At 32.9% G+C, this 72,089-nt stretch overlaps 4 protein-coding genes and 1 long non-coding RNA gene across 7 annotated transcripts; 1 reads left to right on the top strand and 4 right to left on the bottom strand.

Annotated features, from left to right (window-relative positions):
- Nucleotides 1-380: 380 nt before the first annotated feature.
- Nucleotides 381-3,278, top strand: LOC126709907 (gibberellin 3-beta-dioxygenase 1-like). Its single transcript, XM_050410275.1, has 2 exons — nt 381-974; nt 2,304-3,278. The coding sequence occupies exons 1-2, from the start codon at nt 499-501 to the stop codon at nt 2,887-2,889; spliced, it is 1,062 nt and encodes a 353-aa protein (XP_050266232.1). The 5' UTR covers nt 381-498; the 3' UTR covers nt 2,890-3,278.
- An 8,777-nt stretch (nt 3,279-12,055) lies between these two features.
- Nucleotides 12,056-24,233, bottom strand: LOC126709485 (uncharacterized). Its single transcript, XM_050409743.1, has 10 exons — nt 23,931-24,233; nt 23,663-23,819; nt 22,655-22,768; nt 20,918-21,097; nt 19,949-20,028; nt 18,519-18,558; nt 18,294-18,401; nt 14,549-14,629; nt 13,753-13,875; nt 12,056-12,499 (listed from the first exon to the last, which is right to left on the bottom strand). The coding sequence occupies exons 1-10, from the start codon at nt 24,140-24,142 to the stop codon at nt 12,452-12,454; spliced, it is 1,143 nt and encodes a 380-aa protein (XP_050265700.1). The 5' UTR covers nt 24,143-24,233; the 3' UTR covers nt 12,056-12,451.
- A 2,423-nt stretch (nt 24,234-26,656) lies between these two features.
- LOC126709820 (transcriptional corepressor LEUNIG) lies at nt 26,657-39,308 on the bottom strand. 3 transcript variants are annotated; one of them, XM_050410165.1, is made up of 18 exons: nt 38,895-39,308; nt 38,227-38,324; nt 37,977-38,086; nt 35,763-36,179; nt 35,587-35,675; nt 35,215-35,293; nt 35,063-35,135; nt 34,768-34,817; nt 34,240-34,551; nt 33,855-34,052; nt 32,730-32,954; nt 32,513-32,648; nt 32,158-32,267; nt 31,771-31,920; nt 30,201-30,356; nt 29,801-29,917; nt 27,647-27,853; nt 26,657-27,077 (listed from the first exon to the last, which is right to left on the bottom strand). In XM_050410165.1, exons 1-18 carry the CDS (start codon nt 38,924-38,926, stop codon nt 26,934-26,936), a joined length of 2,703 nt encoding a protein of 900 aa, XP_050266122.1. In that variant the 5' UTR covers nt 38,927-39,308; the 3' UTR covers nt 26,657-26,933. The 3 variants fall into 3 exon arrangements, with proteins under 3 accessions (XP_050266122.1, XP_050266121.1, XP_050266123.1); XM_050410164.1 differs by having other exon boundaries at nt 32,730-32,969; nt 38,895-39,303; XM_050410166.1 differs by having other exon boundaries at nt 32,513-32,621; nt 32,730-32,969; nt 38,895-39,303.
- A 7,417-nt stretch (nt 39,309-46,725) lies between these two features.
- On the bottom strand, nt 46,726-49,024 carry LOC126709236 (uncharacterized). Its single transcript, XR_007649348.1, has 2 exons — nt 48,383-49,024; nt 46,726-47,523 (listed from the first exon to the last, which is right to left on the bottom strand). It is a non-coding gene; the product is annotated as an uncharacterized LOC126709236 (long non-coding RNA).
- An 8,979-nt stretch (nt 49,025-58,003) lies between these two features.
- LOC126709946 (probable indole-3-pyruvate monooxygenase YUCCA4) lies at nt 58,004-60,971 on the bottom strand. Its single transcript, XM_050410325.1, has 4 exons — nt 59,737-60,971; nt 59,344-59,592; nt 59,103-59,225; nt 58,004-58,465 (listed from the first exon to the last, which is right to left on the bottom strand). The coding sequence occupies exons 1-4, from the start codon at nt 60,370-60,372 to the stop codon at nt 58,229-58,231; spliced, it is 1,245 nt and encodes a 414-aa protein (XP_050266282.1). The 5' UTR covers nt 60,373-60,971; the 3' UTR covers nt 58,004-58,228.
- Between the last annotated feature and the right edge of the window lie 11,118 nt (nt 60,972-72,089).

Raw genomic sequence — 72,089 nt, 5'->3', positions numbered from 1 at the left:
CGACTTTTTGATTTGTTTGATCTTTTCCTTTGTCGTATTTTCGGCCAATCTCATATCCATCCAAAACCACATACAGACACAAGTCCGTCCAACAGCCACCCTTACCCAACTGTATCATTTTAACCTAATCCCATTTCATCAATTATTATATATCTATATATGTTTAAAATAAAGAGACACATAGACCAACCTTTGTACACTACATCAGGTTCCTCTATTTAATTCAAACGTCTAATCGTATTGGCCGATAAAATATAAATACTATTATTTTTTTTGAAAGTAATTAAATTTAGTATAATTATGTGTTTAAATTTGATTGGAGAACTAAACGTTTCTGTAACTAAGATATTGTAAGTTTTATGCTATATATACACTCCCATTTGTTCATTCTAGTAGATAACACATCTACTCAGTTCTCATAGACAATAGAGAGGTCAAAGTTCTAACCCTTTGCTTCAATTTTGAAGTTCTAAGTTCTAACCCTTTGCTTCCGTGACCATGAGTACTCTCTCTGAAGCCTATGAAGACCTCCCTCTTGATCTCCAGCATATCAAACCCGTAGACTTTGCTTCTCTCCGAGCTGTGCCTGACTCGCATGTTTGGCATGATTCATCATTTGGGGCCTGCTCCGATGAGCATGAAAACTCGTTGGTGCCTGTGATCGACCTCGAGGATTCCAATGCCACAGAGCTTATAGGCCAAGCATGTGAGACATTGGGTGTGTTCCAATTGAAGAACCATGGGATACCCTTGAGTCTTATAGAGGCGGTAGAGTCCGAGGCTGCAAGGTTCTTTGCTCTGTCGGCTCGACAAAAATTGAAGGCCCTACGGTCTCCTGGTGGGGCCACCGGATACGGCATAGCTCGAATAGCGCCATTCTTTTCCAAGTATATGTGGCATGAAGGTTTTACCATCATGGGTTCTCCTGTTGATCATGTTAAGGAACTTTGGCCCCATGACCATGAAAGGTTTTGGTAAGTCCATGCACTTCCATGCACGTGGAAAATTTCAGAAAATTCTTAGCTGCTTATATATATATATATATAACACTATATATATGTTAGCAAGGATAAAGGTATATTAAAAACTCTCATAGGTTTATGCAAATGATGGATATATAATTTACTTAACTATTTATAGCATGAATGGTGTTTATTAGTTATTATACACGTCTTAATACACACTTTTACACCACTAAAAAAGCAAATGATTTCAATTTTTTTGTTGTTTGTAAGTATGCGCGTTAAAGTGTGTGCAATATTTGTCTGATCATATATAAAACATGGCAAGCGATATACTAAGCCACTTGGCTATTAATTAACATCATATACACTATTCCTGAAAGCAATAAGACAATCAATAATGTTTGTAGCTATGTTGATTTATATATTAAAAATTCAAGAAGAAGAAGGCTTTTATCTAATTGCAAATTTTATATATTTAGTTCGTGGGAGTCGGGACAAAGCGAAGCAAATATTTTATTTCTTTTACATTTAAGACACAGTTATGAAGGCTTTTTGACTTGTCTGGATAAGAAAAGTAGAGATTTGCTTTGTTTTGAAATCGCAAATATTTGTAAAGTAGTCATTTCCCTATACAGTAACCTTAATTTATTATTTATTATTAATCACTTTATTTATGGGTAAGATTTAGATCTAAGGCCTACCCTCTTTTTTTTTTTTTTTTTTGAGAAAAAAGTAAGGCCTGCCCTCTAGTTTCAAACAGTGAGACAGAGTTTAATTGATTAACGTGTTCACAAACTTAAAATAAGGTTAAAACCGTATATAGTGCTTTCGTCATTCCTTTTAAACTTATATCCCATTTTCCAAACAACATTTGATTTTTTCAAAAGAATCCCTCAATTCAACAAACAAAGCTTCTTTTTCTTTTTTGAAACGTACCCAAACTTAATTAGCTAATTAAACTGCAATCGCTGACACAAAATCTTCAAACTAACTTCCATTAGATGGTCTAAGTATGAGCTGAAGGAGACAACCAAGTACAAACTATAAAATCATTTTTTTTGCAATTGATTCCAAATAATCCCTTTAATAGAAGTAAGAAGTTAATAATGAGAAGAAGAAGAATATTTCACACCAACAATTTTGTTCAAAGAGATCGAAACATGTCATATCATTGATACTATCTGATATTACAATAAAATACCAATTATTTCGAAAGTTTAAGCCATTAAAAAAAAAAAAAAAAAAAAAAAACTTATTTGACCATTATTCTAACAGTACCGTCAATGATTACTAACTTCTTTTCTTTTGTTTGTTCTCCTTGGATCCTTGTAATTACAGTGATGTAATGGAAGATTATCAGAAGAAAATGAAGGTTTTGGCGGAGCGATTAACCCGCCTAATCTTCAAGTCCTTGAACATCTCTGATGAAGAAATAAGCTGGCTAAGTTCAACCAGCAATGACTCTGGAAGTACTAGTCGTGTCAGCGCAGCTTTACAGCTAAATTCCTATCCCCCATGTCCAGAACCAAACCAAACCATGGGTCTAGCCCCTCACACCGACACTTTCCTCTTGACTATCCTCCACCAAACTCAAACAAACGGCCTCCAAATCTTCAAAGACGGAGTCGGATGGCTTCCAGTTCCTCCAGTTGAAGGTGCACTCGTGGTTAACATGGGTGATCTCTTCCATATCCTCACCAATGCACGATTTACAAACGTTCTTCATCGTGTCGTCGTCAGTGGAACCCAGCAACGCTTGTCCACTGCCTACTTCTACGGCCCTCCTATTGATTTCATTCTTTCTCCTTTCTCTAAAGTTTTGAACTCAGCTCAAGCTCCTCATTACCGCTCTGTTGCAGTGAAAGAGTATGTTGCTATCAAGGCCCAGAATCTTGAGAAAGCACTTTCGTTTATTAGAGCTTAAGGAGATTGATTTTTTTCCCACCAATAATGAGATTATGGGTTCTGTTAGATGGCAAAGTAGCTGTCTTAAGTTTGACTAGGAGCTCCCTAGTTTAAGTCCGGGCACTACTACTTTGAAAAGACTCTCTGGACCAACGATTTATCCTGTTATAAGTCCACCCATGGCGAATAGTGATTAGTCTCTGGTTGAAAGTTTTGAGAAAAAACTGTGGTAAAAAAAAAAAAAAAAAAAAAAAACTTCCATCTGTATCATATTTTGATGTCAACTATCACATATGTTAATACTTAATAGTTGGTAGTTCAAAATAAGAGGAGTGGTGTGCACAAAAAGCTTGTACGTACAATAAGTGTGCAAATTCACTTTCTATAATAGTATGAGAATTAGGGTAAGTACTTGCATGAATGAACCTATATATGCAATTCTGACCGTAAATGTGCCACTTGCAGAAGATAATATGATTCTTATAATTGTGTTTCTGTTGCCGTGTTATGATTTTGGGTACTTGTGCAAAATGCTTAGACCAAAAAATAAGTTATATGGTGGGAGGTTGTATTATATGGTCAAGGCTTACATCTCCCGGCATGATGCAAACATGTGTCCAAATTGGTCATGTGTCTGCATTATGTCCAATCTAGTGCATTGAAGCATTAGACAAAAGTTTCTCCTTAATATGATATGTCTAGTTCTTTATGTTAGTAGTCATTTTTGTTGTCAAGAATCTTATATATTAATGGAATTGTTTAATTATTTTCATAGAAAAACTTAGGTTCAAAATCTCCCACCTTCACTTGTTGTAATTGAGAAAAGAAAAAAAGAAAAAAAAAAAGAAGATGTTTCTATATATTAATTAAGCAAATACTAAACATGTTTGCTTTTTGGATCCTGCCCCACTAGACGAAATTATTTATAAACAAGGATGGATGAAAATAAATTAAAAAGATATAAAAGATATATACATATATACACACATACATATGTGGATAGATGTGTACATACATATTTGTTTAAAAAGTGCTTTAATGAAAAATATCATGGTATTTGAGAAATGAGTAAACTAACACCATATGATTATCGATTCAATTTTATTATAAACAAATTTATATTGTTATATTTAACTAAATATTTCTTAGCAATTTTTTGGGGTATGAGAATAAGTAAATTAGATTATGGATAATTGCCCCGAGAAGGGTGGCCTGGTGGTTGGGATCCATGAATTAGCTTTGTGGTCCCTTGTTTGAGCCCTGGCGAGTTCCTGGGGAGGAATATGGGTATCCTTGCTGAGGAGCCCCTAATTACCAGCTCTCTCAAGGTGTTAGGGTGAGGTTTGTGGTCATCCCAAATCACAGTAGTTATGATTCAATCCAATATTCTCTAGCGGAGGGTGCCCCTATGGTCACACCCAGGGGTGTGAGTCACAATGGTCGTCCCTACCCCCCTTTCTCTCATAAAAAATTTAAAAAAAAAAAAGAAAAAAAAGATTATGGATAAATCAAATTGTTGCCTTATTAGTTTTGTACCCCACAATAAGACTAAAATACACTTTTAACCCTTAAATTTTAGGGTTGTTTCATTTTGACTGTTTAGGTTTCAAAATTTTAATTTTAACCTTTCATATTGATTCCATTTTTATATTAGCCTAGTTATCCATTTCCGTTTTATTTGCAAACTTCTTGTGCATCATATGCATATTGTATAGTTAATTTTAAATTAAAATTAATAAATATGACAGTTGGATATGATATTTCAATTACATAAATTAGAGGGTGAGACATTTGATGTAACATCAATTAAAATCAGTTAATATTTTTTTGTCGTTAATTAGAATAAAAATTTTATATAACATAATATCATATATAATTTTAAATTCATGATAAAATAAATCATCACCATTATCAATTTATTTTGAAAGGGAGAGGATGTTCTTCCCAAAAAAAAGGGGCTGGATGTAACGTAACTAGATAAACGCGTAGAATATTGCAAACAACAGTTGTTTTTTTGTTTTTGTCTTTTTCGAACATGTTTGAATTATCAAGTGTTAGATTATATTAGAATAAAAACAAGTGTGAACAGCTTAAACAAACAAAGTGTGCCCATTTTTACTTTGTGCCAACAATAAAAAAATATAATAATAATAATAAAAAACAATAACTACAATTATATCATTGTTATGATAATAATAATGATAAGAACCCTTAGCTCAAGCGATTGATCTAGCGATTTGAGATTTTACAAGGTTCTAGATTCAAAACTCCTATTTAATATTTTGAGATTGTCTTTAAGAAATTTTTTCATGTAATTAGTTGATGTGTGAGACAGAGAACTGCATACACCTAAGAGAATAATGAAAAGCGCGTTCTAATCACCCATTTAGAAAAAACAAAAACAGAAAATATTATAAGGATCATAGTTCATAAGGGGCCCGTAGTTGGATAGGTTCACCACTTGTACGCCAGCTAAAAGGAGATATTAGTTCTGCGTGGTTGTTGTAGTCAACCGCGCATGGTGAATTAATCATATCTTGACAAATTTGATACTGAACCATGATTAGTCACTCAAATACTGGGTTTTCTGTCACTCTGTTTCTGTCTCTCTCTGCGCCAGCCTATTCCTCTAAGCTTAGAAAATGGGGAAGAGATATTGTAGGTTACGTATGCTTAGTTCAACTTGTAAAAAGGGGCATCAAATCTCATATATAAGTACAAAAAATTATCTCTAAGTTGGAATATAAACGATTCTTACAAAGACATCAGTTCTGTCCACATTTGAATCTGCATGACACATCACACATGACATCTTTTCTTTTTTCTTTTTTTTTTCCTTTGATGGGAGACATGACATCCTTTTGTTTCTTATTATAGTGTCTAAATCTCTTTCATGTGGTGGTAATGGTACAAGACAACAAAATGTTACTTTCATTATAATAAAAAAAGGGAATAAATTGTTGCATTATTTATTATTTAATATTGATTAAGGAGTGTCTAGCAAATGATTGAATTGGTTTGCAATCAGATAAATCAATTTTAAAAAAATAAAAACTAATGCATTTTTGAATTCATTTATCTTAATAATTTTATATACAACTAGTATTATGCTATGCGATGCATGCTTTATTAAGAATCATATGTAAATTAAAATTTTATATTTTTAAGTATTAAATATCAATTGTAAAATTAAAAAAAAAATGTTTTAAATATAGAATCATATGTAAAGAAAAAATTATTATATATTAATTATAAATGCACATTGTGTAAGTCTAACTTTTTATCAAAAGCAAATATAAACAATAAAAAAAATTAAAAATATAATAAAACTTATATTTAAAAAAAAAAAAAAAAAAAACTTTTTGTTAGCAAGATACTTCAACCCATCAAATGGCGCCGATTAAATCTTTTGCTTTACAATAAGTTGATTATCTATCTATAGCAACTTCACAAATGTTGTTGCGTTAACTTTAATCATATACTAGTAATTCACACTTGTGTAGGCTTCCTTGTTTTCTACCACTCTGATATACTTTTTTTTTTTTTTTTTTTTTTGAGAATCCAACTTCAAATTTATAAAACTAAAGTCAGCCACAATTAGCTAAAAGAACATCAACAACTTGTGGTGGAACATCCTCCATCCACATAGAGAAATCATCAATAGTTCTTGCATGTTTTGCTAAAGCACTCTGATATACTTAATTGTATATATTTGTTATTTTTGTATAATATCTCTAAAATGATCAATAAAATATTTTCAAATATTTGCATGAATAAGATTATCCTAAAATACTTAGTACCAATTTTAAAACCAAACTAGGGGGAAAATAAAGACAAAACTTAATTAAGAAAAGGCGTAAATGCACTTTTATTTCCTACATTTTGGCTTTTTTCCATTTTGGTCCCTATATTTTGATTTTACTACTTTTAGTCCCTAAACCAATTAACGCATGTTATTTTCGTCATTTCCGTCAGTCAACCGACGAAAATATCTGAAGTGGTTGACGGAGGAATTAAAATATTATAAAAAAAATGCCACATTAGCATCTAATTTTTTTTTTAAATAATTTATCAATTTTAACTAAATAAAAAAAGGAAAAACAAAATTAAAAACAATAAAATACATAAATTTAGATCAAATTCATTTTAAATAAGAACACACAAGAACATGATCACAAATTTAAACATTAACCCAAGAACATTAGAGCACAAACCCAGAACCAAACACAAACTCAAATTTAAAAACAAAAAGAACACAATAACAAACTAAATCAACCCCACGAACCCCAACCTAGATCAAATCCACAAAAATTCTAAGCAAAAAACTTCCAAATCAACCTTAGAGAGAGGAAAAGAGTGAGGGTGAGGTAGAGAGAGGTTTGAGAACCACTGATCTGGGATTCATAACAACACAACTCCACCACCGATTTGGACCACAACAACACAGCACCACCACCAATCTGGGCCCCACCAACACAGCACACCCACGATCTCAATAAACACAACACACCCGCTACCCAAATCGACTTATCACCCTAACCAACCCCATTGCCTCCACTGAGAGAGAGTTATTTTTGGATTCTCCAGGAAACCCAAAAACTTAGCGGCTCTAAACCTAAAAGCTCAGCTACTCTAGCGAACCCAGAAACTTAAAAACTCTAAGAAACCCAAAAACTCGATTTCTCTAGATTCGGATTCTCCAAGAAAGCCAAAAACTCGGCGGCTCCAAATCGATCCACCACCCAAACCCTCTCTGGCATCTACTCGTTGGCTCTCTCTCTCTCTCTCTCTCTCTCTCACATCCTCAATCTTCTTTGCCCTTTTTCTCTCTCTGTCGAGCTAGGGTAGGGATTTTGGGATGGTTGTTTTGATTTTGGGATGGTTCTCTAGCCATGGGTGGTCTAGGTTTGGAGTAGATGAAAGAGAAATCAGAGAGACAGAATGGGTAGAGGAAAGATTTAGTTTGTTATTGTGTTCTTTGTGTTTTTAAATTTGAGTTTGTGTTTGGTTCTGGGTTTGTGCTCTTATGTTCTTGTGTTGATGTTTAAATTGTGATCATGTTCTTGTTCTTCTTGTGTTGATGTTTAAATCTGTGATCATGTTCTTGTGTGTTTTTGTTCAAAATGAATTAGATCTAAATTTATGTATTTTATTGTTTTTAATTCTGTTTTTTCTTTTTTTATTTAGTTAAAATTGATAAATTATTTTAAAAAAAAAATTAGATGCTGATGTGGCATTTTTATAATATTTTAATTCCTCCGTCAACCACCTCAGATATTTTTGTCGATTGACTGATGAAAAGGACGAAAATAACACCCATTAATTGGTTTAGGGACTAAAAGTGGTAAAATTAAAATGTAGGGACCAAAATGGAAAAAAGCTAAAATGTAGGGACTAAAAGTACATTTACGCCTTAAGAAAAAGAAAGTTCAATTGCATTTGAAGACCTAAAATAAATTTCATTATTTCTTCACAACTTACCTTCTCATTAATGAGCACCAAATCTACACATATAAGTTTACTATTTGACTTGATATTAATACATCCCACATCATTATTATAACTCTTACTTAGATATTCCAATAATCCTTTTCAGTGTGTGTGCATCATTTCATTCAAGAGGTTATATCTTTTGTCATCCATTATGATGAAACCATATAATGAAACAAAATATCAAATTAATTTTAACATCTAACCCTTTAATTAAAATGTCTATGTAAATTAATGTCTAAGCATCAAATTAGTTCTTTCTCAAAAAAAAAAAAAAAAGCATCAAATTAGTTTCAATATCTTACAACCTAGCTTAATTATTATAAATAAATAAATAAACCATAAAACACCCTAACTTATACTATCTAAGTACTGCCTTTAATTCAAAATTATATAAACATCTAACATCCTATGATGTCTCACATAATATAAGTCTAAAATCAATTGAATGAAAAATGAATGATGGCTATGGAACTAGTGTAAAAGGAGTTTGCATAAAGTATATGTAAATAATGTATTATATTTTTATTATATATCAAATATGTGACAATCTTCAAGTATTGGAAAAATTATTATTAAAATTGACTAATATTTGCATTTTAGGCCTCAAGCTATCACCGCTACACATTTACATGAAAAGAACTCAAAAACCAAATTAAAAACTATATATATATATATATATATATTAAAATGCTAAGAGCTTGTACCTCAACTTATATTTCCTGATGTTTCAATGGAGATGTACAAGATTTAAATTTCCTATCCCAATTACCAAATAATAATAATAATAATAACTAGCCTCATAATTTTATATCTATAACCAAATTTTTTACAAAAATCATAGAATTATCCATTCAAAATATATGTAGTTGAGAAAGTGTAGTTGCACGATTTTCCTGGCCCAACTGGCGTTGGTCCGGCCCTGGTCCAAAGCACAACCCACAATAAATACTTGTAGAGAATGGGTTAAAGAGCTTGGCCTCAATGACACTAGCGGGTCTATTGCATGTAGTATACTGCTTGCAGAAAGAAAAATAAGAACACCAAGAAGGATTCCTCAAGTTTGATTTTATTTCTCTTTTTTCTCTCTTACAGTTCTCCTAGTTCTGCCCCCCCCCCATCTTTGAGGGACTTCATTTACATTATATATTCTTCATCTTTTCATCCCAGCCTTACACCTGTTAGCCATCCAAGCATCCACTCGAGCACCTGTCCCATCAGACGCCCTCATCAGACTCTTTGTGAGTTGCAGAGGCCAAGGCGATACTGTTCAGGGGTCTTTTCCTCATTAATGCGGCCAAGAGGGTGGTTGGGGCGCAATTAATGTGGTGGTAGCCTTCAGTGAGATATTTTAAATTTAATTCGTTTTATATGTTGGGGAAGGTGAGCTGAAATGGCTGAGCAGAGTTTCTCGTCTGGCTTCATGATGTCCGAGGACGAATTGCTTCTCGGACGGGTTTCCTTGGAGCTGCTGGGGTTGGTAATGCTGCATAGGAGGCTCCTCCTCGGATAGTAAGCTCCTCGGATGGGCCTGAGTTCGGAATAGCCCATCATTTCTGGGCCGGCCCCCACAGAAAGTATAATATAATTTTTGTTTAGAGGCTTACCAATTTTGATAGGAAAATGCTTGACTATTGAGAGGAATTTAGTACATGAAAAAGAAAGAATAAAGAAGAAACTGAAGGAATATTGTGGATTTGCAGTTTAAGAGACCTCGACGTTATAAAGGGAAACAGAGGAACAATTGAAAGAAGAATTCTTTTTTTATTCATGAAGTTGCAATTGATTTATGAGTTTTTTTTTTTTTTTTTTTTTTTTTGATGTGATATGGGGCAATTATTTTTAATAGGAAACTGTGGATGAGTTTTTTTTTAGGTGGTGTAGGTTTTTTTTTTTTTTTAGAAGGTGGGATGGCTTTTTTTAGGAGAAGGTGGAGATTGTGGAGAGCTTTTACTTTTTCACTTTTTTATTTATTTATTAATTTTTGTTGATTTACGATTTTAACCTCATTTTTTTATTAGTTAGGAGTATTTTTGTAAGTCAAAAAAGTAATAATTAACTTTTTAAATCCTCTTAATATATAGAAAAGAGATAATAATAAGGCAAAAATGCAAAACTGACATTCTAACTTTCAGTTTTTATCATTTCAGTCCTCTAACTTTCAGTTTTGTCATTTCAATCTTCTAACTTTCAATTATTGTCAATTTGGTACTTCGTTAAACTCCAGTTATGTCCTGTCGTTAATTGAGCCAAAACGACGTCGTTTTGGCTCTTTAAAAAAATTAAAATTAAAAAAACTAATATAAAAAATTATAAAAAAAAAAAACCAAGGACACCCAAATCACTCACTTGCCATCAAAACAAAGAACGGTGGAACTCATTAAAAGGCGTTTCCCTCTTACGCAAACAAGTTTCGCACACGGCCGAGCAGGAGTAGGAGCCATCGACGATGTCGTTGTTGAACTCGTGGCAAAGAACACCAGGTGGTGACAACACTTGTTGCGGTGGCGAATGGGAGTGGGAGGCGGAGATGGGGAACTCATCTGATACTCTTCTTCTTGCTGATGATCTCTTGTTGTTGCGTTGAGATGACAGCTGTTGAGAGACAGCGTCAAGAAATCTTGTTGCAAAGATCGCTCTCATTTGCCGTTAAATTTTTTTTTTTTTTTTTTTATATCAGTTTTTTTTAATTTTCTTTAAATTCCGAAATTTATTATTAAAAAAAAAAAAAAAAAAAAAAAAAACCCCAAAACAACGTCGTTTTGGCTCAATTAACGGCAGGACATAATTGGAGTTTAACGGAGTACCAAATTGACAACAATTGGAAGTTAGAGGACTGAAATGACAAAATTGAATGTTAGAGGACTGAAATGAAAAAGTCTGAAAGTTAAAGGGTCAGTTTTGCATTTTTGTCTAATAATAATAATATTGAAAACAAAATTCCCATAATACACAAGCATGAAAAGGCCCAAAATTCAATAAGTAAAAACAATTGAAAGTAGAGCTAAGTAAAGAAACACTATCGCATGAGAATTGAACTGGTAGATATAATCGAAAATGTTTTTGTCCTTGAAATGGAGAAAGACTCATGAAGAATTTTGAATTCTAATCAAGTTAGATTTATAATCAATATAAAAGGCCTCAAGTTTTATCCTCTATTGATAATGGAGTCATCAAATATATGCTGTAATTTTTATTTAGGATACATTTGGTACATTGAATGTAGATTAAATTAGGAATAATAATCTTTATTACTGGGAATAGAAGACATTGTAATAGAATAACTATTACTATTCATAAGTTTACTTGTCACATATGAAAAGCTTGTAAAAGATGATGTATAAGGAAACTTTATATTTTTGGAAATATATTAATTTTAAAACTTATTATATATACTAAGGAATAGCCATTACATTCATTTTAAAGAGGAATAACTATTCTTCAATTTAAAGAATAGTTATTCCAATATAATAACTAATCCATGTAATAAAGATGTAACCAAATGACCGAATTGCTATTACACATGAATAACTATTTCATTACAGGAGCTATTACGGCGTACCAAACGTACCCTTATCTTTCAACAATGAAGGTTGCTTGTCTTAAGGCAATTTTATATTTTGGCAATTGACATTTGATAGAAATATTAGTTTATATATAATAATAATAATAATAATAATAATAATAATAATAAATTGCTAATATAAGTTTCTTTTGTATTTTGATTTATTTCAAGCAGTAAAGTTATACACATATTAATCGATACTATAGCCACAACTTAAGAGATGAAAATAACACTAAAGAGCCATACAGCGAACATTTAGAAACCCAAATAAAAATGATTTTGGGGCCGTTTGGTACGTTATTTTAAGCAACACTTTTCAGTTTTTAAACAATATTACACGTATTTTCACATATTTTTTTAACCACACATATTTCAAAAAATACAAATAACGTTACTAGAACAACATTACCAAACGGCCCCAAATTTCGAGTGCTTCCCAATACTTATCAGTCGCTCTCTTTTCTTTCTTGCTCCAACAGGTAAAGAACTCAAGTTAAAAGCACGCGGACCCCTGACAGTAACGTTTCTAGACAGAAGTTTGGCACCGAAGTTTCTCATTCAATGCACATTCCTCCTGGAAATTGAAAGATTCAATTAAAAATTGCAAGTAAAATCTGCAATCTCAGAGCTACTACAAGCAATTGGGCTTGGAGTTGAACAACCAAACAAAAGACTAACAGTATTGTATCTAAAAGTACTAAACCGAGTAGTGACTAAGTGGGCGTTTGGATTCAACTTAATCCAGCGTTTTCACTGTAGCGTTTACGTTTTGCTGAAGCTGGGATTCACGCGCACGCTGAAAATGCATTTTTGTTCTTTTTTTTTTGTTCCAGCCGCATTATTTGACCAAGTCAACCGTGAACAGTGCATGGTGCACTTTTCACGAGTCCCACAAATTCTACTTTTCATCTACTTTTTCATTAAAAATGGATCCCACAACACTATTCACATATTTAAAAATTATTTCACTATAGTATTTTCAGTTTCAGTTTTCAATTTCAGCAAAAATAAGCTCAATCCAAACAGACCCTAAGAGTGCGTTTGGGAAGCGCAAAACGCGCTTCCCAGACGCACGTTTGTGTTTTTGTAACTTTTTTTTTTTCTTTTTCAAAAGCCGAAACTTTTGACTTTTCTCCCTTGAACAGTATTCGTGTACTATTTATGGACCCACAAACATCACTTTTCAACAACTTTTTCATTAAAAATGGGTCCCATGATACTATTCACAATTATTTTGCTACAGTGTTTTTCAATTTTCAATTTTCAGCTCTATCCAAATGAACCTAGGTGAAAAAATGACTAAGGGTCTGTTTGGAATCCGCTTATTTTGCTGAAACTGAAAACTTTTTATTGAAAGTACTGTAAATAAAGATAAAAGTTAGCTAAAATTATACAGTAAAACCCATAAACAGTACAAAAAAGTACAGTGAGAATCATAAATAGTAGCAAAAAATAAGCTAAGTAATAAAATAAGCTGGCAAAAATAATTTTTGCCAAACATACACTAAAAGTACATAAATATTGATATCTAACCCAGAGAAAATGAAGTATTGGTATAGGTCAATTCACCAAAAAAATTAGTTAAAATTTATGGCACATGGTATATGAAGAAACCTTCTGGTCAACCATACAGTCCTTTTTTATAAAAATAAGATTTTCAAAAAAATGGCAAGAAAGCCGTGAGGTGATAAAGGTCACTCTAGAAGATGTTGAAACGGTAGAGAGAGAGAGAGAACCAAACAAAAAACAAAACAAAAGTTTTTTTTATATTTTACAATCTATCAAAATAACGTCTAATTGCTGTGTCATTACTATTACACTGCTTACCTGAAAAGCTTTTAAGAGACTGTAGCAGTGTCTTTGCTCTGCAACTGCTACAGCATATCTCTGTTTGAGAGCATCACAAACCTTCTGCTCCTCCAGAAGCCCAAGTTGCACCTTGTCTAGTTTCTATAAAATGGACACACTAGTCAGAACTCCAAATGATTGAAAGCAATTCCATAGAAAAGTACCAAAACAAGTTTGATATTCATTCCTCTATTCACATTATTCGATTTTTTATGAAGATCACATTGGTCTATAGCAAAGGCCCAATGGATATCCTCCCCAACCCCCCATTTTGCCAATGGATATTATTTGACCAACTGATCGTAGATAGAAAGACTTTTCTCACCCCAAAAAAAAAAACTTATTGCTAGTTGATAATTGATATACAATGTCCACTCATGTAACAGAAGTTGAAGAGTGTAGTTGCAAAATTTGGACTTCAAAAAAAGGAGGAAAATACAACCTCTCCGGAAACAGCAATAAGTTCATTTTTATTTTTATTTATATAAAAAATAAATAAATAAAATGCAATGATCTTCAAATCCAACCACATATGCATCTCATTCTGGAGGAAGTAAATTCTTCTTCATAACAAGTATAGGGACCTATGAAGCACTGTCAGGTTGTTTCCTAAGCACCTCAAACAGAAAATATAATGACAATGATATTCTGGATATTTGAAGACTTATCTATTAATTATATTGAAAGCAAGAGGTTCTGAGAGCTGCCCAAGAAGCTATCAAACCTTCTTTCATCTTTGAAGTTCATAATTGAAGAGGGGGGAAATTACAATCACCTGCTGACTGCTCTTCACAATTCCCTCCATGGAATCAATCAGTTTCATGCGACCGGCAGTGCTAGTAATGGCATCTTGGAACTGTAGAAAGTCGAGGAGACAGTAGGTGAGAATTATGCTAGCACAGAAAGGGCTGTAACCCTTGCAACATTATTAAATTACTGAAAACAGCAGCATGCTTTACACTACAGTTCAGGACATTCTAGATAGTCATATTATTTGACTAAATATTGAAGATTTTTGTATGTCCAACCTTGTATATTAACATCACATGTATGTTAGAATGTTGCAAGTTTATTCACAAAACACATTTTCAGTTTTCTTCTAACCCAGGAAGCAGAACTTAAAACTAAAAACCTGTGCACAAATGTGGCATTGACCACTTTTTTCAATTTCTTGGACAGCATACTACTACTATAAGTATCTTCAGTTTGTAACCCAGCCTAGATTTCAATCTAAATGCATGGGCCTGGAATTTAGGGAGCTTTTACAGTCCAAGGTGGTGGTCAATCATTTTAAGTCTTATAGTTAGTTGCACTAAACATCAAATCAAGATATCAGAAACTGCTTAAATATAATTAAGGTTGGTGGTAAGTCAATGTAGTCTTAACTATATCTCAAATTATGTAAATTAGATAACAGTTATGTCCAAATCTTGTTCATCAATGACCTTTAGGTTAAATGTGGCATTTCTTGGTGTTTCAAACATAAACATCTGGTATTTAAATCTCCCCTCCAGGCTCCACCACTCAAAATGTAAATTTAAAAAATAATGTCCAAATCTTGTTCCCTTCGTAGAATGGATTTTTTTTTTTGGAGGTGGGGTAAAGGGGGGGGGGGGGGGGGGATGATGGGGAGTGAATTATGCAAACCATGCATCTATATATACTTTTAAATGCAGTACAGATCTCCTTAGTCAGTCACCCACATCCTTTATATTCTCCAGTTACTTCCTTGGCAACTCTTTTAATACAACCAGTCATTTCATTCCACAGCTTATCTACATCTTCATCTGGATCTCAGTTGCCTTCTTTGATCATTTCATTTTTGAACGCTTTTTGTTTCTACCTTCAAACCCCACCACCTAATTTTTGGGTTTCTCTGTCTATTATATCCTTTTTTTCCTTCTTCTAATACAAATAGCCATTATCACTGACCTATGTTGAGTAGATACACTTTCTCTTGGTATCACCTTACAATCTTTACATCTAATATAAACTTTTTGAGTAAGAATGAAATCTAATTGGCTAACATTTGTCCCACTTTTAAAAGTAATTAAGTGTGAGTTCCTCTTCTTTAACCAAGAGTTTTATAATATGAAATCACATATCACAAACTCTAGAATAGCATCCCCTGAATTGTTCCTTACTCCATCTCCTTTTTTTTTTTTTTTTTGATAAGTAAGAAAGAATTATATTCAAAAAGCTACTTTATGCAAAAGGGCATAAGGCAGACCAAAGATTACAAAAAGAGGGAAACAAAATAACAAAGAGGAAATTAATTACAAAGGAGAGAGCTAAGGAACAAAGGAGAGAGAATCACTAGACGTGAGTCCCCAAGTCCTAGACCAATCAAAAAGAGAACCACAAAAAGAAGTAAGCAACTGATCCCCAGAACTTTCCACGTCTTCAAAAGTCCACCGATTATGCTTCCTCCAAATACACCACATTAAACACAATGAAACAACATTCCAAATGCAAGATGAGTGCTTTCCCAACCAAATCCACCAACCAAAAACAGTGTTTGCAACTGATCTTGGTAAGACCCATGAATTCTTTCAACCCCCCACCATTTTTTCCAACATGATTAGTCAGGTCTCCTCCAATAAAAGTGTTTTTTCTTAAATTTTTTGAATCAATTTATCCATGTGTTCCTAATATTTTTTCTTAATGGATTATCCCAACCTTATTTGGGGAATGTACAAACTACTATATTAATTTTCTCCTCTCCTAAAACAAGTTTAATTAACATGATTATATCCCCTATCCTCCAAATCTCAACTTTTTCTTTAAGATTTTTGTCTATGATTATCCTATCCCATTTATATTTTTATTTTCCTTCCATTTCTATTTTTTCATACTAATTTATATTATGTATATTCAATTTCTCTAGATTTCTCACCTACTCACTTAGTCTCTAAGGCACACCATGTTTATTCTCCCAGTCATTGTTTCTACAATTTACATTTGTTTTCCTGTTAAAAACCCTATTTTCCAAGTGCCTATATAAATTATCTTCTCCTGGACTAATTTGTTTACAATCCCATCCACAATAGATCTTATACCCATTTCAGAAAGCCTCCTTAACCATTATTCTTTACCAATTGATGGTGGTTGTTTGTTTTTAATGATGAACAAGGGAGAGAGAAAGAAGAGAGAGTGCTCTGAAGGGTCTTGTCTGATGTGCATCACTCAGCCAATACAGTGGCTACATCCTTCATGCACAGCATATGTAGCTACTATTAGCTAGATGTTTTGTTCAGACTTTTCTTCTTTTTTCTTTGTTTTAATCATTCTTTTGTGGTTTTCTTTTGAACTGTACCAGGAAGAAAACAAAAGGGAAGAGAAGGCTCTTTTTGTTTTTAACAAAGCTAGATAAGTGAAATGGGTGGATGTGGTAATTTTGGCTATGGAATGACCTTGTCTTAATTGTCTTTTAGGAGAACACTGGCTAATGCACATGCCACCCAACGTTTTCAACTAATGGGTGGATGTGCCGTAATATTTCCTTCAGAGTGGACCTTTTTTTTTGGCTATATACTGAAGCAGATACAAATTACATAATATAACATGTTTTGATCTTAACAATTATAAACAACAACATTCTTGACTGAATGACAAAGAATACTTTTTCCTATAAAAAAACAAAAAAACAAAAACAAAAAACAAAGAATACTTTTTTTTTTATACTTTGCATAAAATGTCTAGGATAGTTTAATTCTTTATAACACATCAACAATAATAAACTAATAAATGAGACCAATATCAATTGTATTTACAACAAGCCCATAACTTATTTGAGACACACTTCTTAAACTCATTTGCTGAAGCAACATATGATTTGCATGTTTATCTTTGATAAGAAAAATAATTGAAAAAAAATTTATTTTTATACTATGAGGCCATGATTTTAAATTGATATAAATTACAGTTTCTTTCCTTCCATTTTTCTTCTCAACCAAACAAAGAAAATGTATAATCATTTTCCCTCCCACTTTTCTATCTCTTCTACCAAACATACATTATATAATATGTAAACCAAGCACACATAATGTTAAACTATGATCATTCCTAGCCTCCCATTTTCCTTTCTTTCTAATATTTTCTATTCTTCCATTTTTCCATCCGACCAAATGGACCTTGTGTGCTAGGTATAGCCACATTCTATCTAAAGCAGGACTGCACCATGCAAGACCCAGCGGCTTAGATTTTGAATTTGAAATTATGCAGAAAAATTGCCCCATTAACCAATTACCAAATCTAACAACACCAAAGTAAGACAAGAATCAGAAAGTCTAATTGGGATTAATTGTGCCTTTAAACAAAAGCAAACTAGTAAAGCAATTATCCAATATGACATAATAAGGAGAAATTCTAATTGCCATGATTCTCTGCAATGAGACAGCAAATTTGAGGAATTACCAATCTAAAGCAACCATTTGATTCAGTTCCTGCACCAAAATTGTGAGAGAGAGAGAGAGCATATTCTAGAATATAGAATATATTCCTGTCTTGTTTGACTGTACCTGTGAACTTATTGAATTCAACAAGGATGTTTCTTTTAGCATCAGTTCCTTTATCTCCAAAAGAGCATTATAGGTACCATAACATTTACGAGTTTGTCGAAGTTTTTCCTGCACAGTAGCAAAACCCTAGCATAAATTTATATAAGAGCTAAAGAAAACATACAAACTAATGCAGGCTTGGGGGAAAAAAGGCATTCCAATCGACTGCAAAGACCATTGTTAAACCTGGATATGGACATACAGTTCAGAAAATCGACGTTCATACCTGCAACATATTTATAAAGAAAGTAAGCAGAACATTCAAAAGTGATTACTTTTGAAATCTTGTGTTTACCATCCATAAGGTATGAGCAACTGAAAACAGGAGATTCTTGTGTACACATATTGTGTACATGAGATATCTCCTCTATTCTATTAAAATTGTATTACTTACTAAAGAAAAAGGTATGAGAGACTGACGTGCAGTTGGGCTAGCTTTTAGCCTTTTTCCATTAGCTTATGAGCTTTACTTGTTTATGCCCAGATTTTAAAGCTTTACTTTTCTAGGTACAACTGCACTTTTGCCAACTTTCAGGAAAAATAAACACTTCTAATCCAAATGTACATAGAAAAGGGGCAAATCATAAATTCTGATATAGATAAGTGCTTTTGCAGCATTTGAAGAACTTAGATTCATAAGAGCATGGCCCAAAAACGAGTGCAACCAAAATGAGGATGGTAACATAGATGAGTGGTGGCACAAGAAAAAATAGAATGAGAAACAGACATGTTCATGATAAAGTGGGTCCCCAATGAGGTGAAAACAAGGGAAAATTGAATTAGATGAATTGGCTTAAAGAAACAAAAACAACAAGTCACAATGGATAAAGAAAGAACAAAATGAAGAAACAACTTTATAGTTGTTCCTGGACGATAAAATCAAGACCTGCTCAAAATTTTAAAGACTTTCACAATGGAAGTAGCAAAACAAAAGGAAAAAATAGGAATATAATAATGTGATTTTTTTTTTTTAAGATAGAAATATCAACTTCATATAAACGGAGAAACCAACTACCAAATTTTTATTTACAACAATTTACTAGAAGCATGAACAATTCCAAATGGTTTTGTACAAAGACATGCCTCTTTGAATCTTATTTCAAATTATTACTGATATCTGCCAACTTCATTGATGCCATTAGCTCCCCAACTTTTCAAAAAACCTATCATGACAGAAAATGGATACTAACTGAACCTGTAACATTTTAAGCTTTTGTAAATCTTATGTGGCACTCTATTAATGAAAGCTCTATTATCTAATCTGAGGAAATATTATGGGAAAAGAAATGTATTAGGATTATTTTCAACTAATTATTCTGATAATTGTCCAAATAATGGCACTGAAATCCAATTTGAGAAGACCAATAACTTAGAAGGGAGTAGTAGGATAGTGAGAGCTTCTGCTCTGTAAAACACTAAAACCTCTGTAAGTAAAAGGTCCTTAAGTTCAATAAGACTTACAGTACCATTGAATTGAAACTAATTCTTGTAATTATCAAACCCCATGTAAGTATGAAACCATTTCAATGCAACAGAAACAATTAAATTTTAAGGAGTAATAAAATGTCAATAAGAAAGTAAAATGAAAGTCAGGAACAACAAAAATAACAACATACTGGATGAGTTCTGATTGGGATGGCACATCATCAAGTTGCCGTTTTACTGCCACAATTGCCCTATATCTAGCTGCAAGTTCCTACAAGAAGCATAAACCATATATTATTTAAGCTTATTATTAATTGATGATTTTTTATGCCAGGGATAATTAAAATCAAGGTGATTTTCTCACAAAAGAGAAGGCAAATATATGAAACAAGAGAGTGAATTATAGGACCAAAAGAATAAATAAACAAATTCTAGATGATAAGCTTGATATGTCAAAATTGAAGAGGCAGTCTTTTTATATGAGAAAACCCTACTTTACTAAATACACTTGGATCCAAAGAGAGAAATAATTCCTCAATTGTAGCATCATGAAATGGATAGTTAATTTATTTTTAAGTTTAGATGCTGCTGTTGGTTTGGATAAGGCATGTCTAGCACTGTTGTTTTGAGACTGCAATGGAAGAGTAGTACATCCTTTAACAACAATGACCACAGTTGTGCTTACAGAAGTGGCTGAAGCAGAAAGTATTCGATGGGCACTACAAGTGATCAAGAGAAACTACTGATGGTAGAGATTGAAAGTGATTCCAAGTTGTGTATTGATGCCATTAAAGACCGGCTGCAGGTACATCTTGACAGTCTGGAGCAATTTTAGATGATATCAAAAGCATGGCGAGCGATCTCGGTGAGTGCTCTTTTCATTTGGGTTCCTAGAGAGGCTAACAAAGTCACTCATGTGCTGGGTAGTGGGCCTTACAAATAGAGATTGAGGGTCTAATTCCATCCAATATTTCAAAGCTAAGATGTGGATGAGATAAGAATAATGCATACTTCTAGGAAAGGAAATGAACCAGCTTTGATCAATTAATTAAATAGTCTAAAAAGCATATTATACCTGAACTTGTGCCTTAACTTTCTTTGGCCACAAAAGGAAATTTAAACAAATAAAAAGATGAGATTTCTTAACTAAATTTTTTTACCCTTTTTGCTGAATTCAGTTTCTCCAGTGGTTCAATAAAAGACTGATTTAGACTATGAGAGAGACTCTTGCTATCACAGCCACTTGCTATTCTTCCCTCCAATTCAATAACCTCAGCTTGCAGCTCCAACCGTGTTACATTACAATTAAGCTGGAATTCAGATTCTTGCCTTTCCAGATGCTGAACAAACCTTCCAATAATTAGCATTGACAGCTAAAGGAAATGCATAAATGAGGCAAGATTAACAAATAAGGATACAAAGTAAGATTACACATAGAATAGAATCTCTCTTGTCAACTGACAAGGAAATTGATACAACAAACTAGTACATGCAAGTTCTGTCCCATAATGGATGCTTTACTGAACTGATACATAATTAATGTTTTACGTGCATATTATGATAATTTTTAGTTTAAAAGAAAAACAAAAAATATTAAAAGAAATTATTTGTTTCATTAAGGGAAATTGAGTGATAGAGAGGAAGAGAATTTTTGTTTAAAAGAAAAAAGAAAAAAAGTTAAAGAAGTATCTCATGGTATCCAAGAGTATATCTATCAAATATGGAAACAACTGCTAATTTGAAGTATCCATGTTTCCTAGAATAGAGATTACTTTATTCCAATTTAAACATGTTACACAAAACAAAAACAAAAGACATAATCTATAATGTTAGTAAAGATATTATTTTGGTGGCAAACAGTAAAGAAAGACTTGACCATACAGCAGTCATCAAGACTCTAATTTCTAGCTGAACTCATTGAAACTCTCAAATCTCATGGGAATCAGCCAGTAATGTGTTTAAAAAATTCTTTCCAAATCTTGAATAATTAAACATGTACATATACAACAACAACAACACACAAAGCCTTAGTCCCAAAATTTTGGGGTCATCTATGGATACTCAACATATCAATTAGGGTCAGTCATATGTATCCTTTGCCTCCATTCTACTCTATCTAGAGTCATATTCTCTGATACTCCCTTAATTGACATGTCATTTTTTATTACTTTTACTAATGTGAGTTTTAGTCTTTCTCTACCTTTTTTCGTTCCCTCAACTTAGATAAACTTCCTCTTTCTTACTGATGCATTAGTCGCTCTCCTTTGCACATGACCAAACCATCTTAAGCGACTCTCCCTCATCAATGAAAGTAAACATATACATTTATACACACATAAATAATAAATATATATAATATGTATGTACATACATAAACACAGACAAACATGTATATAATATAGAACATAGATGCACTAAAAGGGGTAAATCATTGAAAGGCACCTCATGGTTCTTCAATTAAATTCAAGCTTAAGACAGATCAATCACAATCTCAGTCACCAAATATGTTAGTGATTTTCTAATGTTCAATCTGACATCAAGAAATAAGATCCGGCGTTCTGTTTTAACCATGATGAAAATTTTGGTGATTCTTAGTATGTTACATATAGGAGAACCTATAAACATTGACATGGAGCCCTCAGAGCTAACTCCACCTAGAAAAGCATTCCCCAATATCAAGAGAGAGAACAGTCTGATGACTGATAGGGAATTGGGTATCAGGCTTCTCTGCAGTTTGTGGCAGAAACTGCATCATGGAGCACAATCCCTGTGCTGGCTTCTTCCAGGTGTGTAAATGGAAAATTTAATAAATCACATGAATCAAGATGCAGACATAAATAGAGTTCACATTTGAGTAAGACCTCTGAATACACTCACTGAACAGAAAGACGGCACACCTTTAATGACTCCATGAGTGATATCAATTTCTGCACAGCAATACTAGCACCCTCCTTATCTATTCTTTCTCGTAAAAGTTTGAGTTGGTTCATAACGTTGAGCTCTTGTTGATTCTGGAGCATAGCAAATAAAGAATATAAGAAAAGTTAAAATGACCAGAGGTCTTCAAATCAATCCAACCACCACAAAATCTATTGTTTAAAAATAATGCCCCTGAAATATATCACTTCAACAGGAAAGCCAAGACATCATGCTCGGAAAATATTCAGAAAACTAAAAACAAAAAACTTATTACATGAACCTCAACCAGAACTAGTTCTTTTACATATACAATATAGAACATCTCCGCCACCAATTCCCCCAAATTCCAATCAACATCTCAATCAATGTCCCTGCATTGTTCAATTCCTCCCTCAGTTTCATTGAAAGTATGTTCCTCCTCTTCAATGGAATGTCCATTGTAAGTAACCTATGCTTCCTAATATTAAAACTAGCATAATGTTAAATTAAAATTTTTCTTTTTCCAACTAAAAAAATTTTAACCAAAAAAAAAAAAAAATAAATAAATAAATCAAACACCCACAACATCCTAGAAAAACTAAGGTTTCAAGATTAAGTTTTCAATTCATTTAAATTTATTTTTGGTCTCAGTGTCCCTCAAGCATTGGTTCCTCCCCAATAGGGACTACTATGTCTATGGTCACACCCAGATAAGATCCACCTTCCCTTTACCCTTATTCACTCTAGTGTGTTTGGCATTTGATTATAAAAGCTAGCTTTTTGCTTATTTTATATACCATTTGTGGGTCCGACACTACTTTTTATCTCAACTTTATTTCAAATAATTAAAATTCTATCATTTTTGAAATAAGCTAGCTTTTAACTTTTTGTCTCACGATATGCAAATAAGCGAAATAAGCCAGCCTTGAGTGTTCCCACTTTATACTCCAATTGCAATGTGGTATACATGTATTAGTCAAAGTCAATTGTACTGATGAAAAAGTTACCTCATCATCACTGAGGCTGAGACGAATCCGATTAACAAGCCATTGTACAACAGGGAAAATGGCATTGCAGTCTAGGGTTTCAATTTGATAAGCTTCAAGAGAGTGTGGGCATCCCATCGATCTCAAAGATTCCTCAATCCCCTGCTTCCCAATTTCACTGTAACATCAACATCAATATCAACGACGAAGAGAATTAAAACTTGATTATTCATTCATTGCGATCATATCGTAAACGGTGTTTCTTAGAGAGAGAGAGAGAGATACTTGCATTTCCTCCTGTTGTGTTAGGGTTTCGTCGTCGGGAACTTCGTCGAACCGGGGACCATCGGAGTTGACGGCGGCCACGCACCAGGCGAGGCCGCCGGAGAGCCTTTTGGAGGCCGAGATATCGGTTTTTCGGGCGTCGGCATAACCGACTGAGAGGAGAAGATCCAAAATCGGACCAAGAGAACTCGTTGACTCGGACTGGAACTCGGCCATGTCGGTTGCTTTACAGTTACTCGTTAGCGAGAGCGGGTTTTGACTTTGCCAACCGTTTTAAGTTTTTTTAAATGCCAAAATGCTAACACGCTCCTTAGGTATGTGCGTCAATCAGATAAATGATTTTTTTTTTTTTTTTAGAGTAAATTGCAAACAATGCCCTCTAAAGTTTAGAGGTGTTTAGATTTTATATTCTCAAACTTCTGAATTTAAGGGTGTAATATCTAAACACCTTCAAATTTTATGGGGTAAAATTTAAATTTTAAAATGTTAGGATGTAAAATCTAATAACCCAAATTTTAGGAAAGGAAATTCTAAATTTTGAAACTTTAAGATGTAAATTCAAACATCCCAAAACTTTAGAAGTGTAATAATTTACCCTTTTTTTTTATAACTCTTTTTTTGTTTTTAGTCCAATATTTCTATAACTCTTGAGCCTTTTATATTTATATTAAACTCTTATTAACAAAAAAAAAATCATGTCCGCCCCACTAAATATATGATAGTCACATGATTTTTTTTTTTTTTTTTGTACATAACAGCTAAAGCTAACAGAACTTAGTTCCAATGGTCAATTGGTGGATATAAAAATCTCAAGAAGTTATAAGGAATAATTTAAATTCCAAAGGTTTGGGTGCAAGAATTAAAACTCTAAAAAGATCGATGTTGATTTTAAATAGTATTTAGGTAGATGGGTTGTGAAATCAATTATGGGGAGTCAATTTAAGCCTTGGATCAAAAACTAAACTATGCAATCATTCGACCACTAATTAGTGAGTCCCTTCTTCCAATTGATAAGTCATAGCAGTCATTTTTAAAAGTCGTTTCCTCAAACTCTCTTTTTACATCAACATTTATATCCTAAACCATCATATTTAATGTCACTGAGTAACGTTCCATCCTCATGTAGACTGACTGGGAGTTCTACCGCGGCTGGCTGACACACATCTCCTTAGATGAATTTAGAGGACAAGCAACTGGAAACTCGCGGGTGAAGGATTTTCCCACCAGAACCAATCACTCATACACCTATAAAAAGACTCGTCCATTCTTTGGAGTAAGGTATGCAAATATTGGCACTTCTATCACACTCATTTCTCTTATTCTCTCACTAGTTTACTGGCTTATCCATTGGAGAAAGAAGACAAACTAACTCCTGGTAAGAGCTAAACAAAGAAAAGAAAAAGATATAAACAACTAGTACATTTAGGACAGGTGTCAAAGATAAAAAGTAGAATTTTGGTATCCGGACTTTTAACAAAGATATAAGTAGGCTACCACTTTTGTGATTGCAAGGGTCTATTGGGCCTAGAACTTTTTGAGCCATGTTTTAGAAATTCAAATTACTAGAGCACCAATTCTTTAGGGCGCTTAACCAGACACAAAAATCCAAGACTTGCAATTTGTTAAAGGTAAAGATAGAATCTAATTTTTTTTTTTTTTTAGAAGAAGATAGGATCTAAGTTGAATGGATTTAGATGGGAGAAAAAGCATCCTTCAATGGGCAGTAATCTAATAAACCGCCTAGCTCAATCCATTCTATCATTTATCATGTCTTCCTACTAGCTAACAAAGAAGATATGCCCTAAACTGAATGTTGCAAGCAAGAATTTTTGCTAGATTTCAAGCAAATCAGATGGGAAATTTCTGGATTGGAAGTTTTGGGACAGATTATGTCAATCTAAAAAGTTTGTCTTCCCAAGATATGAAGATTTTAGACTAAAATACATTTTTGGACCTTAACATTTGGGATTATTTTTATTTTGACCCTTGATGTTTGATTCCTTTTTAATATTGGTCATGCTATCCATTTTCACTAATCTAACCAACAGACACCCTTTAGATTTAACTATTTCATAGAATACTATCTCTAAAATGTTGTGGAATGCAAGAATTTAATTGTAGGTAGAAAAACATATTATGGATGATCAAATTACTAATGGAAATAGACAGTAGAACTAATATGAAAATGGAATCAAACATAAAATGCCAAAATATAAATTTTGAAACGTATGGCCAAAATAAAAACAACTCAAAATTTTAAGGGTAAAAAGCGTACACTAATCAAGATTTAATTAGGAGATGATACCATCCAAACCACAATTGAGTTATATAAAAAATGTTCAAAGGCATATTTGTTATTCCAGTACAGTGTACCCAATACTTATTGAAAATATCAAAAGCTTGTTCCAATAAGATTATTTAGCTGACTTAACAAACATAAGTAACTAATGAAGAAGGTCCTTCAAGTATAATTTCTTGCATCAAAGAATCCATACGCCATTGTACAGCTTATATCATGAACTTACAAAGCAACAACTTTACTATTAGTATCCTGGGGAATTAAAATAATTTAATCATATAACCTTTGCTAATACTTGCTTGAACTGCTTTGACATCAGTAAAGGAAAACACAGAAAAGTGAAATCTAAACGTCCATTACAGGGAGAGGCGAATAAAAAATAAATTGTATCATTGATCTAGACGTTAAATGTTACAAACCAAAACACAAGCTAACACAACTGAAATATATAAGTTCTTAGAAGAGTACAAAATGTTACAACCAGTCTGTGAAGCATAACAATATCTCCAAGTTAATACACTTAATGGTACATAGCAGACATACAACAACAATTTTACAAGGTTAGTTTCTGGGATAATGTGGACATCCAAAAGGAAAGATACAGATGTGAGCAGATCAAGCACCCAAAACAGATACTTCAAGCATTGGATCAACAGTGAATAAAAAAAACACTAACCCTGTATTGCTAGTTACTTTGAGACAATTGTATCACTTCCACAATTTGACATACTTGTCATGACTAGCCGAAGCAACCAAACCTGTAACAGTTGACACAGCCAATGCAGCAATTAGTCCATCGTGAGCCGACAGAGTCATTGTCTTGTTCTCTGACATGTTCCAAAGCTCCAGAGACTGCACACAGCAAGTGAAAAAATGAAACCCTATTAGCAATGTAATCATCACACTCTTTTTTTTTTTTTTATACGTGCAATGTAATAATCACACTCACTGAGCCAAGCAATGAATCAGGTAAAATAGGAAACAAACCAGGGTCGGAACCCCATTTCCAACCACATTATAACAACTATAAACCAAAGATCAAAAAGTTCAACCAAATCTTACCGTCAAATGCAATAGAAAAAACACACACACACACAAAATCAATCAGACAGTTCGCCTTCAAGTTCCTAATACTCATACCCCATATCCGAAGCAGAATTTACAAATTAGAAGCTCCTTGCACTTTTCTTCAAACTCAGCTTCAAGATATTTCCAATTTTCAGGTTACTGAGAATATACCCATACAATGACAAGCCAACCCAAGCTTAACTTACACAGGTAATTTGACAATGTGGCTATATTTGAATATCAATGGAAGAAAGAAAAAAAGGCATCATAATGATATATATTGCCAAGTTAAGGAGCTATTAAAAATTTAAAACAGTAGACAGAAGAATTTAAAGAAAAATGCAGATGCTTGCCTGATAACAGCCAATGACCAGCAATGAAGAATATGTAGGATGGAAAACACATGAATGGAATTTATTGCCATTACAGCTCAGCTCATGTACGCACTCTCCTTCACTCCCTGATCCAAGTGTCCAAACTCTGACAGAGTCCTCACTGACGGATGCTAAGAACTCACCAGAAGGGTCCCAGCACACAGAATGGATTGAGTTAGTATGTCCCTGTAATTACAAACCCACAATCAGAGGAAGAAGGTTAGCCATGCCAAATTTTACGAGGTAGAACACAGGAGTAGAATGAAAAGACACTTAAGAGAACAAAGTTTCAGAAAATAGTTCTAGAATTTATAAGAGAACAAAGAAGTTTCTTTAATGCTGACACTTTCTGTTTTGATTCACCAAGAACAACAGATGCATGTTGCACACAGAAACGAGGTTTTGCCAAAGCAGGAGTAGAATAATTTTTTGTTATTCTTTTGGCTACTTTATGCCTTTTTTTGCATGACGCAGTTCATTTTCAACAAATTTATTCTTAATTATCACCCAAAAATAATAAAAAAGCATCCTTGTTCTTAAATGAAATAAGACCAGCTTGCCTTTGAATCCAAGAAAGTCAACCATCAAGAATACTGGAGTGGGGACCAAAAATTTAAACTTTAGAGCGGCTTTCACAAAAACAATGATGCAAAGGCAATCACCATCAGAACTTCATCGTTTCAGTTGTTAGTTAACTTCAGAATATAGTTCAATTAGACTCAATTCCGGTGTCTGTGTGTATGTACCCCTCATTTTGCACCGGCTAATAACTTTATGTCCCAAGTATTCAATGATAAATGTGCATCAATTACAGTATTTTGCCTTTTATAGAGGCATCCTGACCTAAGAGCATTCCCATCAAAAAAAAAAAAAAAGCATTTTGCATCCCCAAAAGCTACTTTATCTATTTTACATTCCCACTTTAACAATACACCCTACATCCCAAACTCGATTTGACAATACATCATATTTTTTAAAAAATTTAAAAATGTACTTTTATAATAAGGCCCGCGCTCTACTCAACAAAAACAAAAACACAATATCCAACATATGATTAAAAAATTAGAAAAAAGGAAATAGAGCTTGCTAATTTAAGATTTAAGTATAGATCTTACTGTAGCAGGTCGTAAGATTTGCTACAGGGATGCATTCCTGGATAAAGGAGCAGTTTTGTATGTTTTTGTGTATTTGGGAATGTATTTTGCATCCAGGAATGCTCTAAAGACCTAATGCAGTTCACTACTAAAAAATATTTTTGCAAAGGACCCTGAAACTTGTATCTCATTACAAGGATTTTGGGAGTCTGAAATTGAACTACATATGCAAACCATAGGGTTGCATAAGATATCCAGAAAGCTGCATACATGACCTGCACAATCCCAAATGCAATTTCTTCCTGTATATGCTTTTTTTGGTATTTAATGAATTGCAATTACTTATAAAAAATAAATGAATAAATAAATAATCCCTGATGTTTCAAGATATTATTACCACTCATAAAGAACCCATAACTACTCACAGAACTGTTACCAAATTAACTGGAAATCATTGATCTACATTGCTAATTCTCTTTAAATGTAAATTAGATATTAAAGGACTTCTATCACCAATGTAAAAGACATTCCATCAATTGTCACTAACAGTGCTTTGTTGATGTCTGTATGGTTAATTAGGAAACTAAAATCTCCTCACTAACATCACATGCATCTTCTTTCTTTTCATCTATTCAAATTCAAGGCAAACTAATACTAGTTTCTTTCTCTCCTTTTTAGTTTGTAAAATTTTTTACCATTTCCATCTGATTTACTATTTTAAAAAATTAATCTAAATTATCAAAGCAGATTAATATGATATACGGATGCAATATTTTGTGTCTCACTGGGGATTTGCTTAACATTTTGTCTCACTGAGGATTTGATTAGCATGAGAAACTATGAGCACACATTTTGGGAGATAACTCCTATCAGTTGAGAAACAGGGTATGGTGTTTCAGGATTCAAGCAGGACCATGTGTCTCTTCTGCAGCATTTACTTCCCTTCTGCTTACAGAATCTAAGAGAACAATTCACTAAACAACTGCATCACATCCTTGGTCTAATTCAAAAGTAATATAGCAGAAAATGTCAAATTGACCTGTAATGTATGCCGACAAGCTTGGGTCTCCACATCCAGTATAGATACAACATTCTCTGCAGCAGCAGCAAGGTACCTTCCAAAACGGGGTTGGAATCTCATTTGGGCCGTACCACCCTATCACAAGTGAAAAGTACTTTGAAATTCATAGAAAAAACCACATTGAAACAATTAATAAGCAAAACAACCCAGACAAAAAAAGCCCCGCATCAAATAAAGAAAATTTCCTTTTTTTTCTTTTTGGTTAATTACAAAATCAATAGATCTTTAATCCAAATCCTCACCTTATACCCTATTTTCATGGCAAATGAGATGCTATTTAAATTAATGCTTACTGAACAAATAGTATAAGAGATCCTTCCTTAAACACTTTTCTTATAAGTAATAAGTTAGATCATACCTTAAACACTCTTTGACAGCTGCCGTTGTTAATACTCCAGTATCGTATCTCACCATCTCCATCACAAGAGCAAATGAGGTCATCTTTATTTGGGTGGAAGTCAAGTGACATCACAGTGGAAGAATGCCCCGTAAAGGTACGAAGTGAATAACCAGGCTGCATATAGGATGTAAATAAAGTTGAAAAATATCTAGCTCATGGAGGTATCATACTAATAATAGGAAAAAAAAATGCATTGTTAATAAAAGTATAGGTTCAACTATCACAACACCCCAACAAACAAACTAAAATAGGATGCACACAATTAGTCCACCACACAGAAACTATAAAATCACGCAGCCATTAATAATTTCCCAGAACACAGATCAACACTTTACTCAACTAATGCAGATGAGGACAGAAAATTTTTCATACTGGTCTATGGTAAAAGATTGACATTGTATGCAACATGAGACCAGGATTTATGCAAGTTTAAACCAGGTTTTATATCTTTACCAAATTGTATACTCAGAAACCAAATATACACAAAGGACCCTCACAATCAGTGGCCAGAATAAATTATCCGAAACATGTTTCACTCTCTTTCTTGAACCACCATCCATAATATCTATCTTGATATCTCATGTACTTCACCAAATAAAATGTACTTCATATGATGATAAGCAATTTATTAATCATGTACTTCATTTTGATCATAAAAATCAGATAATATGGATATTTTGTAAAGCACAAGAGAACTATATAATGTTATATCGAATGAAGTACAGAATGAATCCAAATATTAATATATGCAATTTATTCTGAACCACCTCTTCACCAAACATGGGCATATTCACTAGCCATTGCCACTAAATTAATTGCCAGTTTACTTAAATTACTTCTAGAAATCCGAACAAGAAAATTTGTCATCTTTTTTGAAACAGCATTTGAAATATTCAACAATGATTGTTGCTTGTCTTAAAGACAAGAAGGCATATAACTACTATAAGCACTCATGTTTAAATATGAAGCTTGGACCCAAAATTCACCAAGATATTTATCATGCATTGTGTGAGCAGTAATACCTTTATATACATTGTGGAACAAAAAATAATAAGTGAGCTGACAAAGTACAAATGTCCATGTCCTTTTTTCTAGTGTGCCTTGGATGGCACAGCATAGTCAGTTTTGATGGTTCCATATTCCAGGTTCATAAGTCATACAGGCACAGTTTTCTAAATCATCCTCCATGCTGCTAATAGCATTAATATGAATTTGAAACCCTTCAACCTAACCCACATTAATCTGCTCTCTAACTAGTTTGCAAATGATATATATATACATAGCCAAGGAGACAATAACCACAACATTTTTTTTTTTTTTTTGGGGAAAAATAAGAACTGCAAAAAATTCATGCAATCCAATTTTATTTTCTTTGACCACACAAATGACCTGAGGATACACAACTATTATGACTTAAATGTATCAAGACCACTCAAATGCAAGAATAGAGTATTAAGTTCTAAAAAATTTTATTAAAAAAAAAAAAAAAAAAAAAACTATTATGAACCAGGAAGAACGTTCAACTAACATTGTCAGCATCCCAAACCCTGACAGTTTTGTCAAATGAAGATGTTGCAAGACGTGACATGCTTGGACTGAAACGGACATCAGTAATCAAAGAAGAATGTTCTTCAAGTGTGGTTTTCTGCTTTAAAGAGTCCGTGTTCCACAATACAGCCTGTCACATAATCACCATGCAAAAAGTTTTAGATACCCAAAACTTGATAATTAAATTACGTGGATAAAAATATAAATTCATTTCTTATATTTTGAAAGAAAAATTAGGCACATAATTTTGAATTTAACGTTCAAGAAATTAGTCTTCAAAACAGAGCAGCCACAGCATATTTTTGGTGCTTTTAGACAACCGTTGCTCAATATATCACACAAAGTTTATCAAACCTCTTGCACTCACCTTCTTATCATGGCCACCGCTGGCAAGCAATTTCCCGTCTGATGAAAAGTGGCAACAGACGACTTTGCTTGTGCTTGCTCGAACATTACTTACTTCGTTAAATGTGAACCCTAAAGTCAAAGTAAGTAAATCATGACAGGCAGCCCAAATTCAAATGATAATTAAATACCAGTGACCTCCAACCACCTAGTGGTTGACAAATCAGATGAAACATGTTTTATGATAATCTCACATTCTTGCCCCCATTGAATTTTGTCATTTGCAGAAATGGAGTACCAATATGTCTTCCACTATCTCAAATTCTCAATGCTATTCATAAAACTCATAATCAGTAAAAGAAATATATCTACTGCACCTTTGCTCATGTCCATACAGCGAACAACACTATCTCTAGGGTCTGTATCATCAGGGGATAAAAAAGACTCAACATTATCCTCATCCTCTACAAAACGATCAATATCAGCCTGCAATTCAATATCTTTATCATCCCACTGCCAAAATGGAATGCCAATGAGAATACAATGCAAGAAGTTTTGAGTTCCTCAATACAAGAACATAAAGAATACACTCACCAATTGATTTGATGGTGATGTAAGGGTGCCAGGACCATCAAACATCATCAATGGCTTTGAAGAACTACCACTATGAGGCAAATTAGGCATTGATATTACATCTCCAGGGGTATGCGTTGAGGGTGTTGAGGGTGCTGAACTTGGAGAGGGTCCGGCCGTGTTTGCAGTTCCAGAGCTATTTGCAGGACCAGAAGATGATACCGGCTGCTTTCTTTTTCTCCCAGTCTGGTTTTTAGAAACCTTAAAATGCATTCAGGAAAACCATGTTAGGAACCTGCCCAAACTTTTCATAGGATATGCATAACAAAACTATAAGCCCATTTTGAAAAATTAGAGTAATGGGTAAATTTTGACAGCTTGAACATGTCACATGCACCCATGTGAGAGAGAGAGAGAGAGAGTAGGGCACCAAGCTTAATGATAACATGGTTACTACTTTCCCAGACCATGATATTAAAGTGACAATAAGAATTATTAGTTGGCCACCAATAATTATATGGAACTGCTATTTCCAACTAAATCTTTGCATACCAAAATGTTTTTATGTATCTTACATAGAAACGGGCAAGCAATTAATTAAATTTTAATTGTGTACTGATACATATAATTATGAATATAACTATTCAGTAAATAAAGGTGATTTTCAGTTTTTTTTTTTTTTTTTTTTTGTGGGGGGGGGGGGGGGGGGGGGGGTGTAAGAGAGCAAGAGAAAGGGTTCTAAATTGGGTGTACGGCATGTCAGAAAAAATTATTGTTTTTGAAAAATATTAGCAGTTATAAAGATTTAGGAAAAGACAGAACTTGGATTCTTTCATGTTAACATTGCTGAAACCCCAGTCATGAAATTTTGAATGTGATCCTACTAGTACAGATAGCCCCCACACAAGTGCATATGGCTCCCAATATGGTGCTACCAGATTATGGCACATAATTGGCTATGACTAGGATTTCACAAACAAGAGTCATGTTGTACACATGAATGAAAGAGAACTCAAATCAATAAAGATGTTGATTTCCAAAATAGTTGAAAAAATAATACTAGCAAGAGTGCCATATAGGGAGGAGATAATACCAAGAGCAAAACATGTCACATATTTTGCTAGAGATGACATAAAAAGGACTGACCTGATCATTTCGAAAGGAATTTGACATGCTGCCATCCATAGTGACGCTGGCGGCACCACCCATTTTATCTTGCTGGTGAAGATTGTGATTTGAACTCTGTGATTGCTGATTTGAAAGAGCATGTTGTTGAAGCTGTTGCTGTTGCTGTGGGTTACTGTTCTGTTGCTGCTGTTGCTGGTGTAACTGAGCCATTTTTAACTACAGGAAGAGGTTAAAAAAAAAAAAAAAAAAAAACCAAAAACTTAGACGCAGAAAGACCATGATATTTATGATAATTCTGATATAGGAACATCTTGAGGCAGGTAAGGGAAAAAACACAACCACAACAAATGTAGGAACAACTATATTTGCTGATGTATCCCAAATTGATAGTGAAAAAGAGAACCTTAAGCAGCATTTCTGTATCTCCACGACCCAATAGTGGGCTAGCAGCTTGAAGCGGAGATCCAACATTTGGAACCACATCACCAATGGAATTTGTAAGGGGATCCTTCCCAAGATTCATGCTCCGACTACTCAAAAGCATTCTCAGTCTCCTACTCTCATCACTGGCAGATGGTGATGTTAAGTTTTGCTGTGCAAGCAAAAGCTGTTGCTGGTGCTGTGGTGTCAACATCTGAAGTTGAGGAAAGGGCTGAGGTGCCTGTATAAAAGGCTTTTGTTGCTGAAGAAGCCCAGAGCGAAGCTGATCCAGCCCCTAAAAACAAGCAGAAAGGTTAAACAGTTAACAATTATCATCATAATAACTAAGAAATAAGAATAGAAAATGCCAATTTTCAAGAACACATCCAAAATAACAGATATTCCAGACCAAAAAGAAAGACATTAGTAGTATTCATGCACTCAAAACAGTGATAAATAACTTCCAAAAGTGGGAGTGGGGGAAAAATTACACACAAATAAACAAACTTACTGTGAGTGGCCACCCTTTTAGAGTCAAATTGTTACTACCTTGATTTGACCCTGAAACAACACAGCCTTTCATGTTAGATACAAGCATCTTTATGCTATACCACTTTAAAAAATCTCAAGAAATTTTGCAGGTCCTAATTTCCAAATTCTCTTTGTTTACTGGTTTGTGAAAAAAAAGGAACAAACACAAAGGATTTAAGTTAAATCATAAACACTAGACTCAAAGTTAAATTTTCACAAGTGCGCTAATCATAATTCAAAAGAAACAAAGGAGAAAACAGTAAAGCAAAGAATACCAGGAATTCCTATCAATGATCCTTCAGGAGCAGCTCTGGTATTTAAAACTGGATTAATCTCACTCTTTATGTCCTGATTCCACACTAAGTCAGAACACCACAAAAAATAAGGAAAGTCAAACAATAAGATTACTTGCATGAAAATACCATACCGGTGTGGACCCTGGTAGTTGTTGATTTCGAGCTTGAACTTGTGGAGACATGCCACCAGCTGCACCATGCAACACTTGCCTGAAATTAAGGGGATCAAAAAACCCTCTACATTAATGCTCATAAATGGATGAAGCATCAGATGATACATCTTTATTATTTGAATTTTGAGTATCGCGTTGATAGGAAAAGGTTCAAACTCATATTCACAATGATTCATTGCCCTAAGAAAGAGGAATATTTGCCCATTATTCTACTAGCCATTTGAAGCATTATTTTTGTAAATTATAAACATTCTTACACATTCCTCCAAATACAAGCTCAATGCATATGTCATGCACGATTTATTTCATTTCATTTTATGAGAAATGTACCCTGAAGGCTGGCCAGTTGCTGCAGCTGACTTCAATATTGAGGCATTATTTGGATCCAAAAGCTGGCCCACATTGTCACCAAACCTTTGCTGTAAAGATTCCTTAGATGGTTAAAAACTTAAAAACCAATAATCATCAGGCTATTGAGGAAACCAAATAATCCATCTATGACCTACTTTCATAGCCGCATCATCCAAAGAATCCCTTTGGGGCAGTTTTAATCTTTCCTCATACATCTTTGTTGCCATTGCATTTGCAGTTCCAGCATTCTGCCGCATGAGAGGGTCATTTCCAACAAGCCCATTTGTGCTGCCATTAATAAGGTGGGCCCCATCTCTTCGCTGCTGCTGTGGTGTTGGCAGCTGCTGTTGCTGCTGCTGCGGCTGCTGCTGTTGCTGTTGCTGTTGTTGTTGCTGCTGCTGCTGCTGCTGCTGTTGGGCATGCCTCTGCAACAGCATCTGCTGCATCTGCATATGCTGCTGCTGTTGCTGTTGCTGTTGCTGTTGTTGATGCTGTGGTTGTTGAGGTTGCTGCTGCTGCTGTTGCTGTTGTTGTTGATGCTGTTGCTGCTCCCTTGCTTTAATCAACTGCGTCTGCAATTTCATAATTCCATAAGCTTCGACTGATAACACTTTTTTTGCTTTCGTTTTGTTTTTCTTCTTTTCTTTTTCTTTTTTTAATAAGAACTTCAACAAACACCATTGTACCTAAACAGGTTACAGTTTGCAGTCCACCATCAATCTCATAAGCACAACAGACAAATCAAATACCTCATTGACATCAGAGGAATTTTATTAATAAATATCTTTATTGTGATTCAGGAGACAGAAATCTTCAGGTTATTTGGTGCCTCTACTGAAAGGAATCCACACATCTTTCCAAACCCAAAGTTCCGTTCCACCTAACTACAAAAACCCTCAACTAGTCTAAGATGGGTTGCCTGTTTTGCAGCACTGCCAACCTAGAAGGGCTTCTACAAAGATGTAAATTAGCATGAAAAACATGATACAGTACAGTAGTAAAAATTGATGATGAGAATAATACAAGAATGTGTTTGTCTGGTGCAGCTTCCCCCCGAAAGTACTGGGGGAGAATTCATATATTTTTCTATATGAATGGCATGCTGTACATCTATTTTTTATAATTGTATTTGTAGCATTAAAAAAATTTGTAACAATTATAATGTCAAAATATGCTACCCTTTAACACGTTTCCAGCTAGAAACTTTATGCCATTTGACAGTTTTACAGAAAGAATAAGTGATTTCCACAAAGATTGGCATACTAATTCTACGTCAGCAAATCAAAGTTCTTAAATGGCTACCTATGGGAAATGACTATCACTGAGGATGTGCAACTGATCTTCAAACTCACAACCCCACCCCTTAAATAAGCCAAAGATTCACCTCATACCTACCAAGGAAAAAGAGAAATCAAGGAAGAGGAACAATCAAGGCACATCTATTTTTGATAATTCGATAGTTGGGGGCAGGGGATTTGAACCCTGGATGTATCCATTGAAAACACTAGGAGGTGCCAATTAGTTTAGCTACAAACATCTTGGTAGGACACATCTAATATAAGGACACATAAAGGAGATAACATGATTTAGTTTCTTTAAGAACCATTCTGTCATTCACTCAACTGTCAATGAGCAATGCAAAAATATAAACCAGTTGAGCAAGAAAAACACCTAACACAAGTTTTTCTTCGGGGGAGATGAACTCTTGTTGCGGAAAGGAAAAGAAAAACTAAAGGGTAAGCATGGAGAAAGAGAAACCATCATTTCTGATTCTATATTCTTGTCACAGTCAAGGACAAATGCAAGATACAGTTAGCAACAGAAGCAGACAGAGCAACAGAAGCAGGTTAGTTTCAATTTCCAGGTTGAGAGACAAAGGAAAAGATAAATACCAGAAAGACCATGATAACTATAAATGTGTTACACAGTCACAGAAATAAAACAAGCAATTTTAGAATTAGCAAATCACAAAGCTAGCTGATATCCAGGATTCCAAAGTATAAACATCTAAGAGTGAGAACATAACTAACGTTTTTCAAACAAATCTGAATAAATAACTTTGTTTTGCACCAACTAAACTAGAGATGGAAAGAGAATCAATAATTTCCCATAATTAATGCCACATAAGAGCTCAAGTTGATTCTGCATGGGAAACTCAAAATCCATACTTTCTTGAAAGCATAAGTGTCTTTAGATGAAACAATTTGAAGTATGCATGATAGAAAAGTTCTATGTCTTTGAACTGCAAGTTCATTTATTCTCGTTTTACCAGGTAGTTAGCACATTTCCTCCTCTCTTGTACAATCATTGTCAAAACAAAACAAATACTAAAGGAGAATGTCCAAGAAAATAAAATATTCTTAACCAACCTCAATGTAAGATGCAGCAACCTCTGAGTGCTTCTCATTAGTTCTAGCAATAAATATATCCCAAAATACTGACCACCACTCAAAGAGAAAACCTCCAGGGGCGTCAATAGCTGTAACCCATGTTCCAAAAATGTAAACAAATTAAAATGGTTAAAAAGAGATGAAGAAAAAAAAATCTCTCAGAACTGAAACTTGTCTTTGTATCCCAACATCTTGTTCAAATATACTCATCTTGTTCAAATCTACTCACCAACAGGATCAGATGATACTTTCCCTTCAGCTTGAAAAGCCTGCGCAGAAGCCTTTAAATCCCTCTTTACTAAATAATCATGGATATACACATCTAACCTGTTATTTAGAAGTAGCAAGAACATATTGTCTCAATCATGAATATTAGGGGAAGAAAAATTAGAACTTTTACAAAGAACAATAGCTCAAAATAACAATAACCCAAGATTACATACAAAATAGAGATTATAGAAAGCCTACAAAGAAACAGTGGTATCACTACACAATTTCAGTCCAGGAACCAAAATGTTACAGCTACAAACATAAAAAAATAAAAAATAAAAAAATAAAAAAATAAAGCAAAATCACCTATTGCACAAATTTTACTCCATTAAATAGCAGAAAAACACAAACCCTAAAGTACACAAAAGATACAAATACAACACATGCAAATTTACACACACACACACACACAAAATAGCACAAAACTAAAGAACACAACTTGAATCAAAATATTTTATACAAAAAAAGAAAGGAAAAAAAAAAACCCAGAAAATATTAGAAACCCAGAACCCAAATCAAACAGAAAACAGCACAGGAAAGGCATAGAATGATAAGAAAAGAGAAACCCAGATAGAATATTGAAACAGCAAGAACAAAAATGCAGGGGAAGAGTGAAAAAGAACTCACATTTTATCAGCTTCCCAGTTAGTCTGAGACATGGTGGTTAAATCCAGTAGCTCACACACGAGCTAGGGATACAAATGTAAGACTCTTTGAGATTACCAAACCCAGAAGACCATGACTACCAAATTTTTCTGTCACTGAAAAAACATTAAAACCCACAAATACAAACACAGAGAGACACACAGAGAGAATCTATGTGAATAAACGGAACCAAAAGATGTACAGAACAAAAAAATACAGTTAAGCACAATATAATATATATAGCATTAAGTTTATATTTAATTGAATAAATAAATAAAGAAAGTGAAATATAGATAGAGATACCAGTAACCCAAAAAACGTTTTTTTTTTTTTTTTTTTTTTTTGCTTTTTCCCTTTTCACTTTAAATTTTTATTCTTTTCCATTTTTGTTTTTTGAGACTCTGAAATTTTTTTTTGTTTTCTGATAGCTTTTTTTTTTTTTTTTTTTCCTGATATCAGCCCTTGGTGGATAGGAGTTGCTTTCTGCATAGTCTGTAGATATCATAATGGTTTTGTTGATCAAATTTACCAAAATGACCCTCAAATTCTGTCAAATTTTTCAGTCTCTGACACTCAGCTTAAGGACAGTTTTTTACTTGAATGACTAAAATGACCTTGGAAGTCTCTACAAAATTACTCTTTTACTGGGTGAGTCAGTAGGGGTGGTTTTGCAAATTTGCTAAGTTCTGCATTGAGTTCCTACTGGAGTTTTTTTTTTTCTTTTTCTTTTTTCTTGTGGTGCTTGTGTTTTTCCTTGCTTGTTGAATGAACCCTATGTTTTTTTGTTTTTTGTTTATGCTCCTTGCCTTGAGTTTATGGAGTCAAAGTTAGCTCAATTGTTTAAGATTTTGTTTTGTCTCCAAACTAGATATCTAGATTCGAAAGCAATTAATATTTTGACATGACAAGAAATAGTAATAGTCATAGACTCATAGAACAAAAGTCATAAGGTGAAATTTAATCATACTTAAAAAAACATTCTTAAAAATTAGAAGTTTTTGACCAAAATATTCTAGGGTGTTTTAATATGATAAGAAGGAGTAATTACTATAGTGCAAAAGTCATAACTTGAAAATTTATCATAGTTCATGCCTATATAAAAATTTATTCTAAAAAAACAGTTTTTGACCAAATTATACTATCTATTACTTACCCCTAAAACATGTTACACATTAGAAACCCTTAAATTGATATAATATATAGTAAATAAGTAGAATACGAGACTTCTTATTTATGACACGACTTTCAAATCTATTGGCTTCACCGTCAGGTATTTTTAAAAGAACGTTGTTTTGAACTTTGACCTATGTACAAGTTAACACTAATCATTATCCCACAAAAATTATGGTGGGTTGCGTAGACTACCTTGATTATCAAGGTTGAAATGACCTTCTTGACCTGATTTAAAGGGTCGTACTTTATGACGACTTATGATACAATTAATAAAACAAAGAAAAATTGAAGGTTACAACGGATTTGATTGGGAGTCAATACGGCATATTTGGAAATATCATAAAATTACATGTCAAAAGAAGTTTACATTTGAATGCATCAAAGTGTACCGTGACTGGTTCAAAAAATAGAAAGTGTAGCGTGACTTCCTTAATTCCTTTTAGTTTAATAAAGTATGATAAAATATAAAATAAAATAAAAAATCACCTCAATGTTTTTTAATTTATCTGAATAGTTAGACCAATTAATACATTAAAAAACTTCTTTAAAAATATAAAAATTTAACCAATAATTACACGTCAAAATATAGGTAAATAGATAATAATACACGACTGGTAAATTGTAATGAATCTTTCAATGCATCTCACGTGTATTTGAATTAGGAAAATGCTAAAAATATAAAATTTTTTACAAACTGTTAATGTAGTGAGTGATCATTAGTAAATAAAAATGTGATGTGATTGGTGGATCCAGATGAGAATCAGTAAAACGTGGGCCATAACAAAAGTTTATAAAAACGTTGTAAAATAGTTTGTAACTATACCATTACTCTTTGAGTTAAGGAAGGTAGAATAATGTCTATTATTGATCAAATAAAATAAAAACTATGTTTAGAGCATATCCTGTCTCAATTTTAAAGTAAAGCTGAGAGTGTGAAAAAATATCATAAACAAAGAAATCTAAAAGAGTTTTAAAAGTTCACACACACATTTACTATAATGTCAAACAGATAATGAAGATTATTATATTAGAAAAAGGATAATGAAAAAAGTTATAGGGTTTCTGTCATTTTATAACTTTTTAGGATATAGGCAACTGACGAGGTTTTGATAAGATCTAACTCTTACTCGTCTTGATGTACAAGGAATTACTCTTATCCAAACTTCATGCTTTTAGGGATTCACTTAAAGTGAAAAAAAAAAAAAAAATATATATATATATATATATAGGAGGCTTAAAAAAACAAGAGAAAATTTTTTTATTCAAGAATTGCAACCATCCCATGAATTTCAAGAAATTTGATTTCAAAATATTGCCACAAATTCTTTCATACGCATATCCGTGAATGAATACTTGAAGATCAGATTATATGGGTCTACAATAAATGTCTGCTTATTATTTGCTTAAGACAATGTGGGCCAAATATTTTTTTTAATGATAATTTAACTGTTATACCAAATTGAAAATGAGGATTTGCACTTAGATTTTCCTTATAAAGGAGTTTTGTCAATGCCACTAAATTATAATACTATTGACTGTAAACTTGCATTTTTCAAGTTCAAGTAGAATCACATCTTTTTTTTTCTTTTTCTTTTTTTTTTGATACAAGTAGAATCACATCTTGAAAAATGTGTTTTATATTGAGTAATTGTCCGCACCTAGAGAATGAAATCACAAGTTTGACAGGATTTTTATGTAAAGTTTAAATCGTAGGGTGCACTTTTAGTAGGTTTTCTTTTCTTTTCCTTTCTCAATGCTTAAAATATAAATTTTATACCTCTTTCTTCCCAATTGTTTGAAATTGGATGGGTTGGCTAGGCTGATATTATCCATTATATTATTTTGCTATTTTAATAGTTGGAAGAGTGAGAATTTAAACCTTAAACATTTTTATTGAAAATACTATAAGGTACTGATTGAGTTACAGAATAGCATTCAAATCAAAGAAGCTAAAAATTTTATTTTTTAGCATCTCAAAAATCTATTTTATTTATTTTACTACTTTACAAAATACCCAACATCAATGGTTTTAATTTTATTTTAGCAACAACGCATTAAAATAATATAAATAACATAATAAAATAATATATTCAGCACAACAAACAACCGCTACAATAAATATAATAAAGTATGTGGAGGAGAAGGAAGATAAAATATAATAAATAATTGATAATAACAAGCTACAGTAGCATGTATGCAAAAAAATTTTGATATAACACCATCAATGTTGGGTGGTTTTTGGTGCTTCGAGGTATAAGATAGCTTTTTAGCTCTTTTACCTCTTTTAGAACATTTGCATTGGTGGAGGAAATTTTTCGCTTTTTAGTACTAAAAAAGTCATATTATTTATTTTAACTTGTTATATTGCAACTCATGTCAAATCAATGCTCTTATTTTCTTTTTCTTTTTTAAGAACCTCTTATGTTCATATTTCAATTATATACTATTCATTTATTTATTATTTTTTTCTCTCTTTATCTCTATCTCTCTATCTTCTCCCTTTCTTCAAATCACAACCACTCACAGTGCCATCAACCACTACAACCATTACAAACCAATCCACCACCACTAATCCAATCACTAGCCATGATCAACCACTACAAACCGATCCACCACCACAAACCCAGGTGGTCGGCAATGGCAACAAGGGATGAAAAGAGATAGTGCTTGTGCTTAAGGAGGAGAAAGATTAAGAGACAGAGCAGAGGAAAAATGAGAGAGGAGAGAAAAGAGATTGAAAGTGTGTGTAACAAACCGATCCACCACCACAAACCCAGGTGGTCAGCAGCGGCAACAAGGGATGAAAAGAGATAGCGCTTGTGCTTAAGGAGGAGAAAGATTAAGAGACAGAGCAGAGGAAAAATGAGAGAGGAGAGAAAAGAGATTGAAAGTGTGTAAGACTGTGAGAGAAACAAAGAAATAATAAAAAATTAATAACAAGTTGCTACAATAAACTGGTACCAGTACCGGTACCAATACCAATTTATTGAGTTATGACACTATTGATAAAGTGCTCTTTTTGATGTTTGAGGTGATAAAACAGCCACTAATGTGAATGCTTTTAGCGTGAATGCTCTTAGCATCCAATACATGTTTATTATATTCCATGGATTTACATATCTTACAATATAAAAGTTATAGCATATCCTATATACACCCACTTCAACTTATTTATTATTAAATATATTGTTTAAACTTTTAACTACAATTGTAAGGCAATCAATATCTTTTTTTTTTTTGGTTAAAGGCAATCAATATCCTCTTAACCAAAAAGTAGTAGATATCCATATAAAAAAAAAAAAAAAAAAGTAGTAGATATTTTTTTGTAGGACAATTCTGGAGTCTTGATGCCAATAGGATTTAAAAGCAGGATTGACCAACTTTGGATTGACATATGACGTGGTCTAGGGAGGATAATACAAAACTGCTAATATCTTTTTCACTTTTGATCAATGGTTGGCATTAAATTCTTGTAGTGTTTTGAGGAGCTGTATATTTTCCATTAAAATAAAACAAAGGTTAATTAGATTTTAAATGTAAATATTTGTAGATAATCACTACACTTTATCATTGGAATTACATATCAATTAATTTTTAATATAAACAGAGTTTGAATCTCATATTTTTTATTTGGCATAATATATATATATAAATATATGTATATTAGTTAAGCTTATTCGGAAATTAATTGCAGCATTTCTATGCAATTTGCAAAGAAATTAAGGCAAAGCAAGTCAACCCAGTTTCAGGAATGGCCTTACCATTTGGTGGTAGTTTCGTCTTTTTGACTAAAGCAAACAGATCTTTGGACCAATATCAATATGACGAAATTCCACTTTACAGCTTTATTGAATTATTAATTACCCGAAAAGCTTTTCTGAATTAATTAAATAATAATAATAAATATTGCCGTATTGGCTTAGCTAAAGAAGAAAGTACAATAATAATAATTACACTGCCATATGTAGGAAGCTAGGAACAGTCAAAAAGTGTAGCTATTAGCTACTTTTGCAAAAGCAAGATTGGAAAGCCCATAGGCCCATTGCCAAAACTCTATGTTGGGCTTTTATACTGGCCTATTTTGTTTTACTTTTTCCTCAGATCTCTCTATTTAAAACTACTCCAATTCGGCCCAATTTGTTCTAAAAAAACTCTTTTTTGAGCTTCACAAACAAAAGTAAGAAAGTTAAGAGGTTTTGAATTTCGGTCTAGGAGCTCATTAAGCCACTGAGAGGAAACCTTTAAAAGATAAAGAAAAAATATAATTTTTGATAAACAGAAAAAATATAAATTTACGTAATGAAAACTGATTCCTTGTGTAAGGAAGGCTTGAAATTTCTTATCATGTTACCGTATTAAATAATATTCGATTTTTTTTTCTAATAATATAATCAAAATTGTGACATGGGTTTGTTTACTATGTGTCGCCATTAAAGCTTTGGAAAATTTACGTATAAAAGAAAGTAAAGTCATAGCAAATTTCACATAAACTAGAAAAGCTAAAAAAGAGAGTTGAAGCAAATGGATTAGAATTTTTATTTTTGCCTTGCCAAGGATTAATTTAAAACTTTTATATAATATCTACTATCTTAAAATGTTGTATTTTATTCAAATAGTTCAAGATCACTATTTTTCCAAAAACATTATCCTCTCCCTTTCTTTTTTAAAATTTTATTTTTTAGATCTAAGAACATTATTATGGTGGCGCTAAAAGGTCATATTGCTAACCAACTACAAAATTGGGGCTACATTGGTGGAGCTAAAGCCATAAATTTTGGTTTCTCAATTATAGTGCATAGCTAAAAATACACTGTAACTCAAAAGTATATATATATTTTATGTTGCATTCACACTGGTAAAAATATTATAATATTTTCTTTTCTTTTTCTCCTCATTTCTCACTTTTGCACATTGCTCCCCTCTCCTCACTCTTCATTTCTTCCCATTGCAAGCTTCTCTTCCTCCACTCGCCGTCAACCCAAGCCCCTACCCAGCATCGACCCTCACTGTCTTTGTTCTTCGCCTCTCTCTCTCTCTCACATTTTCCTATGCCCTGTCTCTCACTCTTTCTTCGCCTCAAGCACAAGCACCATCTCTCTTCACCCCTTATTGCCGTTGCTGACCACCACCAACACCAAGACCCATGATCGCACAACAAGCCACCCATTGCTTGTCATCATCATTTCTTCCTCGTTGTGATTAACAAAATGACGTTCTCGTCAGTGCTGGGTTTTAATTTTGTTGCCATGACTGACAAAACGACCGGTGTTGTCATCATGACTGACAAATCATCATCTCTTCCTCGCTGTTAATGGGTTTTGATTTTGAATATTTCTAGTTGATGGGTTTTACTTTTATTTTGATGAATGGGTTTTGTTGATAGTTGCTGGGATTGTGGTGGTGGATTAGTTTGTAGTGGTTGATGGTGGCTAGTGGCTGAGGTAGTGGTGGTGGATTAGTTTGTAGTGGTTGATGGCGCTAGTGAGTGGCAATGGGTTGAAGGGAGGGAGAAGATAGAGAGATAGAGACGAAGAGAGAGAGAAAATAATTAATAAATGAATAGTTTTTAACTTTGATGTGAAAATATATAAGACCATTGACATGGAGTGGGTTATAAAATGGTAAATTAAAATAGATAAAATGGTTTTTTGTAGTGTCAAAAAGCTAAAAATTTGCTTCCACCAATGTGGATGCTTTATCGGCATACACATGATTAGTCGGTTATGTTAGTTAAAATTTAAAACAACGTGACACTTAATATACCTATAGATATTTAATATCTAATATAAACCATAAAATTGATCCATTTCAAATGGAGATGATCATTTAATAAAAATGGATTTTTAGCATTTTTCTATACTATGATTATTTATAAAATATAAATAATTTTTTCATTAAAATTTAAATGAAAAGAAGATACAATGGTAACATTGAGTTGATTTTAGAAATTGTGAGGTTAAATTAACACGATAGTTGATGGACCGTAAATATTTTTAACTTAATCATTTTTTTTAGAAAAATGTTAATGGATGTCCTAAGAACATTTATTAAAAATGTTAACGGATGCCCTAAGAACATTTATTAGTAAACCATTTTAGGAAAGTTTTTATAGGTAAAGAAAAAATTAATTAATAATTTATTAACAAATGTCCTAAAAGCACCCGTTTAATAAGTCTTTTTTTTTTTTTTTTTTTTTTTAGAAAGGAGTCCAATTATAAGTTCCTCTTCCCAAAATCCAAAAGATCTCTCTCCGTGTTTCTATATTTCTTTTTCATGTTGGGACTTTTGGGAACAAACATATATGTATATTTGTAATTTAATCATTTTTTTAAAAGAGCCCAATAATTAGTTCTTCTCGAATCCAAAAGACCTCTTTTTGTTTCTTTTTCCTGTTGGGACTTTTGAAACATTTTCTACATGACAATTATCATAGAAGATCTTAAGCTTTGTCTATTTCCCTAAAGAAAAGAAGAGCACTTAAGCTACCCGCTCTAAATTAGTAAATTCCCTGCAAAACACACACATATTTCCCCTTGATGGGCAAAATGAAGATAAATTTATTGTTTGTTTTAAATAAAATATTAACAAAACTAAGAATTTTGTAATTCAGTAATTTTTTTCTAATATCACTGGAGAAGAATTTAGATTCAAATATATCATTTCTCACTTATTTTAAACCATGTGTCTGGCTTACAATATTCCCTACTGGTCCAGCCTTTTAGGCTTCAAGAGAAAGCACACCACACAATGACACATATGGGGATATATATAAGAGCACCAATCCATGTGTCGATCTGCTTGAGCTTTTTTCCTGTTTTGCACTATTCAATGTAAGTATTAGCAAGGCATGCAAAACGATATGAAAGGGAAACAACAAAAATTCAGAGCTCGTTCTTTCCAAAATCCAAACTCAACTGGATATCTATACATCTACGTGGGCAGAGAAGAGGTCAAGAATAGCGGGCATTGTGTGGTCTTTCTCTTCCTCTTAACGTTTCTCTCCCTGTGTCAGCTTAAGCTAAGCTGCTGCAAAAGCAACATACCACTGAGATCAAATGGGCCCCAAATCAAGAGAATTCTCTTGGGACCTTTTTCTTATAGCATCATCATCATCTCATCACTACCAAAAAACAAAAACATAAAAAAACACAACAAAATATAGAATTGAAACAGTAAAAAAATCAACATTGGCTGAATTGAATTTTGTCTCTCTGTGCTTCGTAAAAACTATATATATATATATTTTGCATGGAGCATGGCATGCATGCGCAACCATCAGTCCTTGAGCAGTACTACACTTGCATGCCATGTCATGCCAACCTATGCTCTGCATAGATAAACCCCTGCAGTATGCATTGGACTCTGAGTAATGTAAAACTCCCACACAACCCATTGTACCCTCCTCCAGCGCGTGCCAAATCATGTGCCTTGCTCCAGGCTAGCTCCACCAGCAAAATCAACAAATCAATTAATACTGTACTAGATTACTATTTTCTTTTGGAGTAGAAGGACTACATTATTATGCTTGTATATAGACTGGTACAAAATAAATTTCACTAGATATATATGTTCTCAACTAACATTTTGTCCCCTTATCAAAAAAAATAAAACACTAACATTTTATCCCAAAAAAAATTTAACTAACATTATGGATTTTATTTAACTCAATTGGTAAAGTATTTTATTGTTAAATAAGAGATGTTTGAATCCTCTTTTTTTGGCTAAATAAAAAATGAGATTTTCGGTGTAAACTCAATGATCTCACACCACGTGATGGTAATAAGTAATACCACATGTATCACTGGATCTTGTTGAAACTATTGTTCAAACTGCTCACCAAATAAAGTAATTCGAGAACTTCTATTATCATGTCACAACTCTACGACCGTCATTCTACACAGATCCTCCAATCATACAAAATTCACACAATACAAAAGTGACAATGCATATATCTAATACTCCAAGATATATGAACGCACAAAGAAGTGATCTCGAAAATCAAAACTATGACATTTCCCAAAAAAAAAGAAAAAAGAGAAAAAAAAACATAGGTAAATTAAAGGAAAATAATAAAATCAAACAAATTTTATTATATAAAAGAAAAAAAAATTAATATAATAATAAATATGATTAATAGAAGTCAACTATCTCGTAAATAAACATTCGACTTTTTTTTTTTTTTTTTTTTAATACTAACTGATAACACATCAATTTAGAAATTCTATGTGATAAAATTGTAGAGTAACTATGAAGATACTTTGCAGGTAATTGATACAAAAGTAAATTCGCGTACGTACCTCACACAGTTATGGGGGAGAGTGAAGACTAGGGTGGTGAGTGACATCAGATATCATGCAAATTGGTATGAAATGAATCTATCAAGAAGAGTGAGGAGACTGTGTGAGAGAGAGAGAGAGAGAGAGAGAGATGCAATCTGCCTCTCAGTACGTACTGCAAAACTGGTCAGTATAGAGTGACCAGAAAGACAATGAAGGAAATAAAAAAAGATGACGTGAGTGACACCGTAACGCGTGCTTTTGAAAGCGTGTGATGAGGATTTTCTAATTCAATTCATGCCTCAACTCAAACACGTCATCTCAGGTAACTCTTCCCCCGGACTTTTCCCCACTGAGATGAGCTGACACCATTTTTTTTTCCCCTTTCAACCAAGACTGCTGGTGTTGCATTGTCTATGGCGGCAGTACCCACACAGTGAAATTTTAGAGATAAACAATAAAGAGAATATATGATATAGTGAAAGCTTGTAATATAGTCATATATAGCCCTTGCATCTTCAAATATATTTAAAAGCCAAACCAGAGCTGTCAATCCGTTTCTGAGACCTTCGTACCAATCCTCTCTCCTCTATGGGAAGAGAGTAGCGTCAGAGCCCCATCATTGTCTCAATTATAAACGTGAGTGAGAGAGAGACTCTGTCAAGAAAGACTGCCTGCTTTGAATACTTTCACAGTACTATAAGGAAAGGACTCTTTGACATGCACTGTGCGTCATATATGTAGACTAGCCTGTGGTTGAAAGGGGGTGGGCGTTAGGCTACTTTGCTAGGTTTTGTTTGGGCCGTGGTATCTCTTCTTCTTCTTGGAAGACACCTGTTTTACACTTATATTTGACAAGTGTTCTAAAATGATCACGTATGGTCTATCTTTCCAGCACACAGCACAATTGGACTAATGCTAAACTCCAATATTGAGGCCTGTAGGGTAAATAAGTTTAAACTATTGTTTTTTATTTTTAAATAATATTACACATGTTATCACAATTTTTTATTTACACGTATTTTAAAAAATTACAAATAATATTATCCAAATTCCTTTACTAAACAGGATATATATCACATTTAAATTTGTAGAGAGGACAGTGTGACTCTAGTTTGGTTTATGGACTATTATTTCTCATATGTATTCTAAGTGGGATTGAGGTATGGTTTTGAATTAACTCATCTTAAGAAGTGCTTGAAGAAGGCCTCATCCTTGTATAGATCTCTCAAGCATTGGTTCCTCAGTGGTTATATAGCTTTCATAATGTCTCTGTCGACCTAGATCCCTCAGGCATTGGTTCCTTGGGGGTTAGATAGCTACCATATATGATCACACTTAGATAAAGTAACTCAAGGTTGACTTGATATAGTTTAAGATCTTGGACAACAGCTTTAATTGGTTTAAAAAATATATTAATTAAATAATATTTATTTTACTTTAAATGTTATAATTTTCAATTTAAAATCCATTATTCCAACTTCTTGATGCAAAATGACTAATTAAGCTTTTGCAAAATAAGTATGCTAACATCACATTTTTAATTGACAATATGGTTAGTTCACTTAATTTCCTTATAATTAACATAATCAATTTTAAGTAGGATTTTTACAATCTTAATTTTGAATAACTTATTTCTCCATACAAAATTATAAGAAGTATTGACAGTAAACTTTTATAAACAATATATGCACTTAGAAAAGAATCTAATCGTTCTATAAAATTAATAGTTTTTATATTACATATGTAAATATCATTATAGTTATTTTCACTGTAACCTGTCTTTTGTATTATTTGGTTACCTTATAATTGTTTTTATGATTTTTTTGTGATATTTTTATCTATATTATTTCTAGTAAAAAATTTATCTGGATATCCTATTTTATATTCAATCATTTTTTCTATTAAGTTCTCTTTCTATCTCTAAATTTATTTCAGATCCAAATTTATATTTCACGTTAGACATTAATAATTAAAAATTATTTACAAAATAAAATTGTAGTAGACAAGAATAAAATAAAAATGAATGCATATAACAATAGAATCTACTTTATCAAATTTACTATCACCATACTTCACTTAAAATCATCCATTAGCCTAAGTCTGCCCAAGAAAAGATATATTCAACACAAAACTTGATGAATAGTACTAACCAAACCAAGATTAATATCATATAGAGAATAAAAAATCGATGAGTTTTACTTTTGCTTGAGCAAAGTAATGCATGGTAAAAGAAAATTGAATTCAATTTTGGTTTTTATGTAGAGAAATAGATTATTTGATGTGTGGTGGTGTGGAAGATTTTGTACGGCTATTGTTAAAAATATACCAAATGGAAAAATAGCTTACCCAAATTGACATCTCAAACTGTTATGAAAAATTGATTGTAAATTATGATTTGATACACTCATATTTATTTTTTTAAAAACAACTTAGGGTTTCAATTAGTTGAATTTGTGTTGGCTCACAATTTAGGGAGCTTTTGGGTGAGAGAGTGCATTGTCATTTTTGTTTTTTTTTCCCTGAAACCAATTATTGACCAACAATGTTTTTTTTTTTTTTTTGGTAGTCCTTCCCCCTCACCTTTTTTCAATTAGCAAAAAAGTTATAACCAACATCTGAAATTACCTCAACCAAAAAAATATTAAAAAAAAAAGTAAAATATTGTCAACACCCCTAAGTTTTGGACTAATGGCAAGCAAGTCCAAAACATTTCAGAACTAACTAGTTTGATCCCTAAACAATATGCTATAATTTCATTTCTAAGAGCATATTATTTACAGACTAAATTAGTTATTTTTGAAATATCATGACATGCTTGGCATTAATTCAAACGTGAGAATACCAACTACATTAAAAAAAAAAAAAAAAAAAAAAAAAAAAAAAAAAAAAAAAAAACCCGTAAAAAATGACTTTTTAACTTTCATAGTATCACGCTTTAAAAAGTTTAAACTAGATTATAATATTGTGTGCGCTAAAATAAACTCCATCCGCACTTGGTTTTCTCAGCTCAGCCTCTGTTCCTAGCCCTTTCTGGTACACTGTTGTTTTGGTCGATGAGATCTTGGATGAACAGGGTTGTAATTTGAACTCTACTATTTATCATTTTACGAACTCTAGAAATAGGAGGACATAGATCCTATTCCAACGGTCCAACCACTAGATAAAAGCATGCATTTATTAACTCTGCTAGGAGACTGTCATATGGAGTCATGGACTCCGTGGGAGTCAGAACTGCTCATTCAAATTATTTTTGTATGATTATTTTTTTCCTACAATTTTGAGACTAGCATCTCCATGCCAAAAAAAAACTCTAGAAGTTTATCAAGCGCATGCAATCTTGACCTTGAGCTTAATAATTGGATACCTAATCCAAGTATGCCATACCCTCTTTTCCAATAAAGTGTCCTTGTCATTTCAACACTTATAGCATTCATAGACATCATAAATTTCACCATTTAACTTCATAAAGAGTTACTTTATGATTATTTTTTCTTTGTATGATTATTTTTTTCCTGCAATTTTATTATTTTATTTTACAAAACACTTAACATCAGTGATTTTATTTTAACTTTCAACATAATAAAATAATATAAATAATACAATAAAATAATATATTTACTACAATAAACAATTAATTTATTTATTATTTTTTTCTTTATTCTTCACTATCTTCAAGCACTCACGGCACCACCCCACAAGTGTGAAACTCCCGACGGGAAGAAGAACCAAGTTACCGTATACAATTATTATATATGAAGCAATTTATATTAGTAATTGTTCTTCAAATTGCTTGATTTTAAATCCTCAAACCAAACCCACAAAACCCTTTAAAATTTGTTAGCTGGGTCAGTGGTCACCAAGCTGTTTTGTTAGGACACGATACCAACTATCTAAGTAGATTTTCTGCTTCGGCTTAACAATGAGTTGTTGTGAGTTTGTGACTCTTAAATGCTTGCTATGCAATATTATTGGTGATGCTAAAAAGTCATATTGATATTTTTAACACCACCAAATACAAAACTATGGCTGCATTGGTGGAGCTAAAGCTAAATAATTTGACTTTTCAACTATAGTACACAATTATTTTTTTCTGTGCATTGCAACTCATATGTAAAAAAAAAAAAGATATATATATTTTATTTACGTGTTGTACTAAAAAAAATTCTTTTTCTCATTCTTTTCCCATTGCTTCTTTGCTCTCAGAAAAATCCTCTGCCCCCACCTTTAGCCACCGCTGCCCTCGCCGAGCTCTAGTTTCTCCCCTCTCACAGCTGAGAAGCCAAGTTATTTGGCTTTAGCTCTACCAATGCAGCCATAGTTTTGTATTTGGTGGTGTTAAAAATATCAATATGGCTTTTTAGCACCACCAATAATAATGCATAGCAGGCATTTAAGAGTCACAAACTCACAACTCCTCATTGTAAAGCTGAAGCAGAAAATCTACTTGATAGTTGATATCGTGTCCTAAGTCCTAACAAAACAGCTCGGTGACCACTGACCCAGCTAACAAATTTTAAAGCGTTTGGTGGATTTGGTTTGAGAATTTAAAATCAAGCAATTTGAAGAACAATTACTAATATAAATTGTTTCATATATAATAAATATAAAAACATATGATATTAATATATATATATATATGAGCTTTAATTTGGAAATATTGTTGGACAGAAAACTTGTGATGTTATGGATTTAAAATGACATCTTATACTCGTAGTTATCTAAATCGTATCGAACATTCGAACCCACTTTTGAATCGTATAGTTGATGAACTGTGCAAAAATCCAAGTTAGCATAAAAGAAATATTGGATTTATGAAATAACCAATTAAATTTTGAAAAACCTGCAACTTTCTAGAAAAATATTGGGCCACATGTTTTATTCAAATCGTTCTATTTTAACGTTAAGCCATTTTGATCCAACAGCCATACTTTTCTTCAATTTTGCACTTTTATTTATGGACTTTTAATTTTTAATTTTTTTTCTAACTTGAAATAAGTAGTCAAAAAATCAAATAAATTATCATATTTTTGCCACTTTATATATAATTTAAGTATTAATCCAACACTTGAACCAATGAAGCAATGGTTGAATTGATAAACATCATATCACTTTTCAGATAGTTCAATATTGATGTGGAATGCGGAAGCGTCAAGAAGTAGAAAATGTCTATTTTTAGAAAACAAGAAACAAAATACGTTTGCTTCTAAAAATAACCACGAATGCATGAGGGTTTCTTGAATCCACAACGAGAAAAAGGTTCTGGAATCCACCAGAGAAACAATAGACAAAAGTCATAATTTTATTGATTGAATAATTGTTAAAAAATGTGTAAAGAATTATGGGCCTATTTAAGGGATTCGTAAAACTTAACAGACAAGAAAATATATTCTTAAATAACTACTAATTAATACCTAACCATAATAGGAATCAAAATAACGAGCCATTTGATATTCTTTCTATACTTGCAACTCATCTAGAATAAACAAATCAACTTGAATTTCTTTTTCCTTGGTCTTCATGTAATTGTAGAGATTTACCAAATAAGAACTGACAATTAAATTAAATCTATCAACCCCAATAAAATCAATAAACTTCAGTGTATCACTTACCACCAAAATAAAAGGATCTTGAGATTGACAATCATATGATTTGATTTCATTGAGATCCTTAATATTTTCCTCTTCAATTTCTTCCTCAATGGTCTCTACCATTTCGACTTCAACATCTTTCTCTATAATAGGATCTTCACTATTCCCCTCCACAATAATTTTGATTTGAGGATCTTCTTCCATAACAAGAATTTTTTTTTCAGAAAACTCTATTTTTTGTTCTTTGACTTCTACATAATCTTCAAGAACAATATTTTCTTCAACATGCAATTCTTACTTAATTGGTGTAATATATGGTTCTTCAAAATAATTCAAGTGTGAACTTTTTGGCCAATAATAATCTTGTTTTATATACGACAAAAGTTCATCACAATCCAAAAGATAAAAGTTGATAGCAAGCATCTTTTTCATCCTTAGCCTTGAACAAATTTTGTCTTTATCTCGTCTAATTCTATCAGACTGTATTTGTTCCCATCAACGTAAAGCATACTTACTAAGTTTATACAAAGCAAGTTTAACTTTTCTCTCATAATAAATATTCTCAAAGTCAAATAAATCCTATAGATCAAGTAACCAATCAAGAAAATCCTCTTTTAAAAAATAACCATTAAAACTTGCTTACCAATAAGTTACCAGTGAGTTATGTCTTCGCAACAGTAATCCCTATTGTTTCCATGCTCCAACAACGACATCTTAGCAAAGATATTTGTGAGTGCTAGCTGTACGTCATGTAATACTTGCTAAATTTTCTATCACTAGAATTGCTATTGTCTCATACGTTAGCGACTAGACCAAGATAAGTCAAGGTTTTAATATCAACTGATGCGAAATGTGGAAGCATTAAGAGGCAAAAAATGTTTACTTCTAGAAAATAAGAAAAAAAAAAAAAACACATTTGCTTGAGAAACAATAGACAAAAGTTTGAATTTTATTGATTGAATAATTGTTAAAAAACGTGTACAGACTTAGAGGTCTATTTAAAGGCTCCGTAAAACTTAACCAACAGGAAAATATATTCTAAAATAAGTCCTAATTAATACCTAACCATAACAGAAACCAAATTTGACCTAAAAAACATTAAAGCACCTAAAAAGAAGGAAAATAACTGTAAACCTAAAATAACGAAAATTACAAATTAAATACCAAAATTAATAAATTACAATAATTAGATAGTAAATTGTGTCCTAAATCAAATACTCCATAGGTTGATGACTATACTTTACAGTTTACACCTAATCATTTCAAATATACATATTAATAAAGCACAAATTACTCATGAATTTCATTAATAGAAAAAATTAATTTATTTCATACTTTATTTGAGTCATTTAAATTAACATTGAAATCCAAAACTCTCTTTAATTTTCTTATCCAAAAAAATCCACAAATAAGAAAGAAGGTTGATCAGGATGGTAGCTATACAACTAATCCAGTACTGTATCCACATAATTATAGGTTGGAACTTGATAGAAAATCTAATCTTCATCACGCCTCACCATTTCCAAAAGTGATATTTCTATTTCCCTTTCTGAAAATAATGTGAAATTTCTATTCATGTATGTTCCAATACACGACCTGTAATAATATCCAAAAAAAAAAAAAAAAAAAAATCTAAACATTCTATATAAAAAAAATATGTATCCACATTCAGCAAAATTTTATTTTTGAAGAAAAATCCTTACATCAACGTACCACGTGTTTTTGAACTCTCCCCTTTTTGTCATAAATCAAATTATTTTATTGAATCAAAATCTTATCAAGTTCTCTATTCAAAATTTCAAATGCTGAATAAAGGCGACAATTTTTGACAAAGATAAAATAGAAATAGAATAAAGTTTAGTTACAAAATTGGTTGTAGTTTAAGACTACAATGTTACTCAATATATTTTTATCGGAGATGAATTTTGACAAATCCATTATTGAATTACATCTTCTTCTTCTTATATCTTCCATACTTGCAAAATTTTTTAAAAAATAGCTATGTCATCAATAAATTATTTAAATTGTAAGTTTTTATAGTTTAAAATTATGCATAAAATATAAACATATAGATCATATAATAAATAATATTTGATTGACACAAAATTTGACATGTATATTAAGAGCACAAAGAACATGCAATTCAATGATTAGATTTTCAAAATATGTAGTAATATTTATTTTATTGAGTAAGGTTGTAACCTTAGGCTATAATTAATTTTGTAGCTAAATTTTGTCCATAGAAATATACACGAGTTGCATATTTATTGGGGAAAATTAGATAAAAGGCTCAAAGTTTATATCCTATTTTAAATAAGGTTCATTTGAATTTGGTCAATTAAAATCAGAAATTTATGAAATTGTTTCATTCTAAAGTATAAATTTGTAAATTTGTTCGTCTTCATTATTCGTTTTTTGTTAGTTTGTTTTAAATATTGGAACTTTTTTTTTTTTTTTATATAATAAATATTGGAACTTATTACTAAAAGATTTGAACATTTTCTCCATTAATGTATTTCATATCGGAGTATTTATTGCTTTTTATTTGAAATTTTAATTTTAATTATTGTCATTTATTTCTTCATGAATGTCATGTGTGTGTGCATGTATAATTTTAGAATAATAATTTTAATCAATGCCATTTAGGTGAAATTTTTAACAAATTAAAGATTAAAAAATACACATATAGATGGGACAGATTTGAACTAAAGACATTAATTCCACGATGATTACTTTTTATTATTAAACCAAGACAACAAATGATTTTTAGTGTAGGTAAGGATTTGAATTGTGATACTTTAGTCGATAACAAAAAACTTTACTAGTGGAGTTAATTAGGACCCATGATTTTCACGAGAGGATATCTTATGAGACTGATAGCATGTAAAACCAACACTTGTTATAAAAGAAAAGTCTCCCAAGATAATTTTTCGAATTTAACATAGAAGAAACTTCTACATTTCAAAAATAGAAAGAACGAATGGTTTCAATTCATCCATGTTTGTACAATTTTCTCTTCTACTAATATTTTGACCCAAGTCTTATTTGGAGGACCTCATTTAAGGCATCTATTTCATGATGATTACTTTATATAAACTAAGTTGCCCAATGATTTTTAATGTAGGTTGGATTCTAATTTGGAAACCTTACTTGACAACAAAGAAGTTTACCAGAATTAATTGAAATTATGATTTTAACTAGATGATATACCATCATCTTATGGCACTCGAAACGGCGAAACCCATACTTATTATGAAAGAAAAGTGGCCCAAGCTAATTTGTGAAATTTAACATGGATGAAACTTGTGCATTTCGAAAATAGAAAGACCAACAAGTGGTTGCCTTCAATAAATCTACGTTTGTATGGTTTTCCTTCTACTAATATTTTGACCCTAGTTTCTCGTTTGGAGGACCTCATTTGATGCTGCTTTGATGGAAGTCTGCCAGCACAATAAGCAAGAAAAATGTAGCAGAGATAAGTTTCAACCCTTCTTTAAAGACTGTAAGGGCATGTGTAACCAACATAGAATTTTAATATGTATTCATGGTCAAATTTTTTGCAAGGAAACATTTGTAAGGGTAAAAGTTTTAATAAACCTTTCTTTAAAAAAAAAAAAAAATCTTTTAATAAACCTGAAGTCAATTTTTTATCTATTTAATTTTTTTTGTTGTTGTCAAGAGCCTTGTAACTAAGCTAATATTTTTTAATTATTTAAATAATTCAATTATAAAAACACTCATTAATTGAATTACTTAAATAATTATTTTTAAGACATTTGTTAATAAATTATTTTAAAAAAAACTTAATATACATTTGTAAAGTAAAATAATTTTAAAAATACTTCTTAAACCATACTTGATTAACTTTTTCCTTGTTTAATTTTTCTTACAACTCCAACTATAACATTAAAACACTCTCACCCACCACCTGATATAATAATCATATACTGGGATGACATAGGAACGGATGTGGTCAAACTGAGAAATTTTCACCAGTGTTCTTAATCAAAATAATACAGGAACAGAGTGAGAGTTGAAGAAGTCAAGAAACTATGATAGATAATCTACTTATCTGACAGTGGACGGTTGATAAGTACAGATTTTTTGAACTAAAAGACATATATTCATCGAATTGGATATACAGAAACTATCAGACATCATTGATAAGAGATGGAAACCCCCCTGCAAAATTGTATTTACAAGTCCTGATAAGTCAATAAAATTGATCACATGTAAAATCCTAATCCCGAAACCCAGTTTCTGTCTCTCTCTACCTCTAGAATTTATTTTTGTTACAATTTTTGAGTAAGATAACCTGGGAATTACTAATACTCTTCCAGTCCTCGCTAGGCCTCCACTGATCAGCAATGTCCTTAGCAATTTTATTGGCATCAGAGGCTGTGCCTAGTAGTCCTCTCCTTGTGAACCCTACTGTATACAATCCATTCTCTCCTTTCCAACCGTTAGGAAATGGTGTTCTAGGCATGCCATCTTTTGTGAAGAAATCACAGCCCTGTGTATCAAATCAGAGAGTTGCTGCTTATTGAGTTATTGCGTATCTCAAAAACTTAAAAAGTTGTATCCATGTAGGAATAAAAATTTGGACACTTCAAATAATAAGACTCTGTAAGTAATATTTGGTTACACTTTTGATGCACTGTCATGCCAATGTCACCACAGCACGGCAACAGAAATGTTTCAGGTGCTGCTTAATGTCACGAAAAATAAGGAGCCCCCATGTTTTTCATTGTTTTCTCAGAATTATAATCAATGAATTGTAAAAATTCTAAACAAGGATATAACTAAAGCCTGGAATCCTAGTTGTGCTTCTATCTAGACTAGAAACACAGTGCAAAAAGGGTTTTTTGCAAGTTGCTACCCCCATAGAGCACAACTTTCATGATAGTTACATATCATAAAACCCCACAAGAAATATACATTTTTCTGTTTTAAATATAAAATAAAAGGTATGTACAAAAGGCATAATAGCCCAAAAGAAAACCAGACTGATTTTATTCTTTTTTGCATGGAGAAAAGAAGAGAATTGTAGGCTTGTGCGGCCTCTGTACATGAGTCCAATGAAAGTGATAGATGATTCATAATAAGATAGAGCTAAAACTAAAAAAGTTCAACAGCTAGCTCATGTTTACCTTCAGCCAAGAAGGCACATTGCTTTTGTACCCAGTTGCTAGGATTATAGAGTCGAACTCCTTTTCTTGACCATCCATAAATTTGGCTCCATTTCCTGTTATCTCCTTCACACCTACCATTACCTGAAACCCTAACAAGATTAGCTGAAGCCTAAATGTATAGCAATAAATTACACGTGGGAACAAAACACACCAAAAAAAAAAAACCAAAGGGAATCAATAAAGGGTCTATTTTATTTACCTTTATTTTACCGGATTTAATTTTTGATAGAGCTCCAACGTCAAGGACTGGGGTCTTGCCTGTAACATTTTTGTGCTCCATAGGACCTGTTTTGGGGCGGTGGAGGCCTAATTTTTCTGTGTTTCCCAGGGTGAAGTAAGACATTAGCAAAAGGAATTTGTCTACTACACTTAAGGGAAACAATTTGAGTAGAGCCATTGCTAATCCAAATGATGAGATACCAAACATTTCTCTGGGCAGAACGTGCACCTGTATCGTCATCAAAAATTGTACAAAAAAGTAAACGAAAATAAGCAAAAGTCATACACTGAATGATACTAAAAAACAAGAATTAGGAACAAAAAAATAAAAAGGAAAGGCTAAATAGAAGGCAAAATAAAATAAAGAACTTACCGTATTTCTAACAACCAAATGAGGGACAGCTTTGTGCCTACAAAGATCCAAGCTGATTTCCATGCCAGAATTGCCACACCCAATAACCAAAACCTTGCGGTTTTTGAAATAAGAGCCAGACCTATATTCACTAGTATGAACAACAGGACCATGGAAGCGTTCGATCCCAACAATTTCAGGTATGATTGGCTCGGCATTTTCGCCGGTGGCTACAATCAGCCACCGGGAATTGTATTCCATGTCCAGAGTCTTAACCCTCCAATACCCACAACTGGAATCGAACTCAGCGCTCTGGACATTCTGGTTGAACTTGGGTTTAATTGAGAAGTGTGTAGCATAATCCTCCATGTATGAAATGAACTGCTCTTTTGTTGGGTACTTGGGGAAATTTAGAGGGAAACCAAGTAATGGGAGAGCGCAAAAGCGCTTGGGAAGGTGGAGTTTGAGGCGGTCATAGGTTCTTTGTTGCCAAAGTGAAGCTATGCAGTTGCTTCTCTCAAGAATAACAAAAGGGATTCCATGTTCAGATAGGCAAGCAGAGACAGCAAGACCAGATGGTCCAGCACCTATAATGATTGGCCCTTGAACCCAAGCACACATTGGTGTTGATTCTTCTTTTTCTTTGCAAGAACCCATGTAAGAAAATCTCAAGAGCAGGATGAAGTGGGGTTAGATGAAAAGAACAAGAAAGGAAAGATAGTAAAGCAAGAATCCTCTGTTTTTTGTTTCTTTTGAAAATACTCTGTTTTTTCTTTTATTGTTTTTTTAGGCCCTGCTCCTGTTACTATATTTTGCTGAGTAAAAACGTTGGGTGAATGAGGTGTGGTATCAAAATAGTGCAGCTTGTGGTGAGGGAAACGAAGAGACAGATAAGACACTGAGGGGAAGATTCAATGAGAAGCGAATCACGGGATGAAGCCTGGGGTCTGAGAGTTTTTAATGCATATAATGTAGAGAGAGAAAAACAGAGTTTTTTTTTTTTTTTTTTTTTTTATGAGAAGTGAAAGCAAGGCAGAAAGACTGGAAGAAGAGAAATTATGAGGAAGAAGTAATTAATTTATAGAGAGAGAAAGAGTGAGTTGAGTAATGGAAGCGTGAGGGTTAAGGAAAAGGATTTGAGTTTTCTCTCTCAAGGCCTTTCTTCTCAGGTTCTCGGTTCTCCTCTGCAGGGAGATTCTTGCGTCCTGGAACTGGTAAGAGTGTTAGTGTAGGAAGCGAATGGAAATGGACAAGGTGAAGATGGCAATAGATAGTTAAATAGTTGAGTGGTCGGAAAATTACAAACAAAAATAAGTGGGAAGGCAACTTGCATTTGTTTTTTAATAACATACGTGGGTAAGAAAATGTGGGAAAATATGTATAATATTATTTAAAAGTTAAAAATATATTATTTAGATAGCCTACCAAATAAGGTCTTGAGTGATGAGGGGGTGAAAACTCCCTAAACCAAACAGGCTCTTAACTATCAAAAAGAAAAAGATATCTAGAATTCAATCTCTTTATCCTCCCAGAATTCAATCTCTTTACCCTCGACTATCAAAGTATCCAATCAATATATATATATATATATATATAAACATAAATTATGAATTATAATTATACAAAACACTCAAATCAATACTCTTCCTTCAAAAATCTATATATTAAAGAACAGTATTCTTTCTTTAAAATGAATCTATTTATGATTAAACTAAATATTACAAATCTAAAGTTGTATCAAATGCAACTTTATGTAAATTTTTAAATGACATAATACTAGTAAATCTAAACTCAAAATTTAAAAAAAAAAAATTATTAACAGTTAAACAAACTATTTACATTTTAAGTAAAATGAAGTGGATATTATTACATATTGTGCATGAAGGAATATTGAATGATTCTATAACAATAGCCATTTCTATTGTATAATCTCTCTCTACAAACCATGTTAGTTTGACCCTTTTTAGCATGTACTCAATTGGACCAAACCTAAACTTGACCAATACAACTTGTTTGTCAAGTCTAATGCATATGGTAAAGGCCCTTGGCAAGGGAAATTAAACCCTGCATTGGGTATATGTTTCCCTTCTCTCATAGTTGGTGGATCCCACTAAGAAGTGGACCCACCAACCATGAGAGAGGACAAGCATATACCTGATGCAGGGCATATCTTCTCCTTGGCAACCTCTCTCGCGATTTAATATCTAGTATCCTAATGCAAATGGCCTTTTTTTTTTATTAATAATTTTTTTTATTGCCATAAAGAACCTCAACTAAGCTTTCATTTGGCATATATTCCTAAACTAAAATGTTAGTCTTGTGGTTAGGTAGAACTCTAAAAATCTCACAATGTGATGGTGCCTGCTAGTCCTCCCCAAATTTTGTTTCTCTGCAATAAATCCATAGTTATGTGAAGATGCCTTGCTCATTGCTTGTAGTCTTTTCACCACATCTTGTTCATCATTTGGAATTACATTAGGCTATTAGCACACATTACAAGAACATAATGAGTTAAGAAATGATAAAAAATTTAGATACAGTTCTTAGATATTATCTCTTAGGTTTTCCAATCAAATTCAACCATATGGTTGTATTGGCCAATAAACCACATTGTTGAATGTAATTGTCCGTTAGTGAGAAACAACATCAATTGTGTTATATTGGCTAATACAACCACATTGTTGAATTTAATTGAAAAATTTTAAGGTACAATACCTAAGTTTGGTTGATTAGGAAATCCTATACATCACCAGTTGTTAAATTTAACCTCTGGAATTAAGGAACACCATTAATTTCTAGGCATGAGACTCCACTCACCTTCTTTAATGACATGGTTTTGATGATTAGTTTAATGCCAATGGAAACACAATTAAGCAAATAAGTAATTTGATGAAAGTTGGTGTTTTTCATGAGCTTAGCATTCACATATAGGTTTGCATAAAAATTGCTATTTTACCATATAAAAAGTTACTTTATCTATTATGTTATCTCACTTTATAATGTACCTAACATTCTATTTTTTATTTTAAAATCCAACACAATAAAATAATATAAAGAAAGATGAGAGAGAAGAAAAGATATTAAAGAGAGAGAGAGAGAGAGAGAGAGAGAGAGAGAGAGAGAGAATATACCAACTTACTTACTGTTCTTAATTGCTAAAAAGTTTTACCACTGCACTCCCTTGGTGCAATGGTCACTCCACAAGTATAAGTGCTTGTGGAGTGTGGGGGGTAAGGGCTAGAGTTCAAGTATTCAGGAGGGAACTTCACACACATATACACTTAGATTAGGCTAGAGTAGAATTCTATCTTGTATAAAAAAAAAAAAATTGCTAAAAAGTTTTAGTGATAACAACTCAGTTAAAGTACAATTTGGGTGTGTTTGAATGTAAAATAGCATTTTTTTTTTTTTTAGTTTGATGGGTGTTCTTAGAGTATTGGTTAATGAACAATTTTAGGAAAATTTTGATACTATTTTTAGGGCGTGTTTGTTTGGAGGTAAAATAGAGTGGATGGAAAACTTTGGGAAGAAAAACTTTTTGGAGTGTATTTGATTGGGTAGGGAGGAAGGAGAATAAATGATGGAACCTGGGTATCTTTTTCTTGGGCCCACCAAAAAGTTTTCTCCCCAAAATGGAGAAAAAATTGAAGGGAGAAAATGAGGTTGTTTAATAGACAAAAATGCCCATGTGCGCACTTACATATGGACAATTCGTCCAATTCCATTTTTTTTGTGGGCACGTTGCCTTTTTTTTTTTTTTTTTTTTTTTTTATAACTATACATGAATTTTTTTTTTTTTTTGGGGACATGATTTGTATTTTTTAATAAATTGGGTGATTGCTTTTTTTTTTTTTTTTAGTTGTTTGTCACTTTTCTATTTTAATTGGTCATAAATTTTTAATAAGGGTGTATGAGTAAATTTATACAAACTCACTTTTTCCATTCCTCTACTTTTCCACTCTCAACCAAACAAAAATGAGAGAAATTAAAATATTTTCTATCCTCCCACTTTTCCACCCTTCTAACCAAATGAATCCTCAGAGTATTCTTAACTAGTGTTTTTTGTACATTTGTTAATTGACTATTTTAGGAAAATTTTAATACAATTTTCCTGAAAAACATAAAAAGTTGTAAAAAAAATCAATGGCTTTTTTCTTTTCTCATAAAAAATTTTAAAAATATTTCCTAAACCAATGTCTTTAAAACATCCATTAAAATTTCTCTCACGTTTATAGAAAATATAAAAAAATGTAAAAAAAGAATCAGTTTATTTTTTCCTTTCTCAAAAAAAAAAAAAAAAAAAAAAAGAAGTTTCTAGAGTATTTTTAAAATGAATGTCCTTAAGGTATTCATTAACAAAATTCATTGTTCTTTAACACATTCTTATACTTATATTTTGAAAACTCGTTAGAAGTAAAAACTAGATTTGGGAATGCACTAACATATATTGATGGGGGAAAAACATTTTTCCCCTTTTATGTTTGGGGTAGCTCACAATTTTCCTCATTATCTTTAAAACCAACCAATTCCCCTCTCTATGTTTGGAAAATGAGCAAATACCTCTAATCCATTACTTTTTTTAGTTAAATCCAATAAAATTACAATGATTACATATGCAATCTAAGAAAACAATAGTGCAATCTTCAACTTTTTCTCTTCCTTATGGTGTACAACTAATGATTTCTTCAACAAAAAAAAATTCGTTAGATTTAATTGAGAAAGTAACAAATTGGGGATATCTGCTTATTCCCAAAATGTAAGGGGGAAAATTAGTTGGTTTTAAAGAAAAATGTGGGAATTGTGAACTACCCAAAAACAAAGGAGGGAAAGCTTTTTCCCTTATACTAATTTTCTTTAGGTGTTAAAGTTGGAAATTGGCCTCAATATTTAGCATAAACCACTCCATACCATATAGAACAGTTACTATATATGTTTTGAACTCTTAAATCATTTTTTTTATTTTTACTCTTGAGGGTTGTATTGAATTAGGTTGAAAAATTACCAACCCAATTCATTACATGTGTAAAAGCTAACCTAATTTAATGGGTAGAAACCAAACTAACCATACTCACATAAGTTGGGTTGGATTGGATTGCATTAGTTGATTGTGCTTATGGTTTTCATATTTCATAAAATATGAAATCTAATTTAAACACTTTTTTTTTCTTTCAATAAGTTATTACAATTCACATAATATGTTTCAATGATGTTTCCAATTCATTGAAAATAATTTTCAAAATACCAAAATAAAGCAAAGTAAAAATAAAATAAAATAAAGGTATAAAAATAAACTTATATATACATGCAATAAATCCCAATTCTTATTGGATTGGTGGGTTGAATACAAACCTTAATTCTTATTAGATTCTACTTCTCGTGTTAACAAAATTTATGTGCTGAAGTAAGAGTAATGTTACAACTACAAACTTTTTTACAAGAAATCATACCTGAATGATATTCTTTTCTCAAACAAAATGTTCTCATTACTATTAGAAATTCATACTTGAAAGTTGAAAATTTTCCTGAACTATAATATATATGTATGTATGTATGTATGTTGTGTGTGGGGTATTGCTAGTCATAGAGGAAAAGAGAATGTATTTGTTATTTGATGAGTTGCATGGAGGCGCGTTGGACTTTATATTCTGTATGGGTTGCCGATTTTCCGTCACAAATGAAGGTGAACAGTTGCTCTGATGGGGCCTAATTTGCACGGAGATGGAGCCATTTGGATGTCAAGTAACTATTTGAATAGAATTATAGTTTTTTTATTTTTATTTTTAATACTAAGTCCACTAGAGACAACGACGGACAAACCTTCGGAGCAACTTTGCCTAAGTCAGCAGCCGTCCGATTACATATATTTTCGACCATTTTTGCGCCAAGTGGCTTAAATATTTATTTAATATTATTATTTTTTTCAATGGAAATTTGGTGGCTTATTAGTGTGATCTTGATTATTGTAATGATAAGAGACCTTTCCTTTAAAAAAAAAAAAAAAAATGAAAATAGAAAGAAAGATAAATAGTTTGATGAGATATCTCCAGACTCCCCCACTTTCCGCCACAATGAAATCTCACCATTTGATGCATGACGATATAGGTTAAATTATTTTTATTTTATAATGACCCTTGCTAGCTTGACAATGGACCATGCAAATTAAAACAATTAAGGATGGAAATCCTGCAACACTAGTGTGGTGTTTGGCCAGCGGCCTCCCATGCATGCTCAAGCCATTCTTATTAGGTCTTCTAGTTGAGAAATAAAGAATAGTTTTTGCTTAAATCTTTGATTTAGAAGAACAAGTGGGGTTTGAGTGAGTTTTGGAGAGGTATATTTTCAAATTCCTTCCGAATTGGGAAGGAATTTGGAGGTGGGATAGAGGAGAAGAGCTCCAATTATATTTTAAAAATCTATAAAATGTCAATTTTACGCTTATGATGATGTCAATTTATATCTATTCTTATTTCTCTCTACTTAATTTTTAAAATATTTAGATAAAGGAAACAAGTACCGATTCTCATTCTCTCTCCTCTCCTTTCCCAACCTTTACCTTTTACTCTTCTCTTCCACCAGTCTTTTATTTTGAGATGTCCCAAAATATAGTCATCTTTGAAAAGTCAATAAATAAATTTCTTAACTTACCCTTTGTTTAAAAAAAAAAAATTAATATCATTTTTTTATTAGAATTTATATCTAAGTGAAGATGGACTTTGCTTAGTGCTAACCTCTGAAATAATTTATTTATAAAAAGACAGATACAGATGTCGCATTGACCTTTGTGAGAGTGCTTTTTTCTTTAGCACACAGGCCCAGGGATCCTGGGCCAAATAGTTGTATTTTGGTGGATTGGGCTTGGTTCACCGCAGCTAAATGGGAGCTGATTACGAACCAAGTTGTGCGCAAGTCACATAAATCTCCTCAAGGCAAAAATGCGATTCCTCCTAAGCAATAAAATACTATTATAAGTGTTTTAGTATCATAAAATGACCCTTTACTCTTACAAAATAAGTAAAATAGATGTTCATAATATTCACAATGAGAAAGAGATTGAAATAGAATATTTAAGGCTTATCTTTTATCGTATAAATATTTTAAAGAATTCCTTCACTTGGTACCCCGGGCGTACTGTCGTGGGATCCCGAGACGTACTGTCGTGGGATCCCGGGGCGTATTAGGCCTGTAAGAAGCCAGAATCTCTACACGAGAACAACTATACAATGTACATATCTTCAAATAATTGTTAGTTTCTTAGATATATATATATATATATATATATTAATACATATACATATATGTAGATGAATTTCATATGAATGATTCAACCACGAGGATCTTGGCCCCAATTCTCACAGACTTGGTGCTTTTGCACAAGACTTGTGGGATTTGGAACTCAAGTCTGAGTGGCTTTGCTTGGGCAAAAGACTTAGCTTTACAAGCAAGAATATATGTATTGAGCAGCAAGAAGCAGTAAAGGAAGATAATATGATAAATAAATATGCAAAGTAATTGTTAGAAATCCTCAAATCAATATGAGATATTTCATTATTTTTCTTGATTGTGGATTACAAATGTGCTCACTAAGACGTGATACAAGGTTCAAATAAGCTAAAAAATTACAGACTTTGATAGCTATTCAAGCCTCTAAGACTTGTAAAGTTTGAATCCAAGTATGTGCTATAGTGGCTGTTTCTGGGATACCGAGAGACAAATATATGCTATAGTGGCTGTTTCTGGGATACTGGGAGACGTTCCTCTGTTTTTCTTAAATTTTACAGAGCTCTCATAGCTCTGTTATGATATTCTTCCTACTGAAAATCCTCCCCCATTCAACATGGGTTTTCTCTTCCTTTTATAGCGTGTTCTCTAGGACTCTGAGGTACTAGTGATTTCTCTCTTTTGCCCCTCAGAGCTCGTGCTGTGACATTTTCTTAGGGGCTGGTCTCTTCCTTTTTTTCTCATGGTTTTCATCTTTTAATACTGTTTCTCTAAAAATCACTTGCTGACTTTCCATTCCGGGGCGTCCTTGGGCAACTAGCCTTCAATCTCTCTTCCTTCAAGATTTCTCACTTTTCAGACTCAACTGCGGTTGTATTTCCTTGCTGTCATTATTCCCAAATAGTTGGAATCTTTTACTGCTGGGTTGAAAGTTCTCTTCCAGTTGCTTCTACGTATGATTTTCTCATTCTTGGTTCCTTGTGGTACAGCTCCTTTGTTCATGAATGTTTGCTTTATACTTTTTGATTCTTTGCTGCACCACTGGGTACTTGAGAAGGACATCTCTATTCTTCATTTCTTGTATTTCGTGGTACCTCTCTTGAGCTGTCTCAATCCCACAGTAACTGTGCTGCATTACCTGAGGATCTCGGGCCTCTGGCAGCCTCTGGGTATCCCGACCCAGTTCTTTCACTGGATTTTGCTGGACTTTTTGATGACCTTTTTGCTGGAAATCTGAACATAAATTGGGCCTTAATGTTGATTCTTCTTGCTGCTTGAATTGGGCCTTCTTTACTTTTCATGGAATGGGCTTTCTTGTGAAATTTTAGCCTTCAACATTAGCCCCCTGAGCTCGTGGGTTACTTGTAGCCCACGCGCGAGAAAATAAATTGTTTTTGGACACTTTTCTGGTTTGTAGAACCAATGTGTAGATCAAATAATTCTTGAGGGAAACTCCAAAGGAATTGCTACACTTTCTTCATGGGATGAACTAACATGTTGCAAAAGATTAAAATTCACCTTCATATTAGTATTAGGCTGTAGATTGGTATTCAATAAATCAACTTTGTCAAACTAACAATAATATATGCAGATATATATGTATAATCAAATTATATTGATATCGCATTTGATGCTAAGAGTATGTTTTTAGCACTAACGTTTTTTTTTTTTTGCTAGCAATTCTAGGATATGCCTTTTTGAAAGTAGCATACAAAAATCGTGATGAATGCATATTAAATCTTAATATAAGATAGCATAGCTTTGTCAACAAGATTTTGTTTGTTTTACAAAATAGGTTGAATGAGGGGAGCCCCCATGAACTTTGTCAAAGATATTCTATGCATTGTAGTACATGCTTGCTATGGCTAAGGTGAATAACACCAAGATGTTTGCCCCATAAGATTTTTAGTCCATGAATAGTGACTTACCAATGGGACCATGATATCATAAATCATTGAATCAAAACATACTGATTTAGAGTCTAATCAAGGTTAGCTATTCTTCTCAAAATGTATTAAGAGATAGAAACTTCCCTGAGGACATGACTTAGAAGGCTTAGGAACATCTCCACGCCTTGCTTTAGCTAAAGACCTTGCTCTTCTGGTGGATGCTCTTGATCTTTGCCTCATTCTTTTTCCAAATTGTGAGAGATTATATAATATTTCAGATTGCAGCAGATTATTCACATACCATGCCACCAATTATATTGTTGTTTGAATTGCTATATTCCATATAGTTCATAAGCCAAAGAAAATAACAGTGGCTGAACTTATGTACAGTAAAGTTCGCACTAGACTTCTTAATTTTCATCAAGTAAAAGATATATCTAAGGAAAATTTATAATCTTGTTTTAGCCCCCAGTGTATGCATTGGAAAAGCCAATTGCCAAATAAGATATGGCAATAAAAATTACTTCATGTATATGAAACCATGTGAGGATCTCAACCACACAAGAATTCCAAATTTGATTTTTGATAATTGGTCAAGTAAGAAGACCAAAATTTTTAGAATTTTCATTTTAATCTATATGAATAAAATATTAGTGCATGGGTGATACCTCTTGCACAACATTTTGCAGTGTTTTGATATATTCAAACATGGTATTAATGAGTGGGCTTACCGAAAGGGTACCTTTCTTTTGTTGAGTCAAAATACCTCCAAGCCTTTGGTGAGTTTGCACCTTGTTGGAGGAGGGAAATGTCGCTAGCTGGTTTGTAATGTCATTGACTAATCTCTTTGTATAGAGACTTGCAAAAGTATCCATGCTTGTGCTGCTTCGAGTGATGTACTCTTAGAATTTTTTTTTATTTTATTTATTTTATTTTTTATTATTATTTTTTTTTAAGTTACACCTTCCTTGCTTCTTTAGGCTCCCTTGAACCAATTCCTTTCAAGGAGGTCAATCTTGTGCACTTTACACACCCACTTTTGGGTTTTCATACCCACTCAAGGCTCTTTCTCTTTGTACCCCTCGTTGGGCTTTGCTTACAATTTGCATCCTTTGCTAGGACGTGCTATGGCTTGTACCTATTGCTGGTACGTGCTACAGTTTGTACCCAGTGCTAGTATGTGCTACAAGTTGTAGCCAAGACTGGGATATGCTTACAATCTACACTTTTACCTATTGCTGGTATGTGCTACAGCTTGTACCCATAAACTTTTGCTTTTGACCATTTTCTTGGTCGTACTTGGAAACTTTTGCTCTCGGCCAATTTCTGGGCCATGTATTTAGAAAAATTGTTCTAGGCCAAGTCTTGGGCCAGGTACATGGAAAGTTTCCTCTTACCAAGTCCTAGGCCATATCACTTGGAAAAATCTGTTTTGGTCAAGTCCTGGGCTAGGTACATGGAAAATTTTCCCTTTCCCAAGTCCTAGGCCATGCCACTTGGAAAAATTCTGTTTTGCTCAAGTCCTGGACTAGGTACATGGAAAATTTTCCTTTTCCCAAGTCCTAGGCCATGCCACTTGGAAAATTTCTATTTTGCTCAAGTCCTGAGCTAGGTACATGGAAAATTTGCCTTTTCCCAAGTCCTATGCCATGCCATTTGGAAAATTTGTGCTTTGCTTAAGTTCTAGGCTAGGTACATGGAAAATTTGCCTTTTCCCAAGTCCTAGGCCATGCAACTTGGAAAATTTGTGCTTTGCTCATTGAATTTTTCAATTTTCAGAAAAAGTTCCTTCGTAGCCCCTCATTTTCAAGTGGGCTTACTAAACTGATTTCTTTTTCTTTTCTTTAAAGGGTTGAGGATTTGTTTTCTTCTCCGAGGATCTTCTAAAATATCCTTTCTTGGCTGTGTACAAATTCTTTATGGAGAGAATCTTCTTTTATGAGTCATCTAAAGTTGCTCTCACTGGTAAACTGGTGGCCAGGAGCCCCACCAAAAATGATTTTTTTTTTTTTCCTTTTTTGCATTGATAACTGACTGCTGAGTAGGATAGGCCCTGGGTTCCTTGGGTCAGCCCCCAAGTTCACTTCTTCTAGTTTTTTCTTTGGTAGGATTTATGCCTTCCTTTCCATATCCGTAAGTTTCTCCAGGACCTTCATAAGCAGTATATTAACCTTCCTCCTTCTGTCTTTTTCTGTCTGTTGAGGTCTAAAAAAAAGGGTCATAATAAAATAAGCCCAAAACAGAAGAACAAGTCAAGCCCAAAAGGAAAAATTCAGGCTAAGCCCAAAGCAATAGATACGGATGACCCATGGGGGAATAAAAGGAAGGCCCAGAGGATCCTGAAGCCCAGAAAAGAAAGAAGCATCCAAAAAAGAGACCACAACAAAGTATAGAGAAGCAAGGATCCTCAATAAGCGCAGATCCCTTCAAGCACAAATAAAAAAGAAGACCGGGACAGATCGATAGAAAGAAGATAGAAAAAAGAAAACAAGAAAACAAAAGAACGCAAGCGACCTTTCATGGCACAGACAGAAGAGGCCTCGGGGAACCAAGACAGGGAAGAAGAATGATAACAAAACGATTTTAAAAAGGCAGAACAGGATTCCGCCCAAATAGGAAAGAAACGGAAAAGTAGAAGGCGCCAGAAGTGGGGATGCCGAGAAGGGCATACCTCAGCACGTCCCAAAGAGGATGGCCAACTTGAAGCTTTCGAAGGAATCAGAACCAAAAGAAGGAAAGAATGAGAGAAAACGGAAAAGGGACTTACCGAGACGATGGGGACAGAACATGCTCTGTTTGCAAAAGAATAAAACAGGGGAACCAATGGTTCCCCGGGACGCCCAGAAAACTCTACTATAAAAGGAGGGGATGGGTTGTGAAGAAGGCAGCGAGAAAAAAAGAAAGAAACGCAAGAAAGAAGAAATTCTCTAGGAAAAACTATCAGAAAAATCTGTGCAGAAAGAAAATACTAAGGGAAAAACAAATACTGCTTCCCGATATCCTGTAAAGGCCACTATTGCACATACTCGGATTCAACGAGAATCAAACTTTGCAAGTTTTGAAGGCTGAAATAGCCATTCAAGACTGTGATTTTTGAGCTTGATTGGACCTTTTATCACGTCCTAGTGAGCTTTCTGTAATCAAACAGATAATGTATTAATGAAATACTGTTTCATAATTCCCAGGATCCCCACAGCATTTTTTTTTTATTGTCTTGCTAATCCTTTTTTTTTCTTTCCTTCTGAACTTACGTTGTTAATTTTTGGC

Source organism: Quercus robur, chromosome 12, assembly GCF_932294415.1.
Source record: "Quercus robur chromosome 12, dhQueRobu3.1, whole genome shotgun sequence".
Classification (NCBI taxonomy): domain Eukaryota; kingdom Viridiplantae; phylum Streptophyta; class Magnoliopsida; order Fagales; family Fagaceae; genus Quercus; species Quercus robur.
This window is presented reverse-complemented; position numbering and strand designations above follow the sequence as displayed.

Bases quoted from the DNA above. Each gene is read 5' to 3' on its own strand.
- LOC126709907 (XM_050410275.1), top strand. From the start codon at position 499: ATGAGTACTCTCTCTGAAGCCTATGAAGACCTCCCTCTTGATCTCCAG. The intron at 975-2,303 runs GTAAGTCCATGC...TTGTAATTACAG, and splicing joins CATGACCATGAAAGGTTTTG to TGATGTAATGGAAGATTATC.
- LOC126709485 (XM_050409743.1), bottom strand. From the start codon at position 24,142: ATGGCCGAGTTCCAGTCCGAGTCAACGAGTTCTCTTGGTCCGATTTTG. The intron at 18,559-19,948 runs GTATGTTGTTAT...AATATGTTGCAG, and splicing joins TCCCAATCAGAACTCATCCA to GTATGAACGTCGATTTTCTG. The intron at 14,630-18,293 runs GTACAGTCAAAC...GACTTTCTACAG, and splicing joins TGAATTCAATAAGTTCACAG to TTCCAAGATGCCATTACTAG.
- LOC126709820 (XM_050410164.1), bottom strand. From the start codon at position 38,926: ATGTCTCAGACTAACTGGGAAGCTGATAAAAT. The intron at 35,294-35,586 runs GTACATTTCTCA...CCTTAATTTCAG, and splicing joins GCAACTGGCCAGCCTTCAGG to GCAAGTGTTGCATGGTGCAG. The intron at 32,268-32,512 runs GTGCAGTAGATA...CTTTGACTTTAG, and splicing joins CTGTATGGACATGAGCAAAG to GGTTCACATTTAACGAAGTA.
- LOC126709946 (XM_050410325.1), bottom strand. From the start codon at position 60,372: ATGGGTTCTTGCAAAGAAAAAGAAGAATCAACACCAATGTGTGCTTGG. The intron at 59,593-59,736 runs GTAAGTTCTTTA...ATGACGATACAG, and splicing joins ATTTGGTTGTTAGAAATACG to GTGCACGTTCTGCCCAGAGA. The intron at 58,466-59,102 runs GTAAACATGAGC...TTTGATACACAG, and splicing joins ATGTGCCTTCTTGGCTGAAG to GGCTGTGATTTCTTCACAAA.